This window comes from Bufo gargarizans, chromosome 2 (genome assembly GCF_014858855.1).
Source record: "Bufo gargarizans isolate SCDJY-AF-19 chromosome 2, ASM1485885v1, whole genome shotgun sequence".
In the NCBI taxonomy this organism is placed as follows: domain Eukaryota; kingdom Metazoa; phylum Chordata; class Amphibia; order Anura; family Bufonidae; genus Bufo; species Bufo gargarizans.
The window spans coordinates 390,054,482-390,126,570 of NC_058081.1; the positions used below are offsets into that span (position 1 = coordinate 390,054,482).

At 43.1% G+C, this 72,089-nt stretch overlaps 1 protein-coding gene across 1 annotated transcript; it reads right to left on the bottom strand.

Moving 5' to 3' along the window:
* Positions 1-11,236: 11,236 nt before the first annotated feature.
* Positions 11,237-44,900, bottom strand: LOC122925925 (amiloride-sensitive sodium channel subunit beta-like). Its single transcript, XM_044277269.1, has 10 exons — positions 44,554-44,900; positions 43,178-43,299; positions 41,718-41,881; positions 40,699-40,803; positions 39,142-39,262; positions 38,986-39,058; positions 38,692-38,749; positions 32,989-33,047; positions 21,213-21,288; positions 11,237-11,575 (listed from the first exon to the last, which is right to left on the bottom strand). The coding sequence occupies exons 1-10, from the start codon at positions 44,898-44,900 to the stop codon at positions 11,237-11,239; spliced, it is 1,464 nt and encodes a 487-aa protein (XP_044133204.1).
* Between the last annotated feature and the right edge of the window lie 27,189 nt (positions 44,901-72,089).

The window sequence follows — 72,089 nt, forward strand, 5'->3', positions numbered from 1 at the left end:
CATACTGTGGGACAGCAAGCGACATGAGCTGTTTGAAACTGTCTGTGTCCACCAGCCTGAATGACAGCATTTCATAGGCCAGTAGTTTATACAAATGCTGGCATTCAGGGCCAGGGATCGAGGGTGGCTAGGTGGGGATCTACGCTTTCTCTCAAATGTTTGTGAGATGGAGAGCTGAAGGCTGCCGTGTGACATGGTTGAGATGCTTGGTGACGGAGGTGGTGGTGTTGGTGGTACATCCTCTGTTTGCTGGGCGGCAGATGCCAACGTTCCTCCAGAGGCGGAGGAAGAGGCCGAGCCGGCAGCAGCAGAAGAGGCCGAGGCGGCAGCAGCAGAAGAGGTAGCAGGGGGAGCCTGAGTGAGTTCCTTGTTTTTAAGGTGTTTACTCCACTGCTGTTCATGCTTTGCATGCAGGTGCCTGGTCATACAGGTTGTGCTAAGGTTCAGAACGTTAATGCCTCGCTTCAGGCTCTGATGGCACAGCGTGCAAACCACTCGGGTCTTGTTGTCAGCACATTGTTTGAAGAAGTGACATGCCAGGGAACTCCTTGAAGCTGCCTTTGGGGTGCTCGGTCCCAGATGGCGGCGGTCAGTAGCAGGCGGAGTCTCTTGGCGGCAGGTGTTCTGCTTTTGCCCACTGCTCCCTCTTTTGCTACGCTATTGGCTCGGTCTCACCACTGCCTCTTCCTCCGAACTGTGAAAGTCAGTGGCATGACCTTCATTACATGTGGGGTCTAGGACCTCATCTTCCCCTGCATCGTCTTCCACCCAGTCTTCCTCCCTGACCTCCTGTTCAATCTGCACACTGCAGAAACACGCATCAGTTGGCACCTGTGTTTCGTCATCATCAGAGTCGTGCTGAGGTGGTATTCGCATGTCCTCATCATCAGGAAACATAAGTGGTTATGGGTCAGTGCATTCTATGTCTTCCACCGCTGGGGAAGGGCTAGCTGGATGCCCTTGGGAAACTTTGCCAGCAGAGTCTTCAAACAGCATAACAGACTGCTGCATAACTTGAGGCTCAGACAGTTTCCCTGATATGCATGGGGGTGATGTGACAGACTGATGGGCTTGGTTTTCAGGCGCCATCTGTGCGTTTTCTGCAGAAGACTGGGTGGGAGATAATGTGAACTTGCTGGATCCACTGTCGGGCACCCAATTGACTAAGGCCTGTACCTACTCAGGCTATACCATCCTTAGAACGGCATTGGGCCCCACCAAATATCGCTGTAAATTCTGGCGGCTACTGGGACCTGAGGTAGTTGGTTCACTAGGACGTGTGGCTGTGGCAGAACGGCCACGTCCTCTCCCAGCACCAGAGGGTCCACTAACACCACCACGACCATGTCCGCATCTGTGTCCCTTACTAGATGTTTTCCTCATTGTTACCGTTCACCACAATAAGAAAAAAAATATTTGGCCCAATGTATTGAATTCAAATTCAGGCCTTTTTTTTACAGACACCTAACACTATCTGGCTATCTTTTTAGGTACTGTATTACACTAAATATAAATTGTAGGTCTAGTATTTAGGCCCTGGATGACAGGTATACGTTTACGGACAGACTTAGACTTGGAAATGCACGGTAGCGTGTGAAGTTATTGAGGATGACCCTATCCGCACCTTAAATCTAATATACCCTTTTATGGATAGATTTAAAGTGTGCCTGATACAGCAGAAACCACTGATTTAGGGAATTGCTAAGTTGGGAATTGTATATCAACCCAGAACAAAAATATATCCTTTGCCAGACAGCAGACAGTATTAGAATTGGCTAGCCACAGCTGAAATACCTGATTTAGGGTACTGCTATTTTGACAAATGTATTTCACCCCTCAATAAAATTGCAAGTGCAGCCCTGATGTAGGATATAGCAAAAAAAAAAAAAATACACTATTGATGGTTAAATGTATTTGGTGGCAGCTTGTGCTGGCGCACCACAAGACACAAAATGGCCGCCGATCACCCCAGAAAAAAGTGACAGAAAAACGCTCTGGGCAGCCTAAAAACAGTGAGCAATTAAATAGCAGCAGTTGAATGATCCACAGCTGTAGATCGATCACATCATTAAGTGTTTTTGCTGAGTAAATCCCTGCCCTGCCTAATCTCGCCCTAACAGCAGCAGCTGCATCCTCTCCCTAGACTGATCAGAGCAGAGTGACGTTCGGCGCTACGTGACTCCAGCTTAAATAGAGGCTGGGTCACATGCTGCACTGGCCAATTACAGCCATGCCAATAGTCGGCATAGTTGTGATGGCCTCTTGGGGCAAGTAGTAAGACGCTTGTTGATTGGCTGCTTTGCAGCCTTTCAAAAAGTGCCAAGAAAGCGCCGAACACCGAACCCGGACTTTTACGAAAATGTTCGGGTTCGGGTCCGTGTCACGGACACCCCAAAATTCGTTACGAACCCGAACTATGCAGTTCGGGTTCACTCATCCCTAGTAACAAGTAAAAGCAAATAAAATTAAACCCCATATGGCTTACAAATAGTGTAAAAAGGGCAATAAATGACAAAAAGACGGCCTTTAAGAAACACAAATCGGAGGGTTCAGCTGTGTAGCCTTTAAAAAGTGCAATAGATCTAAATAAATTATGTTAGGGGGTAATAAAATCAGCAAAAATAATTAGAGGTGAGCGAATCAAAGCTGACAAAGTGGAATTCGATCCGAAGTTTAGGAAAAATTAGATTAGCACCGAAGCCTAATTTTCTCATGCTTCGTGGTAACAAATTGCATTTTTTCCTAAAATGGCTGCAGCACGTGTGAGGAAATGGAGCATAGAACTCTAGGAAGGCGGGATAATCTATAATGCCATGCATGCAGCCAATCAGCAGCCAGCCCTGGGATGTCACAGCCCTATAAATAGCCTCAGCCATCTTGGATTCTGCAATTTACCAGTGTACTTAGTGCAAGGAGAGACGTCAGCAGGAGCTAGGAACAGTGTAATAAAAAGCTTCATTGTGCTAAAAAAAAAAAAATGATTTACAAGTGCAGGGAAAGGTTATTCAAGATGTAGGGAAAGGATAGGGAGGAATTATTCCACAGCATTTAAGTTGAACAGGGTTCCGTAGGGGAGGTTACAGGGTTTATTACAAGGAAATATTTATATATCTTAGTTGTCCTTGTGCGGTGCAGTTACATGTTCTAAAGCATTTTTTGGCTTGTATTAGTGTGGAAAAAAGGGCTTATTAGCCGTTGTGTGGTGAAGTGAGATAATTACAGCCATTTTTGGCGTGTATTAGTGGCAAAAGAAAAATTTGCTGTTCAGCGGTGCAGTTATATGTTCTGAAGCCTTCTGTGGAATGTATTAGTGGCAAAAGTAAAATATATTTGCTGTTCACCGGTGCAGTTATATGTTCTAAAGCCTTCTGTGGCATGTATTAGTGGCAAAAGTAAAATATATTTGCTGTTCAGCGTTGCAGTTATATGTTCTAAAGCCTTCTGTGGCATGTATTAGTGGCAAAATAAAAATATATTTGTCGTTCAGCGTTGCAGTTATATGTTCTAAAGCCTTCTGTGGCATGTATTAGTGGCAAAAGTAAAATATATTTGCTGTTCAGCGTTGCAGTTATATGTTCTAAAGCCTTCTGTGGCATGTATTAGTGGCAAAATAAAAATATATTTGTCGTTCAGCGTTGCAGTTAAATGTTCTAAAGCCTTCTGTGGTGTGCATTAGTGGCAAAAGTAAAATATATTTGCCGTTCAGCGGTGCAGTTATTTGTTGTAAAGCCCTTTTTGCAGTGCAATAGTGGCAAAAGAAAAATTTGCCGTTCAGCGGTGAATTGTGATTGTTATATACAGTACAGACCAAAAGTTTGGACACACCTTCTCATTCAAAGAGTTTTCTTTATTTTCATGACTATGAAAATTGTAGATTCACACTGAAGGCATGAAAACTATGAATTAACACATAACATAACAAAAAAGTGTGAAACAACTGAAAATATGTCATATTCTAGGTTCTTCAAAGTAGCCACCTTTTGCTTTGATTACTGCTTTGCACACTCTTCGCATTCTCTTGATGAGCTTCAAGAGGTAGTCACCTGAAATGGTCTTCCAACAGTCTTGAAGGAGTTCCCAGAGATGCTTAGCACTTGTTGGCCCTTTTGCCTTCACTCTGCGGTCCAGCTGACCCCAAACCATCTCAATTGGGCTCAGGTCTGGTGACTGTGGAGGCCAGGTCATCTGGCGCAGCACCCCATCACTCTCTTTCATGGTCAAATAGCCCTTACCCAGCCTGGAGGTGTGTTTGGGGTCATTGTCCTGTTGAAAAAGAAATGATGGTCCAACTAAACGCAAACCGGATGGAATAGCATGCCGCTGCAAGATGCTGTGGTAGCCATGCTGGCTCAGTATGCCTTCAATTTTGAATAAATCCCCAACAGTGTCACCAGCAAAGCACCCCCACACCATCACACCTCCTCCTTCATACTTCACGGTGGGAACCAGTCATATAGAGTCCATCCATTCACCTTTTCTGCGTCGCACAAAGACACGGTGGTTGGAACCAAAGATCTCAAATTTGGACTCATCAGACCAAAGCACAGATTTCCACTGGTCTAATGTCAATTCCTTGTGTTCTTTAGCCCAAAGAAGTCTCTTCTGCTTGTTGCCTGTCCTTAGCAGTGGTTTCCTAGCAGATATTCTATCATGAAGGCCTGATTCACACAGTCTCCTCTTAACAGTTGCTCTAGAGATGTGTCTGCTGCTAGAACTCTGTGTGGCATTGACCTGGTCTCTAATCTGAGCTGCTGTTAACCTGCGATTTCTGAGGCTGGTGACTCGGATGAACTTATCCTCCGCAGCAGAGGTGACTCTTGGTCTTCCTTTCCTGGGGCGGTCCGCATGTGAGCCAGGTTCTTTGTAGCGCTTGATGGTTTTTGTGATTGCACTTGGGGACACTTTCAAAGTTTTCCCAATTTGTCACTGACTGACCTTAATTTCTTAAAATAATGATGGCCACTCGTTTTTCTTTATTAGCTGTTTTTTTCTTGCCATAATACACATTCTAACAGTCTATTCAATAGGACAATCAGCTGTGTATCCACCTGACTTCTCCACAACGCAACTGATGGTCCCAACCCCATTTATAAGGCAAGAAATCCCACTTATTAAACCTGACAGAGCACACCTGTGAAGTGAAAACCATTTCAGGTGACTACCTCTTGAAGCTCATCAAGAGAATGCCAAGAGTGTGCAAAGCAGTAATCAAAGCAAAAGGTGGCTACTTTGAATAACCTAGAATATGACATATTTTCAGTTGTTTCACACTTTTTTGTTATGTACAGTCATGTGAAAAAATTAGGACACCCTTTGAAAGCATGTGGTTTTTTGTAACATTTTTAATAAAAGGTTATTTCATCTCCGTTTCAACAATACAGAGAGATTAAAGTAATCCAACTAAACAAAGAAAACTGAAGAAAAGTCTTTTCAAGATCTTCTGTAAATGTCATTCTACAAAAATGCCTATTCTAACTGAGGAAAAAGATAGGACACCCTCACATGTATTCCCTCTTAAATTGGCTCAGATCTCACACAGGTATATCACACCAGGTGCACATAATTAGTAGATCGTTACTCTGCATGTTGAATGAGGCTTGCCCTATTTAAACCTCAGACATTTAGTTTGGTGTGCTCCTGACTGTTGAAGTGAGAGTGAGCACCATGGTGAGAGCAAAAGAGCTGTCAGAGGACTTCAGAAAAAAGATTGTAGCAGCCTATGAGTCTGGGAAGGGATTTAAAAAGATCTCAAAAGATTTTGAAATCAGCCATTCCACTGTCCGGAAGATAGTCTACAAGTGGAGGGCTTTCAAAACAACTGCCAACATGCCCAGGACTGGTCGCCCCAGCAAGTTCACCCCAAGAGCAGACCGCAAGATGCTAAAAGAGGTCTCCAAAAACCCTAAAGTGTCATCTCGAGAACTACAGCAGGCTCTGGCTACTGTTGATGTAGAAGTACATGCCTCTACAATCAGAAAGAGACTGTACAAGTTTAACTTGCATGGGAGGTGTGCAAGGAGGAAACCTTTGCTTTCCAAGAGAAACATCGAGGCCAGACTGACATTTGCCAGAGATAAAGTTGACAAAGACCAGGACTTCTGGAATAATGTTCTTTGGACAGATGAGTCCAAAATTGAATTATTTGGACACAACAGCAGAGGACATGTTTGGCGTAAACCAAACACAGCATTCCAAGAAAAGAACCTCATACCAACTGTGAAGCATGGAGGTGGAAGTGTCATGGTTTGGGGCTGCTTTGCTGCAGCAGGACCTGGTCAGCTCACCATCATAGAATCCACGATGAATTCTACTGTGTATCAGAAGGTGCTTGAAGAACATGTGAGACCATCAGTTAGAAAATTAAAGCTGAAGCGGAACTGGACCATGCAACATGACAATGACCCAAAACATACTAGTAAATCAACCAAAGATTGGCTGAAAAAGAAGAAATGGAGAGTCCTGGAATGGCCAAGTCAAAGTCCAGATTTGAATCCCATTGAGATGCTGTGGGCTGTACGTGCAAGAAACCCCTCAAACATCTCACAGCTGAAAAAGTTCTGCATTGAGGAGTGGGGTAAAATTTCCTCAGACCGATGTCGAAGACTGGTAGATGGCTACAAGAACCGTCTCACTGCAGTTATTTCAGCCAAAGGAGGTAACACTCGCTATTAGGGGCAAGGGTGTCCTATCTTTTTCCTCAGTTAGAATAGGCATTTTTGTAGAATGACATTTACAGAAGATCTTGAAAAGACTTTTCTTCAGTTTTCTTTGTTTAGTCGGATTACTTTAATCTCTCTGTATTGTTGAAACGGAGATGAAATAACCTTTTATTAAAAATGTTACAAAAAACCACATGCTTTCAAAGGGTGTCCTAATTTTTTCACATGACTGTATATAATTCCACATGTGTTAATTCATAGTTTTGATGCGTTCAGTGTGAATCTACAATTTTCATAGTCATGAAAATAAAGAAAACTCTTTGAATGAGAAGGTGTGTCCAAACTTTTGGTCTGTACTGTATATTTTTTTGGAGTGTAGTAATAGGAAAAAGAATACGTCTTATTAGCCGGTCTGCAGTGAACCGACCATATTATACAGCCATTGTTGGGATAATAATGGGAAAAATAAGTACGTGTTATTAGCCGTTCTGCAGTGAATTAATATTGTCATTCAGTGATGAAATTGTGATAAAGCCTTTTTGGGGAAAATTGATGGGTCATTGTGAACTTTTTGTATGAACCAAATTCGTCGATCAACCATTCAGTTGTGAATTTTTTTTTGTGATGCAGCCTTTTTGGGGAAAATTGGTCGGTAGCTGTAACTATAGTCAAGGACAATATATGTCCTTTATGGCCCACTGGGTAAATGTGCTTCCTGCCCAGCCACACCAGCAACTTGGCCAAGTGATGTCGCTTCCGCCTCCATGTTTTCACGCCATTGGTCCTACGACAATGTCCGCCTCTATCTCCTCATCCTCCACCTTGTCCTCAGCCTCTACTGCAGGGACAATTAAAGGGAAGGAGAGTAATTAATCTATGACAAACCTGTTGCACCAGCACATCACTCCATGTCACTTCAATGTATGAAACAAACACATACTATCTTCCATTAAAATCTGTATTATTAGTGAGAATAAACTTTCCAACTGAATGGCGACTATTCTCAGACTGAATTCTTGTAGAAAAAGTAGCTCTTTTTGTAGCCGTCATTATTAACACTAAGTTAAAGCCAAAGAGAGTAGTCCATCCATTTCTATTAGAGAAGATGAAAATTCATATACAAAACCAATTAGAATTATGTAGCTCTGCTGAGAGACTGGCCTTTGTGTTTATTTGTGTTGTCAGGATATCTGATGGCTTCTTATGTGACAATCTCGATGCTGGACCATTATGCTGCATGAAATGCCTGCCACTCGCATTCCAGCTCAGTGGTGCAGAGCGAGAGATAAGAAGCAGAAGATAGAATGATACATATTAATAGGTATTTTCAATTCTCAATACAGGAGACACAGCCAAAACTCCAAATAACAAGCCAAATGACTATGTTGTGCAATAGATAATTCAGGAATGCAGCCATAATATGCAGTATGTACTAATGTGAACTGCTGCTTCTTATAATAAAATAATAAACTTTCATTTTCCCATTTAAGGCAAGCCATTTTACACATTTTATTTTATAACTTTTATCTATTTTTTAAATCAGTCTTTTCAAAATGGGCGCACAAGGCTTTCTATACCTGGCATCGAGGGGAGATACACTGTTTAAAACAGCTAGTAGATATGGACTCTCATACTCCTCTCATGCTCCTCTCTAAATGTCCTAATACTCACGTAACATTATTTCCCTATTTACAAGCTATGTGTCCAAGATATTTCCCCTTCTGTTACATAATGAATGGAACCCAGCTTTACAAAAAGCTTTGTCCCATCCTGCCTCCCAGAAGGGTCAAAATCACAATGTTATACTTTTCTTCACATCCCGATTGACAAAAAAAAAATCTTGATTGGCCCTTAACAAATAGATAGTTGATATACCCTCCTTGTCTACATCCACTATACTTCTCACCACTGAAAGTAGTATTAAATACCTTTCCTCTAACAGCTACACAGAGATGATCTTCAGGTGATACACAGAGTGTACATTACACCGTTATGGGGATATAGAATGGGAATATTCTCCTCAGACTAGTGCTTTTTGCGGCAAAGCAGCAGCAACCAAAACATATCACTGCTTGTGGGACTGCCCATTGTTTCATCATTTTTGGGGTAAAAAAAAATCAGTCTTTGCTTCCACGCATTTGATCTCTTTTGTACCCATGAACCTGGTTTGGGCAATTTTTTACTATATTGATGCCCAGGATTTCTATCTTACATACGTGGATACACCTGGGACCATCTTCTTTTTTACAGTTTTTTTTAAGATAAATTGGCTTTCTTTATAAAAATGGACCGAGTGGAAGCGGCTTCCAAAAATGAGAAATTCACAGGGAAGTTCTTTGAAGTTTGGAAAAGTTTTATTGTAATCCCCCACTCCCGCATACAGAATGATCTTAAACAATGCTTCCAACTCACTACCTGGTTTCAGGAACACCTTTTGCTAGAGGATCAACCAATTTCTTAATTTCCTTCCCAATTATTAATTATGGGCGATGTGGAGTTTTTGGGGAGCCCGCATGCCAAGAAGGACTGCTTAGGTCCCTCACCTACTTTTTCTCTCTTCCATATGACATACATACTTTGTATATCATGACATATCATGAGTCTGGATATAAGCTGTTCTTTATTCCTTGACTACATATGTGTGGACCATTGGAGCATTTCCTTGCGTTGATTCTCCCCCTTGTCACGCTGCATCACGCAGTGCAAGGCTGTGTTTGTTTTGTCCTGGTGACATACCAGGCTTCACATCACTATGTTAAGCGGAGACTTCCACCTAGCACTGAGCCTATTGATATCACCGGCAAGTAGCATAGTAGCAAGTAGCATAGTACCCACCTCCAAAACAGACTCAGGCAGCACTATAGACCACCTATCTGTGCTGGTGACATCACTGAACTCACTGCTAGGTGGAAGTCTCTACTTAGTATAGTGATGTGAAGCCTGGTATGTCACCAGGACAAAACAAACACAGCCTTACACTGCGTGATGCAGCGTGACAAGGGGGAGAATCAACGCAATGAAATGCTCCAATGGTCCACACGTATGTAGTCAAGGAATAAAGAACAGCTTATATCCAGACTCATGATATGTCTCTGCTTAGCATAGTGATGCGAAGCCTGGTACGTCACCGGCACAAAACAAACACAGCCTTGTGCTGCATGATGCAGCATGACAACGGGGAGCATAAGAGCAAGAAAATGCTCCAATGGTCAACTCAGATATAGTTAAGGAATAAAGAACAGCTTATATCCAGGCTCAGCACTGAACCTGGAGAACCCCTTTAAGTAGCAATATGCATGGCACTACACATGTTTCAGTTTCCTGGACTATGTGTATTGTTATTTAGTGGAGACCACTGGTAGATGTGTCTGGTCATCTGCACAAGTTAAATTGAAGTGGACAGCCCCTTTAATCCATGTATAATTTAAAAAATTGCAGGCCTGTGAATGAATACATTCATTAGATCTAGAAGCTGAAATCTGGGGTGTTCCCTTAACATATGCACATCAGAAAACTTTTATAGACTAGTCACAATATGCAAATATTGTAGATGTTGGAAGAAATCTTGGGGGCAGCATGTATGTGACATTGTACATGTACAACACTGAATGCAACAACACCAAGAGGAATGTGTTATAAAGTGTTCAATAAAGCTCCTGTTTTCATGATTTGTGTACTAGATTTTTGCTGTACTAATAGCCTGCTAGAAATGTGGAAAACAATTATTGTATGGTAAAGGTTCCCTCAAAGGTGACCTTATACATAGAAGCCTTGGATATGGGGCTGCTTTCTAGTTCTAATCACATTTTATTCATTACGTCATTTAAATATATTATTTTGGCATCCTTCCACAAGTCCATGCCATGAAGCAGCGCTCCATCTAAGAATGATATATAGCTCAGTTTTCCACAAGACTCGTATGCCATTCGAGCTTTATTGAAAATCTCTATAGGTGTTAGCATGGCTGTAGATATATAGATGTAGAGTCACAGTCACAACGCATTAACTAGATTTGATAACTCACCAAGTGTGACTGTTAACTCTCCATAGACTTGCATATCAGAAACAGATGCTGCAGAGTTAGGCCGGGTTCACATCTGCTTTGTGAACTCTGACACTGTAATCTGGTCACTGTGTTCGGCTGAAAGTCGGCATATATGTTGGATCCCATTACAGTGAATGGGGATCTGGCACTGCATGGTGGTATCCGGCTATGCCGAATACGGTTAACAGACCAGAACAGACTGCCGGAGTTCATTGCGCAGATGTGAGCCCAGCCTTAACAGTCACATTTCCTAACATGCTAACTAAATGTGATAACTCCAAAAGTGTGACTGTTAACTCTGCTACATCTGTATTAAAGATATGGTATCAACTACTGGGGGACTAGGAGTCATATTATTTACAGGCTTTGAAGGTTCAGATCTGTGGTTAACATCTTGATTACAGGTTCTCCATGTGAGGGCTAACTTCCAAAGTCATGATAATTTCCATCTCCTCTTTATCCAGTTGAATAATAGACATTGCATTTGTCCACAGAACAGATCGAATGCTCAGTCTTTTAACCGGCTTGTAGACTACACATTGTAGATGGAATCATTTAATGTTTCACAGCTCCCATAGGGGTTATGGAGGCTTTGTTCAGTCCCAGCATTGTTACTGAGCAAACTGGTGACATCTTCAACAGAATCCAATAGAAGGCTTTGATCAGTGGAAAGCACTAGTGAGAAAGGTTCAAGTTGAGGGCTTGAGATTGTGTATGGATTTTCTGGAGACTTCTCTTTTCGACTTGGGATGCATACAATGACAAATGTCAATATATTTAAAATCAGTTCTAGAAACTCGGCCACTGTACAAACTGAGACCCCAATCCAAAGGCCTACTAGCCCTCCAATACTTGAAAACAGGTCAACAAGCTGCAATAACAAATGGAATGGTACATTTTACATATTTGTTGAATAAAAATGGAATTCATACTTCAATATTTTATTTTGGATAGTTGGGTAAATATAATTAAATACATTGCCTACTATATTTCATATGTTATCATGTGCATCCTATGGTGCAATAAATGTCACTTATACATTTTTATTTCATCTTCAGGGCCATTTAGTAAATTCTTGATTTCCCCAACCCCCTTGCTTGGCCAGCCCACTGTCCTGTTTGGATAGAAGCCTGCAGATGAAAGAGCGTGTGCAGGGGCGTAGATAAAGGCTCGTGGGCCCTGGTGCAAGAGTTCAGCTTGGTTCCCCTTCCTCCAGTGCTTTGCCTCAGTGCAGTGGAGCACCTAGCCTTACTACTGCCTGAGGAAAAATTAAAATGGCACCATGATGCCAAATTCTCAACCTAACCCCTTCTTTCCAGCTCTACTGTTAAAAAAACATACTTACAAAACATTACATACAGCGCTACAAAACATGCAGGGTAATACAGCGCCATACCTCTTACATCCATTGACATCACTGGTGATAGAGGCATTCTCTTTCCTCATCTTCTCCATTCTGACCAGACCACCATGATGATTTCTTTCAGTCATTTCTTGTCTCTGCAGAGTTTGACAAACAAACATCTTAAGTTCCTACTTTTCCATCATCCTCCCCCTTCTCAAGACCCCATCCTGCCACCCCAATACTGTGTCTGCTGTGCTCACCAATATGATACTGCACAAACAGTCCACCGGAAAATACTAGTACCACACAGATAGTGCCCCTTCAATAAATATTGGTACACAGTGACCTAAAAAATAACTGTGCCCAGGAAATAGTGTCCCTAACATTAATAGTGTAAACATAATGTTCCCCTCCACAGTTATACTGCTCCCAAAAGTCCCAACAATAGAAATAATTATCTGCCAGACTGCACTTAGTATTAACAGTGCCCCCAATAGTAATAATGTCCCCCACTGTGTCCCAGAAGTAATAAAGCCCCCATAGTGCCCTTTTAAATAAAACATGTTGCCCATAGCCCCCAGGAGTAATAATTCTTCTTATGCCTCATTCACACGTCAGTCTTCGATCAGTGAATTCTATGGAGTGATTTTGAGCCAACACCAGGTGCAGCTCTAAACACAGAACAGGTTCAGGCCTCTTTCACACTACCGTTTTTTTTTTGCGTTCTGTATACGGTCCATATACGGAACCATTCATTTCAATGGTTCCGCAAAAAAAACGGAATGTACTCTGTATGCATTCCGTTTCCGTATTTCCATTTTTCCGTTCCGTTGAAAGATAGAACATGTCCTATTATTGCCCGCAAATCACGTTCTGTGGCTCTATTCAAGTCAATGGGTCCGCAAAAAAACAGAACACATACGAAAATGCATCCGTATGTCTTCCGTATCGTTACTTTTTTTTTTTATAATGTGTGCCAGTAGAAAAAAAGTGCCCCCTAATACGTGCCAGTAGAAAATGACTCTATTTAGTGCCCCCAGTAGATGTCCCCTTAGTGACCACCCTATGGTGGCCCAACAGCAGGTGCCAAATAAAAAACAATAAACTTAAATATTTACCTCCATGCGGCTGTGAGCGATGCAAGGCCGGTGTCACTGCCAGTCCTGTGAGAAGGTCTGGCAGACGTTCTTCTCTACCTCTTGTATGGTGTTCTTTGTTTTGGTTTCACTTTCTCATCTCCTTTCCTTCTGCCAGGTGCCACTTATTCAGACTAATCCTTTTCTTTTATATTCCCTCCCATACTACCTCACTTTGCTGTTTATATTACTTCCTGGATGAAGTGGTCATTGCTGGAGGCTGTGTCTGCTTTTTGTTCAGATATGTCCTTTACTTTATTGTGTTTCCTTGCTGGCTTGATTCTAGGTGACCCTGACTCTGTCCGTATTAAGTACAGGGAGCCGGTGGCCGTGTCCCCTCACTATTATAGGGTTTTCAGGTGTCACACAGATTTAGGTATGTGGGCACGCAATCGTCTACCATAAAGACTTTTGCATGGGCATAGCAGTCAGGGAGAGCTCTTAGGGTTTGGGATCAAGCCAGTCACTCGTTTAATTATAAGTTCCAGCTTTCTGCTAACTTCATCCGTGACAGCCGGCTCCTCCCGGCCTGTTTCCTGAGCTGTATGCTGCCTTGTTCAGGCGGCACGATGATGATTACGCCATTGGGCCACCTGTGTCAGGCTCTGATAAGCTATAGGCACTAGACCTGAAGCCTATGAGAGGGAAAGGTGGGGCAGGGACACAGCGTTTCCTTGCCAAGCAGCAGCACATAACTGCATTGCTGTCACGACCCTTGGCCATGGTCGTGACTCCTTGGGAGCCACATGCTGTCGCCCGCGGTTTGCCGTTGTCAACCGCAGCTGGGAGCACTTAGTTGTTTGCCTCAGGTGTGGTTGCCGTGGAAAATAGGCATGCGTGCGGTTGCCCTTGGCAACGTGTTTTTGTGTGCACTCCCTTTGTCCGTTGGTTGTGCACGAGGTGGAGTTTGTGTGTATGCACGTTTGTATGTCTGTGTGCACTTTGTGTTGTGTGGTGTTCACTGACATCCGTTCCTTCCCTGTGGCTGTCTGTGGCTATGTTTGGTTGATTAGGTACATGTGGTGGCAGTGTCCCGGCCTTTGGGCTGACTCCCAGGACACGGTTGCCACCCATGTTATTGCCTGCGGCAACAGCCACAGTGTGTTTGTTGAGTTTGACACTTCCCCTTTAACCACTTCAGCCCCGCTAGGTGAAACCCCCTTCATGACCAGGCCACTTTTTACACTTCGGCACTACACTACTTTCACCGTTTATCGCTCGGTCATGCAACTTACCACCCAAATGAATTTTACCTCCTTTTCTTCTCACTAATGGAGCTTTCATTTGGTGGTATTTTATTGCTGCTGACATTTTTACTTTTTTTGTTATTAATCAAAATGTAACGATTTTTTTGCAAAAAAATGACATTTTTCACTTTCAGCTGTGAAATTTTGCAAAAAAAACGACATCCATATATAAATTTTTCGCTAAATTTATAGTTCTACATGTCTTTGATAAAAAAAAAATGTTTGGGCAAAAAAAAAATGGTTTGGGTAAAAGTTATAGCATTTACAAACTATGGTACAAAAATGTGAATTTCCGCTTTTTGAAACGGCTCTGATTTTCTGAGCACCTGTCATGTTTCCTGAGGTTCTACAATGCCCAAACAGTAGAAAAACCCCACAAATGACCCCATTTCGGAAAGTAGACACCCTAAGGTATTCGCTGATGGGCATAGTGAGTTCATAGAACTTTTTATTTTTTGTCACAAGTTAGCGGAAAATGATGATGATTTTTTTTTTTTTTTTTTTTTCTTACAAAGTCTCATATTCCACTAACTTGCGACAAAAAATAAAAAATTCTAGGAACTCACCATGCCCCTCACAGAATACCTTGGGGTGTCTTCTTTCCAAAATGGGGTCACTTGTGGCGTAGTTATACTGCCCTGGCAATTTAGGGGCCCAAATGTGTGAGAAGAACTTTGCAATCAAAATGTGTAAGAAATGACCGGTGAAATCTGAAAGGTGCACTTTGGAATATGCGCCCCTTTGCCCACCTTGGCAGCAAAAAAGTGTCACACATGTGGTATCGCCGTACTCAGGAGAAGTTGGGGAATGTGTTTTGGGGTGTCATTTTACATATACCCATGCTGGGTGAGAGAAATATCTTGGCAAAAGACAACTTTTCCCATTTTTTTATACAAAGTTGGCATTTGACCAAGATATTTTTCTCACCCAGCATGGGTATATGTAAAATGACACCCCAAAACACATTGCCCAACTTCTCCTGAGTACGGCGATAGCAGATGTGTCACACTTTTTTGCTGCCAAGGTGGGCAAAGGGGCACATATTCCAAAGTGCACCTTTCGGATTTTGCAGGGCATTTTTTACACATTTTGATTGCAAAGTTCTTCTCACACATTTGGGCCCCTAAATTGCCAGGGCAGTATAACTACGCCACAAGTGACCCCATTTTGGAAAGAAGACACCCTAAGGTATTCCGTGAGGGGCACTGCGAGTTCCTAGAATTTTTTATTTTTTGTCACAAGTTAGCGGAAAATGATGATTTTTTTTTTTTTCTCTTTTTTCCTTACAAAGTCTCATATTCCACTAACTTGCGACAAAAAATAAAAAATTCTAGGAACTCGCCATGCCCCTCACGGAATACCATGGGGTGTCTTCTTTCCAAAATGGGGTCACTTGTGGCGTAGTTATACTGCCCTGGCAATTTAGGGGCCCAAATGTGTGAGAAGTACTTTGCAATCAAAATCTGTAAAAAATGACCGGTGAAATCCGAAAGGTGCACTTTGGAATATGTGCCCCTTTGCCCACCTTGGCATCAAAAAAGTGTCACACATCTGGTATCGCCGTACTCAGGAGAAGTTGGGGAATGTGTTTTGGGCTGTCATTTTACATATACCCATGCTGGGTGAGAGAAATATCTTGGCAAAAGACAACTTTTCCAATTTTTTTATACAAAGTTGGCATTTGACCAAGATATTTTTCTCACCCAGCATGGGTATATGTAAAATGACACCCCAAAACACATTGCCCAACTTCTCCTGAGTACGGCGATACCAGATGTGTCACACTTTTTTGCTGCCAAGGTGGGCAAAGGGGCACATATTCCAAAGTGCACCTTTCGGATTTTGCAGGGCATTTTTTACACATTTTGATTGCAAAGTTCTTCTCACATATTTGGGCCCCTAAATTGCCAGGGCAGTATAACTACGCCACAAGTGACCCCATTTTGGAAAGAAGACACCCCAAGGTATTCCGTGAGGGGCACTGCGAGTTCCTAGAATTTTTTATTTTTTGTCGCAAGTTAGTGGAATATGAGACTTTGTAAGGAAAAAAGAAAAAAAAAAGAAAAATCATCATTTTCCGCTAAATTGTGACAAAAAATAAAAAATTCTAGGAACTCGCCGTGCCCCCCACGGAATACCTTGGGGTGTCTTCTTTCCAAAATGGGGTCACTTGTGGCGTAGTTATACTGCCCTGGCAATTTAGGGGCCCAAATGTGTAAGAAGTACCTTGAAATCAAAATGTGTAAAAAATGGCCTGCGAAATCTGAAAGGTGCCCCTTTGCCCACCTTGGCTGCAAAAAAGTGTCACACATCTGGTATCGCCGTACTCAGGAGAAGTTGGGGAATGTGTTTTGGGGGGTCATTTTACATATACCCATGCTGGGTGAGAGAAATATCTTGGCAAAAGACAACTTTTCCCATTTTTTTTATACAAAGTTGGCATTTGACCAAGATACTTTTCTCACCCAGCATGGGTATATGTAAAATGACACCCCAAAACACATTCCCCAACTTCTCCTGAGTACGGCGATACCAGATGTGTGACACTTTTTTGCAGCCTAGATGCGCAAAGGGGCCAAAATTCCTTTTAGGAGGGCATTTTTAGACATTTGGATCCCAGACTTCTTCTCACACTTTCGGGCCCCTAAAAAGCCAGGGCAGTATAAATACCCCACATGTGACCCCACTTTGGAAAGAAGACACCCCGAGGTATTCAATGAGGGGCCTGGCGAGTTCCTAGAATTTTTTTTTTTTTTGCATAAGTTAGCGGATATTGATTTTTTTTGTTTTTTTTCTCACAAAGTCTCACTTTCCGCTAACTTAGGACAAAAATTTCAATCTTTCATGGACTCAATATGCCCCTCACGGAATACCTTGGGGTGTCTTCTTTCCGAAATGGGGTCACATGTGGGGTATTTATACTGCCCTGGCTTTTTAGGGGCCCTAAAGCGTGAGAAGTCTGGAATATAAATGTCTAAAAATGTTTACGCATTTGGATTCCGTGAGGGGTATGGTGCGTCCATGTGAGATTTTATTTTTTGACACAAGTTAGTGGAATATGAGACTTAGTAAGAAAAAACGAAAACAAAAACAAACAAAAAATTTCCGCTAACTTGTGCCAAAAAAAATGGCTGAATGGAGCCTTACCAGGGGGGGAGTGATCAATGACAGGGGGGTGATCAATGACAGGGGGGTGATCACCCATATAGACTCCCTGATCACCCCCTGTCATTGATCACCCCCCCCTGTAAGGCTCCATTCAGACATCCGCATGATTTTTTTACGGATCCATGGATACATGGATCGGATCCACAAAACGCATGCGGACGTCTGAATGGAGCCTTACAGGGGGGTTATCAATGACAGGGGGTGATCAGGGTAATCACCCCCCTGTCACTGATCACCCCCCCTGTAAGGCTCCATTCAGACGTCCGCATGATTTTTACGGATCCATGGATACATGGATCGGATCCACAGAACGCATGCGGACGTCTGAATGGAGCCTTACAGGGGGGTTATCAATGACAGGGGGTGATCAGGGTAATCAGGGTGATCACCCCCCTGTCACTGATCACCCCCCCTGTAAGGCTCCATTCAGACATCCGCATGATTTTTTACGGATCCATGGATACATGGATCGGATCCACAGAACGCATGCAGACGTCTGAATGGAGCCTTACAGGGGGGTTATCAATGACAGGGGGTGATCAGGGTAATCAGGGTGATCACCCCCCTGTCACTGATCACCCCCCCTGTAAGGCTCCATTCAGACATCCGCATGATTTTTTACGGATCCATGGATACATGGATCGGATCCACAAAACGCATGCGGACGTCTGAATGGAGCCTTACAGGGGGGTTATCAATGACAGGGGGTGATCAGGGTAATCAGGGTGATCACCCCCCTGTCACTGATCACCCCCCTGTAAGGCTCCATTCAGACATCCGCATGATTTTTTACGGATCCATGGATACATGGATCGGATCCACAGAACGCATGCGGACGTCTGAATGGAGCCTTACAGGGGGGTTATCAATGACAGGGGGTGATCAGGGTAATCAGGGTGATCACCCCCCTGTCACTGATCACCCCCCCTGTAAGGCTCCATTCAGACATCCGCATGATTTTTTACGGATCCATGGATACATGGATCGGATCCACAGAACGCATGCGGACGTCTGAATGGAGCCTTACAGGGGGGTTATCAATGACAGGGGGTGATCAGGGTAATCAGGGTGATCACCCCCCTGTCACTGATCACCCCCCCTGTAAGGCTCCATTCAGACATCCGCATGATTTTTTACGGATCCATGGATACATGGATCGGATCCACAGAACGCATGCGGACGTCTGAATGGAGCCTTACAGGGGGGTTATCAATGACAGGGGGTGATCAGGGTAATCAGGGTGATCACCCCCCTGTCACTGATCACCCCCCCTGTAAGGCTCCATTCAGACGTCCGCATGATTTTTACGGATCCATGGATCGGATCCGTAAAAATCATGCGGACGTCTGAATGGAGCCTGACAGGGGGGTGATCAATGACAGGGGGTGATCAGGGAGTGTATATGGGTGATCACCCCCCTGTAAGGCTCCATTCAGACGTCCGCATGATTTTTACGGATCCATGGATACATGGATCGGATCCGTAAAAATCATGCGGACGTCTGAATGGAGCCTGACAGGGCGGTGATCAATGACAGGGGGTGATCAGGGAGTGTATATGGGTGATCACCCGCCTGTCATTGATCACCCCCCTGTAAGGCTCCATTCAGACGTCCGCATGATTTTTACGGATCCATGGATACATGGATCGGATCCGTAAAAATCATGCGGACGTCTGAACGGAGCCTGACAGGGGGGTGATCAATGACAGGGCGGTGATCAATGACAGGGGGGTGATCAATGACAGGGGGGTGATCAGGGAGTTTATATGGGGTGATCAGGGGTTTATAAGGGGTTAATAAGTGACCGGGGGGGGGGGGGGGGTGTAGTGTAGTGTAGTGTGGTGTTTGGTGGGACTGTACTGACCTACCTGAGTCCTCTGGTGGTCGATCCTAACAAAAGGGACCACCAGAGGACCAGGTAGGAGGTATATTAGACGCTGTTATGAAAACAGCGTCTAATATACCTGTTAGGGGTTAAAAAATTCGGATCTCCAGCCTGCCAGCGAGCGATCGCCGCTGGCAGGCTGGAGATCCACTCGCTTACCTTCCGTTCCTGTGAGCGCGCGCGCCTGTGTGCGCGCGTTCACAGGAAATCTCGCGTCTCGCGAGATGACGCGCCGATGCGTCCAGGAGGAGAAAAGCAACCACCTTCCGGACGCATCGGCGCGTTAGGCGGTCCGGAGGTGGTTAAGTTGGTGTTTTCCCTTCTGTGGTGCTGGAAGGGTTAACTCCCTTCCCAGTGTGTCTGTTGAGTCACTGGGCGTGTTTGACCGGTGGGTGGGGCCACTTGGCCTATAAAGCCTCAGTTCCTGGCTTGGTTCAGTAGGTTGCTCTCAGCCATGCTGGCTGGAGCAGCCTCCTGTCTCCTCCATCTGCCTGGTGAGGACCATCCTTCTGGTCATAAAACCTTTGTTAGTAAATTTTATGTTTCACGGTGTTATCTAGGTGTGTATGGGATTGTGTTATTGCAGCCTATGGTCCAGGGTTCCTGTGTGATGTCTAGTGTGTGCTGTGTCCGTTGTTGTCTTGTACTTACAGCACCTGCACATGGGTTCCTGGTTGTGTTGTCTGTGGCAGGTGAGTGATGAGTTGGTTCCATTTGACTGCCACTGCCATAGCTGTTTTTGTATCCCCTGTGTTGCTTGGCCGTTGAGACTCCTGCTCCTCCATGCCTAGGAGGAGCAGGTCGTCTTACTCTGTCCCCTAGTTCAGGGCCGACTTGAGGGCTTGTAGGGACTTTTAGGTTCCAGCGTATGAGCCCTCCTACCACCAAGGTCGGCTCATACTGACAGGAGACAGGGTCAGCATTAGGGACGCAATAGGAGGTGACCGGCTCCCTAACTCTGTGGTCCCGGCCAAGCGGTAACCCTACCATCTCCTGGCACCGCACGGCTGGGGGTTTCCCCCACCGCCAGCCGTGACAATTGCAATACATAATTGATGGTGGACCACTGGCAAGGGGTCCCTGGTCTCATTTGACACTGCTGAGACCCCTATAGCTACTCCCCTGGGCATGTTTTCAGACATATCATCCTGCCTCCTTTAATTGAAACACAGTGTGGCTGCCATCTGTGCATGCATCGGTCTGGATGCTGAGAGCCAATTGTACTGGATTTCAATGGAGGAGACATGCTGAGTGCTGACATGTATGGGAGCAGAGTCAGAAAGGGACAGGAGGCTGGCTTACAGGGAGTATGACTTAAATAATCTGAAGATTAAACAAAATATATTAGCAAGTGCCATAAAATGCACATTGGGATTCACACATTAACACTTTAACAGATTTAACAGAGAGCCCTTTTAAATAGATAATTGATGAGCAACCATGCCTTGGCATATTAGTGTGAGATAAAATATCTGTACAATGAATGACAAGCTAAGAAAGCAATGTGATTGGTAGATTAAGGTGTTTGATTGGGATCAATTAACGTTTTTCATCTAGCAAAATAAATCAGGACAGATTAGTGGTGCTATGGGACAGTATCAGGAATCCAATACTGTTGTACTGAATCCTGGAAACTTAACAGTCCTGGATGTTCTTTTAGGTTCTTAGGCCTTAGCATATTTGTGGGTGAACAAGTGAGTATATTATAGAGTATATTGAACCTTACCTGCATGGATGGAACTTCTTCAATTTTTTCATAATTCAGCTGCTGGTAATAGACCACAAGCTTCACTACATTGTCTCTAAAAAAAAAAAAAGGAAAAACAATTAAGAAATCCCTTGCTGTAACTTTGGTGATTTTCAGTAGACATTATCTTCTGAATGATGAATTTGTTTGATGCTACAGTATCATATCAGTGGGAGGTTTATCAATTACTGTACATCATTTGATGTTGCCTGAACTGGAATTTGTCATAAAAACAACTCTCTTTTTCATGGTCCTTTTGCATAGGGAAATTTTATCTTCAGATAAGTGCTGAATGATGATATGCAAGTCAATTATTACTATGATCATTTACCCTTCATCAGTTTGCACATTGTCAGTATGCATATTACATATGGTGATGTGCTGCAAGCAAATTTTTTTTTTTTTTTTTTGTGCTGCATGAAAGATGCTATCACCTGACAAATGGGTATATTTACATGGGGCAATAATCAGCGCTCTTGAGCAAATGCTCCAACCCTTGACTGATTCAGCAGCTTCGCCCCTTTGAATTCATTAAAAGCTAGCAAATAATACTGTACATGATCATCTTCCAGGGCAAGAGCTGATCTTTGGCCATTCTGGCGAGTAAACTTATACAGTGCATCATTTTTAGACTGGTGCTGTTTTGTCTGTACATGGTGTAGGAAGGCGCAAGGGTCCGTCATTGACGGAAGGTACGTGTCGCTGAGGTTCCTGGCCTCGGTGAGATAAGAACTGGTTATTTTATGTGTCAGCCGCAGCTAGTGCTCGCTGACACTGTTTATTCTTAGTGTGGCTGAAAAGCCGATCCGGGCCGGTTCTTATTGGGAGCAGCCAAAGAGCAGGGTGGGTGGCTGTTCCCCACGTCCAGGCCAGGTTTTGGGCTGGGGTTTAAAAGCTCAGCCAGAAGCTCAGCTGGGTGTGGTATGTTCCTCCAAGTGAGAGTGGAGCTGTGAAGGATCTGGGTTTCTAGAAGCTGCATGAGAGCCACCAGCTGGAAGCCAGGCGCCCTAAAAGCCTTCTGTGGATATCCAGGTGACATGTTTGCTGGACTTTTTGCTGTGTGAAAAACCACAGAGGAATTCCTGCGGTGTGAATTAACACCAGGACTCTGCCAAGTGTTTGTGTTATTTTGTTCCTTGTTGTGTGAATAAACACTGACTTTTGCTTTACAACCTTGTTTTTGCCTCTGTACTGCGTCCGCTTACCCTGCCTACCAGAGCGAATCCCTACAATGGACACACTGTAAAGACTTTTTAACCATGTTGCAATAAAAGTTATATATTTTTTTTTTACTTTAATCACTGGAGAACTGGATCAATTCCCCAATAAGTGATTGATGGCAGAGTGGCCAGAAAGAAACCTCTCATCAAGACACATGAAAGTTGCAAAAAAGCACCTAAAGCACACTCAGACTGTGAGAAACAAGATTCTTTGGTCTGATGAAACCAAGACCAAACTTTTTGGCCTCAATTCTAAGTGTCTAAGTATGTTTGGAGGAAAACAGGCACCGCCTACCACCATCCCTACAGTGAAGCATGGTGGTGGCATCTGTGGGGGTGTTTTTTAGCTGCTGGGGAAAAAAAATAGGATTGAGGGAAAGCTGAATGAAGCAAAGTACAGAGATTTTCTTAATCAACACCTGATCAAGAGTGTTCTGGACCTCAGACTGGGCTGAAGGTTCATCTTCCAACAAGACATTGGCCCTAACCACACAGCCAAGGAGTGGCTTAGGGACCACTCTGTGAATGTTATTGAGTGGCCCAACCAGAGCTCGGACTTGAACCCAATCGAACATCTCTGGAGAGACCTTAAAATGGCTGTCCATCAATGGTCCTCATCCAACCTGACAAATTTTGAGATGAGTCAAAGAAGAATGTCAGATAATCCCCAAATTCATGTGTTCAAACCTTGTGGCATCATACCTAAGACAACCCAAGATCACTGCCAAAGGTGCTTCTACTAAGAAGTGAGTAAAGACCCTGAATACTTATGTCAGTGCAAGATTTTAGTTTTTCATTTTCAATTAATGAGAAAAGATTTCTAACATTTTGTTTTCACTTTGTCATTATGGGGTATTTATTGCAGATGATGGGGAAAAAGTTGAACAATTTTTTCTTAACATAACAAAACATGAAAAAAGTGAAAGGTTCTGAAGACTTCCAAATGTACCATATTATCCATAAAGGCATACTGTATGAACTGGGCATGTTTTAGTGGCATGTTGTAATTAGTGATGAAAAAAAGAGGATCCTCGGGCAAGAATGGAAATTCAGACTTGATGGCCTATGTTACTCTTTTTTTAATCTTGGGACCATGATGAGGATAACCAATAGAAGAAAATAATATTATCGAGGAACAGATATAACTTTGCATCTACTACTATTTGTAATAACATTGTGTGAAACTGAAGTTTAGTTATTTTCACTTTAACATTAGATCCAGTGACTACTATATAACTTTACACCACAAATTCTGGTTCTCTGTCTCCTCAACAGACCATTTTTCAACGTGTATAACCCAGCTTGTGAGAAAGGGGTTTCGCTGTTGAATATATTTATATTTCGTTGTTGAATAAAAAACTTCACAAAACTTTTGATATATTATAGAGACAAAAGTTTAGATCGGTGGGTGTCTGAGCACTGAGTCCCCCACCGATCTCTAGAACGAGTGGAGATAATTGTGGGCATATTGCACTTCCTGCAGTGGACAGAATTGAGACAAGACCATAGAGCAGGGATAACCAACCTGCGGCCCTCCAGCTGTTGTAAAACTACAACTTCCAGTATGCCCTGCTGTAGGCTGATGTTGAAAGGACTCGCAGCGAGCATTCATATGCTTCAATCAAATGCTCTTTGTTTTATCCATACATCAGAACATATAACACTGGACGCGATTTTGCCCGTCAAGCCTTCATTAGCTCACATTAATGTATGATTCACAAGCTTAAATCACAATTTGCACATTACATGTGGTGACGTCAGACACCCAAAAAAAGGGGCGGTATCAACTAACCAAGACAATAACACCACACTACATACTTCAAAATGTATAAACAATATTACATAAACACATAGCAAACTAGTATCCCTCTTATTGCAGTGAGTCATCTTTGATTTGCTGTCTGGAAAATAAAATAAATAAATAAATATCATAAATTCTCACTGTGGTGCAATAATCCGATTAATTAGAAATGCATAATCTCATATTCCCTGTTCATTCCCTTCGGTTGGAGTGTACCTAAGGTATGTATCCAATATGCTTCTCTGCGCAGTAATAGATTTTTTATGCTACCACTAGAGATGTCTTTGCGGTTCACCCAGCAGTCGGTTCGCGGCGAACTTTGCTTGTTCGCAATTTGCCGAACATGCGAAAATATGGCGACATTCGCGCCCGCCATATTCTTTTACATTATGAAGAACTTTGACCCATGACACATCCATCAGGAGGTGGCACAGGACAGCCAATTGAAAAGTTTCAGCACATGGACATACCCCATACCTTATAAATAGACCTGATCTGGCTCCATTTTACATTTTGTCTTTTGTCAGTGTAGGGAGAGGTTGCTGTGTGGAGCAGGGACAGACTGTTAGGGACACAAATCGCTAGCTAATAGGTCCACAAAAGTCCTTTTAAAGGACTGGTATAGGTGTACTATTGATAGGTGCAGTACAGAGGGGTGTAATACACTTATAATATACTTTCTAACATAGAAAGCATATTCTAGTGGATTTGTATTCTGCAGCAGTGGTGGTGACTGGTGAGCGGTTCTGCAGCGATACTACAACTACAAAGAGTGACAAACGCAATTACAAAAAATTATTATAACTGGTGTGATATACCAGTCGCCCCCCAAAACGACAGATTGAAGCAGGGTGTTATATGCCAATATACTTTCATAATAGGGTATTTGGGTACTGCAGAATTTTTTGGCTGTTTTGCTGCGTTCCCTCTGCTACACACAGTGACAAACGGTACTGGAAAAAATTATTATAACTGGTGTGATATACCAGTCGCCCCCCAAAACGACAGATTGAAGCGGGGTGTTATATACCAATATACTTTCATAATAGTGTATTTGGGTACTGCAGAATTTTGGGGCTGTTTTGCTGCATCCCCTCTGCTTTGGGGGGCCACTAGTATATCACACCAGTTATAATAATTTTTTCCAGTAGCGTTTGTCACTGGGTGTAGCAGAGGGAACGCAGCAAAACAGCCAAAAAATTCTGCCCAAATACACTATTATGAAAAAATTAATATAACTGGTGTGATATACCAGTCGTCCCCCAGAAAAACTGATAGAAGTGGGGTGTTATATACCAAAAATATACTTTTTTTATAGTGTATTTGGGTACTGCAGCATTTGTTTGTGGTTTTGCTGTGTTCCCTCTGCTACACACAGTGACAAACGGTATTGGAAAAAATAATTACAACTGGTGTGCGCATGCGAAAATTATATTGCCGATATTTCACATTGAAAAAAATGATGAATGGCAATCGCAAATTCGAATAATACATCTGGTATGTCACTGTCCATGTTGTGGGACTATTTGTGCACTTCTAGTAATTATTTATTGGCTGCAAATATGAGCTGAAGGTTTTTCAGGTTCGCCTGCCATTAAAATGAATGGGACCCGTCGCAAACTTGCGGTTCGCGAACCGGTGATTGGTTTATTAAAAATTCGCACATGTTCTTATCAATTACTCCTAGAGATGCATAATGGTGAACAACAGTGGATATCTTTGAAACGGATATCAGACTGGGTACCTCAGTTGATGGATGCTCCTAGTGCTTCCTGAGGGCTCCAAGGACTCCACTTGACACCGTAAACACTGCCGACCCCACGAACTGCTATAGCTTGGTTGGGAGCTCACCGTCTTCTACCAACCCTAGACCTACAACAAGGCTTCCAGGTTCCAGTGGTTACACCTCTCTTCCTTTAGAGAGCAATGCAGGAACAGGCTCTTAAAAGAGCTCAGGGATTATAGCCAGGGGAGTATACAGCATATAGCATTCCTCAGTGTAGATGCAGCCTTTTCCCCAGACACATGAGACAGTGTTGCGGGTAAAACAGGAACTCTTTAATGGGGCTACATGTCAGCCTTTTATACAGGTCTTCCAGCAAGAGACTGTCACAGATGATGTTGCAGAAAGGTGGAACTTATAAATAAACATCTGACTGGCTTGATCCCTAACTAAAGAGCATATGGGTGAGCCCTATAAAACCCCTAGAGCTCTCCCTGACTGCTATGCCCATGCAAGGGTCTCTATGGTAGACGATTGAATGCCCACGTACCTAATACTGTGTGACACCTGAAAACCCTATTATAGAGACGGGACACGACCACCGGCTCCCTGCACTTAATAAGAACGGAGTCAGGGTCACCTAGAATCAAGCCAGCAAGGAAACACAAACAAAGGAAAAATACTTATCTGAGGAAGCAGCAGAAGCAGCCTCCAGCAGTGAACACCTCATTCAGGAAGTAGTATAAACCGCAAAGTGAGGCAGTATGGGAGGGAATATAAAGGCAGATGATTAGTCTAAATAGGTGACACCTGGGAGAAGGAAAGGAGATGACAAAGTGAAACCAAAACAAAGAACGTCATGCAAGAGGTAGAGAAGAACGTCTGCCAGACCTTCTCACAGAACTGGCGGTGACAGTACCCCTCCCTCTACGGGTGGAATCCGAACACTCATAGCCCACCTTCTCAGGATGGGACCTATGGAAAGCCCTGATGAGATGAGTGGCCTTAATGTCCGCCACTGGGACCCACATCCTCTCCTCAGGACCATAGCCCTCCCAATGAACGAGGTACTGAAGAGAACCGCAGATAATGCAAGAATCCACAATCCTAGAGACCTGAAATTCAAGATTACCATCAACAACAATCAGAGGAGGAGGCAAAGAGGAGGGTACAGTGGGTTGGACATAAGGTTTTAATAGCGCAGATATGTCTCCAGATTCTGATTGACGCGTTCGGTCTGACCATTCAACTGCGGGTGAAAAGCAGAAGAGAACGACAACCGAACCCCTAAGCGAGAACAGAATGCCTTCCAGAATATGGAAACAAATTGCGTGCCCCATCAGAAACGATGTCTGAAGGAATGCCATGCAATTTAACAATGTGATCAACAAACGCTTGCGCCAACGTCTTAGCATTGGGTAACCCAGGAAAGGGAATGAAATGCGCCATTTTGCTAAAACGGTCCACTACCACCAAGGACGGGAAGGAATGGGTAACGGGAAGAGAGAACCCGATGGCTGTGAATGAGGGACCTTGGCACGAGTGCAGGTCTCGCAGGCTGCCACAAACCCTCCACCATCTTACGAAGAGCCGGCCACCAGAATCTCCGAGCAATGAGATCCACTGTGGCTCTACTCCCCGGGTGCCCAGCAAGGAGAGTATCGTGGTGCTCCTTAAAAACCTTGTGTCGTAAAGTGAGAGGCACAAACAACCTCCCAGGAGGACAAAGATCAGGAGCCTCTGCCTGGGCTGCCTGAACCTCTGCCTCCAAATCAGGATAAAGAGCAGAGACGACCACCCCTTGAGCCAAAATGGGACCCGAGTCTTCAAAGTTCCCCCCTCCCGGAAAACAATTTGACAGGTCATCCGCCTTCACATTTTTAACCCCAGGACGGAACGTGACAACAAAATTAAACCTAGAGAAGAACAAAGACCATCTGGCCTGTCTTAGGTTCAGACGCTTGGTCGATTCCAAGTAGGCCAGATTCTTATGGTCGGTAAACACGGTAACAGGGTGTCTGGCTCCCTCTAACCAATGGCGCCATTCCTCAAAAACGAATTTGATGGCCAACAACTCCCTATCTCCCACATCGTAAATTCTCTCTGCAGAGGAGAGTTTCCTTGAGAAAAAGGCACACGGTCGCCATTTGGCAGAAGAGGGACCCGGAGATAATACCGCACCAGAACCCACACCCACCTCAGAAGCGTCCACCTCAGCAATAAAAGGTAGAGAGACATCAGGTTGTACCAAAAGGGGAGCGGAAGCAAAACTCTCTTTGATACTAGAAAAGGCTTTAAGCACGACTACCGACCACGAGGAAAAATCTACCCCCTTTTCAGTCATATCAGTGAGTGGCTTAACAACAGAGGCATAATTCAAAATTAACTTTCTGTAATAATTGGCAAAACCCAAAAACCGCATCAGCGCCCTCTGATTCTCAGAAAGCTCCTAATCAAGCACAGCGCGGACCTTCTCAGAGTCCATGCGAAAACCAGAAGCGGAGAGAAGAAAACCAAGAAATTTGTGTCTCTGGAACCGCAAACACACATTTTTCCAGTTTAGCATACAATTTATTCTCCCGCAGAATGAGCAAGACCTGACGTAGGTGGTCCCTATGAGTTTTTAAATCAGGAGAAAATGTCATCTAGATACAGCAGTACAAATTTCTCCATTAAATGATTAAAAAAATGCTGTTCACAAAATGTTGGAAGATGGCTGGAGCATTCATGAAACCAAAGGGCATAACCAAATTCTCAAAATGACCCTCAGGGGTATTGAAGGGTGACTTCCATTCATCTCCTTCCCTGACTAGGTTGTATGCCCCTCTTAAATCCAACTCAGAAAAAACTTTTGCCCCAACAATCTGGCTAAACAGGTCCGGGATCAGAGGAAGCGGATATGGGTCACGAATTGTGATACGGTTCAGCTCCCTGAAATCCAGACGAGGTCTTTGTTGAGGGAAGTGTTGGATTTTAATATATATGTATATATGCCCTTACATATATGCATGTACATTGGTCCTTTTGCATGGGCCGGTCCAGGTGGTATGGGTGTATACATGGAGATGTATGTATACCCCCTTGTCAGCATACATTCTCTATGTATAATATATCCATAGGCAGGTGGGCTTATTACTGCCCATTTATGCCCCAGAATTATATTGTGTATATGTACATGCAGGTAGATGTGCCCCAAACATCTATATGGATGTATATACCTAAATGTGGGCCCAGTACCTAAGTGCCCCCAGGTTGGGTGGATATATATGTATATACTGATGTGATCCCCAGGTTGTGTAGTGTGTATATGTGTATATATATATATATATATATATATATATATTGATCAGCCTGGTTCTGTTATGATGTAGGCATGTGAGGTGCTATGTTGTGGCATCTGGGGGGATGCTCTCATTTACACCTTGGGCAGGAAGTCTTTTGATTCCTGAGCTAGCCTCAGGGGGGGCCAACTGATTCAGTTCAAGCATTCCGTCACAGGCCCACGATGTTGAAGGGGGGGGGGGCTGCTATATTAGCCCAAGCAGGACAAAGGGACGGGCTCTTGCATCTGGACTACAATCAGAGACACATGGGATGGGAACAGCTCCCTGAAGGAAGAGAGTCCACGGTGTGCTGTCCGCATTTTTTGTGGACCCATTGAAATGAATGGGTCCGCATCCTATCCGCAAAGTTTGGTGAATTCCTCTTCCTATCCGCAAAGTTCAAGGAATCCTGCAGCTGCCGTTCTGTGATGTCCAGCTGCTCCTTGATTTCCATAATTGCTTTCAGCAAGTGACTGTGTTTCTCCATAAAACATTTTCTTACTCTGCCCCTCACAGATTATTATATTTAATACATTTTATTAAGTCAAAACACTTCCAGGGAGCAGTCTTTAAATCTATCCAGGGGAGCACCCAGGAATTTTGTCTAGGGGAGGTCCGAAAGGCAAAAAAATGTGGCATGTGTAGTGCGCTGTGCTAATTCAATTTTTCAAAGCCGGGGTGTAGTGTGTTGCGCTGATTCTTTTACTTGGCGATTCTAAAAGCTCTGTAGGAAAATAACAATGCGGCGTGCAAATTTTTGGGCACCGCCCATTATTAAAAGCCCCTCCTACATATAATAGGCCACTCCCAACAAACACTGTACAGCTGACATTCTATAGTTGCGGCCTGTCTCTACACATCATACGGAGAGGGGAGGTCTGTCTTGGCTGCACTGCCTGCTTCACATCATACAATAAACAGCCTGCTGCAGCCAGGAAGCTCCTCCGCTCTCCTCCCTCCCCAGATCCTGCTCAAGGCCTGTGGTTTCCCCCACCATCTGCCTGCTGCCCCCTTTGGCTGTCCTCACCCAGCTCTGAATCCTCATTCTGCAAATGGCAGGGGGATGAGCCGGAGCATCTCCTCTCCTACATAGCGCCACATACCTCTTACATCCAGTCATGTCACCTTTGTTGTAGACGTTCTCTTTCCTCATCTTCTCCATTCAGACCAGACCGCCATGATGATTTTTCAGCCATCTCCCGTCTTTACAGAGATTAACAAACAGACATTAGTTTCCCACATTTCCATCATCTTCTGAACCCCCTTTCCTGCCACCCCCAATACTGTGCCCGCTGTGCCCCCAATACTATACTGCAGAAACAGTCCCCCTGGAAATACTACTACCACACAGATAGTGCCCCAATACTGTAGCCGCTGTGCTCCCAATACTATACTGCAGAAACAGTCCCCCTGGAAATACTACTACCACACAGATAGTGCCCCAATACTGTGCCCGCTGTGCCCCCAATACTATACTGCAGAAACAGTCCCCCAAAAATTATTGTGCTAAGCTGATAACGTGGCAGGGTGTCCCCCAAAGTGACAGGGCTCCCCAAAATAGAAATAATTATCTGCCAGAGCACACTTAGTAGTAATAATGCCCCTATAGTGCCCATACTAGTAATCATGTTCCTCATAGCCCCCCAGTATTAGCAAAGCTCCGCATAATACCTCCTAGTACTAATAATTCTCCCTACAATATGACAGTACATGAAATACCCCCGCTTAGTGCCCGCTGTTGAGCTAATGTCCCCATAATGTATGCCAGTATAAAATACCCCTATATAGTGCCCCAGTAAATGCCCTCATAGTGCTCCTCCCCCTTCCCCATAGTGTCCCCCATAATATGCCAGTAAAAAATGCCCCTTTTAAGTGCCACCATATGCCCCAATAGTGCTCCTCTCCCCCATAGTGCCTACCATAATGTGCCAGTAAAAAAATGCCCCCTTAGTGCCACCGGATGCCATAATGCCCCCATAATGTGCCAATAAGAATAAAGGCCCCTTTAGAGCCCACACTTCCCCTTAGTGCCCCCAAATAATGCCCCTATAGTGCCACCAGATGCCCCATAGTGCCGTTTTCCCCTATAGTGCCCCCCATAATGTGTAAAAAAAAGCCCCTTTAGAGCCCCCATAGTGCTCCTCTCCCCCATGGTGCCCCCCAAATAATGCCCCTATAGTGCCACCAGATGCCCCCTAGTGCCGTTCTCCCCTATAGTGCCCCCATAATGTGTTAAAAAAAAAAAAAGCCCCTTTAGAGCCCCCCATAGTGCTCCTCTCCCCCATGGTGCCCCCCAAATAATGCCCCTATAGTGCCACCAGATGCCCCATAGTGCCGTTCTCCCCTATAGTGTCCCCCATAGTGTGTAAAAAAAAAAAAAAGCCCCTTTAGAACCCCCATAGTGCTCCTCTCCCCCATGGTGCCTCCCCCCCATAATGTGCCAGTAAGAAGTGCCACCCCAAAAAAAAGTACCACCAGATGCTCCATAGTGCCGTTCTCCCCTTTAGTGCCCCCATAGTGCCGTTCTCCCCTTTAGTGCCCCATAGTGCCGTTCTCCCCTTTAGTGCCCCCATAGTGCCTTTCTCCCCTTTAGTGCCCCCATAGTGCCAGCTCCCCCCCCCTCCAAAAAAAACGACAAAAAAAAATACTCTGATACTTACCTCCCGCAGAGATGCGATGCAGACCTCTTCCGGCCCGTGTCCCTGCTGTGTGCTGCCCGGCTCAGGCGGCGCGATGATGACGTCATCGCGCCGCCAGAGCCGGCCTCTGATAGGCTGCAGGCATTAGTGCCTGCGGCCTATCAGAAGAACAGGGGAGGGACACACCTCTCCCTCCCCTGCCGCAGCACAGGCATCGTTATCGCTGTCCTAAGGACAGCGATACAGATGCATTAGATATGGAGATGAGTGCTTCCACAATGGAAGCGCTCATCTCCTACTGCCCCCCCACCACCGCCGCCGCAAATGCCCGCAATTTACATCCAGGGCCGCGCCACCTGTGGTGATCGGCGGTGCGGCCTGGAGGATAAAAAACAAATATTGGGCCGGTTGTTCTAGGGGAGGTCCAGACCCGCTGGACCCCCCCTGTAGGTGCGCCACTGAATCTATCAGTGGATAAATTTGTTTGTATTCTTCAACCTTGTGTACAGTAGTGGCTATTACATATTTTTATGTTATATTGGAAAAAATATAAAAGTAATACAATCTGGAGAGACTCACATATTAGGACAACACATCACAGTCTGACTTTGTTTCTAATGTGATGAAATAGCATTGCGAATGAAACAATAAACTCAGAATAAATGTCTTATTTGTGTTTTGTATAACCAAAAGAGCAACTAGATACTGCAATGGGCAGCTGTAAGCAAAAGATGCAGCAATGGGAATCACCAACTATAGTTGTGGTGCACCAAATCCTAGCTCCCAGTCTACGCAGCTTATATAGTTAATCCTATATAGTTTACATGGAAAATAACATAACTAATGCATGCTACACAATCAACAGAATACTTTTCCCCTACTCCCCATAATGTTATCACTTTAAGGCCTCATGCACACGGCCGTGTTCCGCGGCCGAGAGCGGACCATGGAAACCCGGCTGGGATTCCTCCTGACAGCATGAGCGCATTTAAGTACAAGGTGTTCATAAAAGGAACAGAATACTGGAGAAAGGATGTTTTTTGGCTTACCTTATAGTTTGTTTGTCTTGATACCCTCTTTTACTCTTTAGACGCTTTGAGAACATGTCCTAAAAAATATAAATTTACATATACATATATAGAGAATGGTTAAGCAAGCAAATGTATGTATATACTGGCACTGTTTTAGACAGATTCTCCTCCAAGGTACCTTTCCTTGTGGGTGCTCAATAAACTAGTGTTATCAATGGACCTAGCATTCTACAATGTGCATACTGGCAAGAAAATAAATAGACATTATGACTGCAATTACATTTTGTAGTCTATCTACTAAAACAACCATTAGGGTTCCATTGTGTATGGCTAAGAGTCCAGCTAGAGGAGGAGGCAGTTGTGTACAGAAAAGTGCGACGTTTCGGCTACATAGTAGCCTTTATCAAGCATAATATCAAACACTGGTTCAAAACATATGTAGTGCAGATAATACCACCCCTAATCATAGGGGACCAATAAAAATGAAATTTTATATTAATGTAACACCCACTAATTCACAACTGTCCAATGGGATATATCCCCTTATCAATAATGTGCCTACCAAAATTAGTGACCTGTGGGTTACCTCGTGGTAAAAGGTGGTTACCGGGATATTCACTCCATGCATTTGATATCCTGTTCTTTCCTCACCTATGCGCATGACAATGCGTCATTAATCCTCACCCAATCAGGGGTAATGGACGTCACAATACCATGTGATTATTCTCACTGCACGTAACCAGCTAGTAGACGTCACACCGAAACCTCACACTTTTTTGTACATTGCTTCAAGGAAGTTCGGTGAATAATGGACCCTCATTGGATATGCTGCTGTCATCTTCTATTTCTTCACTTATTTACAGTATAGGTCATCAATATCTGATCGACAGGGGTCTGACACCCAGGACCCCTGTTAATCAGCTGTTACATGAAGAGGTGGCGCTCCATGCGAGCCCAGCTACCTCTTCATTATGTAACACCCCAGAGTTGTTACTAAACTCTTTTACCCCGCTACAACATTTACATTGTCATCTAATGTAATTTCACACATCCTCACAAATGTGCATTATAAGCCTTGCTAAATGTATATTGTTGTCATTCTTCATGTTCACCAGCAGGTGGCAGCAATGTTCTGGCAGGGACTTAAGTCAATTTAGTGTTTCTGAACTTGAATAGTTCATTCCAGTTCAGATTCCCCCTCTATGAGCAAAGTGGGCTGCGCCCATATCCTGCCTCATGGAGAGGGAAGGAAGTTAAGTTAGTGTGCCAGCCACCCCTGCTATAGGAAGGCTGTGCGTGTAGGAGCTCTCAGATATAGGGATCCAAAGTCAGGATCTTGTCTCGGCTGAGACATTGATCATCATCCCCAGCCTGAGCCCTGCAGTCTCAGCTGATAGAGGCAAGCAGATAACTCTAGAACTCCAGGAAGAAGCATACCCTATGAAGCTAACTGTGAATACAGACCAGAGACCCCACGAGAAGCCATATTCCTCCTCAACTAGTCAGTCCCAAGACAGCAGAAGATAGTTAATGCAGAAGCCAAATTCCTGCCACATTTTAGAGCTAACAAGCAGACGTCCTTTCCTGCAAGCTCCAGGCACATGATAGAGCAGAAGATATATTCCTGCCACACGTTGCCAATACCTTCTGGGACCTAAGACTAATGCTGTACCTTGCTTGGATGAAAGCAACAACCAGTAAAGACAAGTTTGAACTTTACCAAAGGTCTGGATCTCAATTACTGCTGCAAATCCCTCTATTACTCTTATTAGCACCACACTCATTTTATTGCAAGTGAGCCAGGATCCAGGAGTCCAGCCGTACTCAGGTAGGAGACAACGTTGACACCATTACCACTACTATACAGAAACATTACAACACTCTGGCATTCCTAACCTGAAGCATGACTTACAACATTTTAAAGGGCCCTGTGACTGTACCCTGCGCACGCTGCAGATGGCGTCACAAATAAACTATAGACTATTATACCCATATCCTGACCCACTGCATAATTTGGCGTCTGTGTAACTTTACCCACGGTCCGGCTCATTGCAATTACACTGCATGTCGTCTCAGAAGTGTAATGACAAGTACTCACTCCATTCACTTGAAAGGAGCAAGTGGTTGTAATTACACTACAATACTGCTCCACACGAGACGACGTGTAGTGTTAACACCAGGAAGCAGCAAAGGTTTCGGACCCACATCGATCAGATATTAATGACCTATGCTGACAAAAGGTCATCAATATATATGGCAGGACAACACCTTTAATTTAATTTTGCTGGTCATTAAAGCCTTTTCAGGCCACACCCCTCCACTTTGATAAACAGGGACAGGCAGGTGTGATGATGTTTACACTGCCTCGCCCGATCAATCAAAATGGAAAGGAGTCAGCAGTTGCAGAGAGAGCAGAGCCTCATGGTGTAACGACAACACCTCGTTGCTCCTAGAGGTTCATTTGCATATAATAAAACATAATTTTTCACAGCAATGTGGGCATATATGAACATGAGACCCAATGGCGTGCCTATGGGGGGCGGTCCGCCCCAGGTGCTGGCTCTCACGGAGGTGCCAGGCCCAGAAGCAATGAGCGCTTCCATCAATACAGGCATCGCGCGCCTGTGTCGGGATGCAACAGCACAGTGAAGTGTGCACACCTTCCTCTGCGAGCAAGCGCCTGGACATAGGTGAGTATTTATCTTTTAGTTTTTTTCTAGTTTTTTTATTTTATGTGCCAACCTTGGGGGACATGTAGGGGAAAAATATTATGGTGGGATACTGTGTGGGGGCAAATTATTATAGGAGGGATTACTATGTGGGGGCAAATTACTATATAGGGCAGTGTGGGTGACACTACTGTACGGGGGCAGTGTGGGGGAAATTGCTGTATGGGGGAAATTACTATATGGGGGCAGTGTGGGGGAGATTACTGTGTGGGGGCAGTGTGGGGGAAATTACTGTATGGTCCCGAGGCACTGTGGGGGAAATTACTGTATGGGGGCAGTGTGTGTGGCAAATTACTATATGGGGGCAGTGTGGGGAAAATTACTATATGTCAGTGTGGGGGAAAATTACTATATGGGGGCAGTGTGGGGGAAATTACTGTGTGGGGCAGTGTGTGGGAAATTACTGTAAAGGGGCAGTGCAGGCAAATTACTTTATGGGGCAGTGGGGGGGGGGGGGGGAATTACTGCATGGGGAAGTGTGGAGGAAATTACTGTGTGTGGGAAATTACTGTGGGGGGGGGGGCAGTGTAAGGGAAATTACTGTATGGGGCAATGTGGGGGAAATTAATGTATGGGGGCAGTGTGGGGGAAATTACTATATGGGGGCAGTGTGGGTGGAATTACTGCGTGGGGGTAGTGTGGGGTAAATCAGTGTTTCCCAACCAGTGTGCCTCCAGCTGTTGCAAAACTACAACTCCCAGCATGCCTGGACAGTCTTTGGTTGTGCGGTCATGCTGGGAGTTGTAGATTTGCAACAGCTGGAGGCACATTGGTTGGGAAACACTGGGGTAAATTACTGTATGGGGGCAGTGTGGGGCAATTTACTTTATGGGGCAGTGTGGGGGAAATTACTATATGGGGCAGTGTGGGGGAAATTACTATATGGGGCAGTGTGTGGGAAATTACTTTATGGGGCAGTGTGGGGGAAATTACTATATGGGGCAGTGTGGGGGAAATTACTTAATGGGGCAGTGTGGGGGAAATTACTGTGTGGGGGAAATTACTGTGGGGGGCAGTGTGGGGGAAATTGCTGTATGGGGCAGTGTGGGGCAAATTACTATATGGGACAGTGTGGGGCAAATTACTGTATGGGGGCAGGGAGGGGGGTGTTGCTTATGGGGAGGCACTGTAGGGGCAATTCTATTATTTCTGGGGACACTATACAGGGATTATTGCCTGGAGCACAATATAGGCTGTTATTATTACTGGGGGCACTATAGGAGACATTATAGCTGCTGTAGACACTATAGGGACATTTGGGGTAATTTATCGAACTGGTGTAAAGTAGGACTGGCTTAGTTGCCCATTGCAGCCAATCAGATTCCACCTTTCATTTTTGACAGCTCTTTTGGAAATCCAGTTGTACTTTACACCAGTTTGATAAATGACCCCAATTATGTCTACTGGGGTCACAATTTTTTCAGCACTATAGTACCTGGGACATTGGGGGGCACAACGGGCACAGTATTGGGGACAGCAGCAGGATGACACTGTGGGGACACCAGGATGGGGAGGTTGATGGAAAAATGTAGAAATTTAACGTGTCTGTGTTACAAACTCTGTAGAGACGAGATGCGGCTGAAAAAATTTCTCATGGCAGTCTAATGGAGGAGAAGAGGAAAGAGAAGGTCTACATGACAGGAGATGTCCCTGGATGTAAGAGGTATGTGGTCAAGTGGGGGGGGGGGGGGCAGAAAAAGGACCCGCCCAAGGTGCCAAACACCCTAGGCACGCCACTGATGAGACCCACACAGATGCCTTCAGCTGCCAAGCACACATATAACAGGTCATACAGTTTCATAGGCACAAGTCTGCTGACTCATGCCCTTTAAAGAGGACACAGCACTCACACAAATGCCATGTTCCCATTAAACAGATGATCGGTTGGGGTGCTGGGAGTCGGACCCCTGCTGATCTGATATTAATGACCTATCCTAAGGATACTATAAGTCATCAATATAATGCAACCCCTTTAAGCACCCATGTAAAAGTATATTTTAATGAATATAATTAATCACATACACTCCCTTAATTATTATTATAATTATTATTGTGCCTGTAACTGCATCCGATTCTCTTGTATTCTCTCACTAGTATGGAACTGGTATAAGACCAGGCATGGGATTCATCCAGTTCCCTCTGGTTCTCCACATCCATTTGTTATAATTACCACTGGATCGAAGAACCGCGTTACCGGCTGAGTCCACTCTGGCGGTGGCAGGGCAGCTGGAGATGTTCACTTCCATTGCTTCGCGCACCAATGATAGTTTAGTGTATATATGGTGTATTTTTGTATGTGTTGCATATATATGATTGCATGTATATGTAAACATGTGTCGTGACGCTGCGTGTCCGCCGTTGAGTAGGGAATCTGTGGTTAAAAATTTTAATCCCACCCCCGGAATAAGGCCACTTTATGGTCATTATATGGCAATATTACTGGTTATGTTGGTGCTTCTTTAATAATAGTGTATACTTGTCCCTGACTAAACAAAGGTATACCACTACTTGGCCTTGTGATTAGGTGTTTCTATGTTCCATTATTGTTTTATTTTTGTTCATAGTGTGGTTTACATATTTGCCAAAGCATGCATTGCATGCCTCTAGTTTTGAGTATGGTTGAGGATAATGTATGTGGACTGGTGGGGGGTTTGTGTGCCTTGGCTGTTTTTTGGCCCAGTCCGGCACCTGCATAAAAAGTTAATGACTAATTTTAGTCTCTACTGTTTCCTCCTGTGTCTTTTGCTCCTTTTCTCAAAGTTCTTAATTGTCTACTTTTACTTGTCTACATCCCTTTTCATTGTTTCCGCAGTGATCACTGACTGCTCCCTTAGTTCCTGGGTCTCACAGCAGCTTCTCTGTCTGCTACCCTGGCCCTAATTTATTTATGAATGATCCTAATAACTGTTTCTACATCTTTATTATTGTCATATTAGTACTGTATATTGTTGATCACATTACCATCTATCTAAAGTCGTTGAGGGAAACTTACCAAGTACGTATTGCTGGGCCATTGGGATGATGACAGAGTAAGTTCAAAAATCTCCTCACTATTAACAGAAATACAAGTTACCTTTGTGATTGTGATAACTCTACAACACAAATTAAGTAACTAGTCAACATAGAAATAATGCATTTCATATGTTTTAGAAGGAATTACCAGTTTTATGTTCTAGAATTGGTTTTGACGTACATGTTACATAAATGTTATACATTAGATAAACTGGAAAGTCCTGAGATTACTATGAATAATATGATGGATCTGTTTTGCTGTGATGATACTTACTCACACTGAAGAGGACAGTGACATTTGAGTTGGTCGTGGGATAGTTTATATTCATACATCTCCACACAACGATCTGGTGAGAGAATATACTATCTCAGGTTACTGGATTGTTTTTGCCATAAGTTATTGTACATAACCTAGAGAATATATACTTACTCACTGAGGACTCACTGATATTACACAGAGGTACATCCAATTCAAGGGGTGCTGGGAACTCCCACATTCTACAGCCACAATTCTTGATCATCTTAGTCTGAGCACAGCTCTTTTTACAAGCCTGGGGACAAGTGCAAACATACACAACTGTATGACACATTATACACACAACTATCTACAAATGTGCTTTTAGCTGATTTATGGCTTCCTCCTTCTCTAACTCAGCAGCATCTCCAGTTACAAAAGTTTTGCAGTTACACAGCATTATATGCATACATATGTGAAGCATAAAAACATATAGTTGTATATTATCGTCTATTCCAAATAAAGATTATGCAACATACCCTGCAACTGTGCAATGCAATATTTTTCATCAAACTGGTCAATAGCTGCTTTTTAAGATACTGTATGTTGTGCACTGCATTAGTAGGGAGCTTCCCACAAAAAAAGTATTCCTATGCAATGCATAGGACATTTCAAATGAAGTATTATTGCAACATACATGCTATACAAATACTATATATATATATATATATATATATATATATATATATTACATTATCCTCTATGATATCACCCCCTGCAGTTTGTTCTGTGGCCAGAATTCTGTCTCCCCTTCTCCTGTACTCAGTGGTGGACCAGTACCTTCCATTCTTTTCCTCCTCTCTGTGCCGGCATGTTGATTTGCTAGTGAAGCCCCGGTACCTTTCATTCATTCATCCTTAGTTCTACATTAATAGATATATATATATATATATATATATATATATAGCTATGTATCTCCTTAGACAGTGGAGAAGGAAATTGTGAAGGCATTTCATACCATAGTACTATTTATTAGCGAGGGCTCTTTGTGAGGGAATATTCTGTATGTAGAGGAGAGATAGAGGAGAACAAAACGTAAACTGTGCAAGAACTAACTGCAGTGTACTCCTGAGAGATGCAGGGGCTTGATGGTCACATTGGACGAGTTCCTGCTCAATAGTGTTGAGCGCGAATATTCAAATCGCTAATTTTAATCACGAATATCGCCACTTCTAGAATTCGCGAATATTTAGAATATAGTGCTATATATTCATATTTGCAAATAGTGTTGAATATTCTAATCGCGAATTTATCGCAAATATTTTACAATGCCGATTTTAGCAATGAAGTAAACAATGACTGGAGATCACGAATTTATGGCGAATATTCGAATATTGCCTATTGCCGCTCATCACTACTGCCCTCAACCATAAATAATGTGAAGCGATCAGAGCTGCAGTGGAGTGAGTAGAGAAGCTAAAAGGCTGAAATTACACCAGAGGGCAGCATTTTTTTGCATTATTATAGTTAAAATAATAATGTGCATCATTATGTTTGGCAGTCCCATAGAGTTTGACTGGAGCGGCAGTGCATATGAGCGACCATTCAAACAAGCGACCCTCAATCTCAACATCAGTGGATATTGGACTCCCACCTATCAGACACTCTCACCTACTTTGTTGTGGATAGGTGACAGCATGTACTTCTGGAATAACCCTCTGAGAAGATGGTTCAATTTGGTTGAGTACTCACCTCTCTACTATAGTCTGTACCATAAACATCGGTATAATAGTTTTTTATATTTTGGCCACTACTACAGCGACTGTTGTAAGGTTCTTCCAAACGTTTGACATGAACCTGTCATAAAGAGACATTTCTTTTTATTTCCATTATTCCACATATGATGCATTTATTTAGAAATGATGCATTTACAAGGTTCTTTTATTGATGCTGGCTAATGTCTGATGTCTGTTTGACCAAGGGAAATCATATCTTCAGTTATGATTTAATTGCACTTTATAAAGGCTGATTTAACGTATTATCCTAAAATCTTACCAGTCCCAGTATTTGCATTTGTGTAGGGGTACTTCACACTTTCTTATTTGCACTTTTAAGCAGAGTCTTAGTTTTCACATGTAACCAAGACTTCAGCTTAGCATGTAATTGTTTGTTTGCCTGACCATATGTCAGAGATATCTGTCATAGCTGGTCTAATAGGAAATCCTGAGACAGGTATTTGTTTGTGAGTCAAAAAATAAAAATCTACAAGACAGGTGTCATTGCAGAAATGCAGCAGATTGTGTTGCAGAAATTGTTGTTTTGTTAGAAAGCACATGGATTTAGATGAATGGAGCTCATTTACAGTTGCAGCCATTTTAACATCTACAGTGTGTGAATCCAACCCAAAAGGTATTTGCCATAAATGAGTACTAAAGAGGAACTCAGCCAATAAAGGCTATGTTTTGTATAATAAAAAAATATATATTTTTAAATTGATTCCTTAACATTTTCAAGGTCTCTGCTTGATGTTATTCAATAAGAACCAACTTTATTTACTTCACTTGGAATTGCCCAACTCCTTGAAAGACAAAGCTCTGATAATATTACCTCTACCAGCATGTCCATGACAGAATTATAATTTGTGGAAGTAAACAATGATTATTTTATTTGAAGATCGTGGGTTGTCATTGAAGCTATCTACGTGTATAGAAATTACAATTAGTTATGAGAAATTCAGTGAATGTAAATTGAGGACTTTTTACCAAACATACCTTTACAACACCAATGTCTGACTCCTGTCCAGGGGGGACATTAACTCCTTCATCCTCAGGGAATGGCATCTTCCCTTGTCCATGCAAGACTACTCTCAGTCCAGCAGCTGTGCTCAAGCTCCTGATATACTCATGCTGCTCAATAAAAAGCTCCATTGTCAGACCTGTTGGTAAAACATGAGCAGTCACTTCATATGTGTCACGGACGGTGTACAGGAAACAAGACAAAGCAACATGCATATATGACTCACTGGATCCAAAGCTAAGGAACCAAAAGGGAGACCCCTGCACAAGACCTAGCACTTTCCCTGGTTGCTCAGCCTATGCAAAGATCCCAAAAGTGGAAGGTTGCATATCCACGTACCTCGACTATATAACCCCTGAACACCCTACAATAGTGAGGGGACACGACCACCGGCTCCCTACACCAGACACGGAGGGAGGCAGGGTCACCCGGGATCCAGCAAACAGAAAATAACAGATAAATGTACAGCACTTAACTTTGTAGCAGACTGGGAAACAGGATCAGCTTGCACACACACTCCAGGAAGAAGTATAAGCCGCCCAGTAAAGCATTATGGGGAGGAATTTAAAGGGAAGCAATCAGTCCAACTACATGACAGCTGAGAGAGGCTAACGAGATGAGGAACTGAATACCACAACAAAGAAAACTCAAGGAGGAGGTTCTGAAAGGCCTCTGTCAGAGCTTCTCAGCTGTCTGGTTGTGACAATATGACTATATAGAACACATATCAAAAACATAAGCCAAGTCCTCAGATAATATACCACAGAAATATATTCACTATTCATTATGTATACATAAAGTATAATGCACTTTTTATTTAGCTTTATAACAGGTCTACCAGGAACATATTCCTTTCTTATATTTATAGTGCAGATTGGTATTGACTGAGCTACAGTCAATTATTTCTTCAGTTATGAAGTAGTACAACGCCTCATTACATGGAGATTGATTCAAAAGTTCTAATAGCAGTTATAGACCTCCTATCACCTAAGCTTTTTAAAGGGGTTGTCCCATGGAAAATATTCGAAAGTTTTCAAACCAGCACCTAGATCTGAATACTTATATAATTGCATGTAATTAAAAATCCTCTTTGTTTTTCTTTCTTATTTCTTTGTCCTGCTCACTAAGATGGCCGCATATGCTCAGTTCATCCTTCAACTGCCCCCTGAGCTGTGATAGGGAGACCTGAGACACGCCCCCTTAGCTGCAGCAGAAAAGACACTCCTCTTGAGCTGTCAGCTTGATATAAATCTAGCAAAGCAATGAATGGGGAGATCTCTGGATCCCTGTGAGGTACAGGGCTGGTACATTAGTCATGGGATAACCCCTTTAAGAAAAACAATAAGTGAGAGGAACCTTGGTCAGTCTACAAGCATCAAACCAGATGAAATAATTTGATGCAGCATACAAGACTTTTAACTTAATATGACATCACCATAACTGAAGCCAGCCTTAGTAGCATTTAGGACCTCAACTTCCTTTCTTGCAGACTGATTTCTTGGTCCATTGAAAGTATAGCAGTTCCCGAGCTTGGGATTTAAGAAAGGAGTAAAGAAGCTGAAATAGAGAACATATTCATTCATACATTATTCAGATGGAATTGTGTATTTTTATTGATGTGACAGTCACATAAACATATATAAATACTATACGCCATACACAGCATTTTTACCAAACTTTTCGATTTTTATCCCTTTTCCAACACACTCGCTAATTTTTTTTTTTTAAGTGAGCCAGACGTGGCCTGTAAGGGGTTCATTTAACAATATCTATGCCAGGAAACCAGCACACATTATACCTGAAATCTACACCAGCTCCTTACTGCTGAGGATTTATTTTTTGTGGCACAGGCCTCCCAGGGATCTGCCAAAACATAACATTTGAGCATTGTATGCCAGCTACCTTTCTTGTAGACTGGTGTCAGAAGGGCTAGTTTTAATAAATTCCCCCCTATGTATTTGTTCTCTAGATTTAAAGACATATAATTCATATCCCACAAAGGTGTCCTCAATGTGATTCTTCGAGTAGTATTGAAGTCCTATACATTGAATAATGGTTCTCCAGCACAGAAGACTCACTAAGCTAAAGAAGGCAATATGTTATTATATTATTCTAATCATTCAACTTCACAGTGCCACTGTTTGATTCTAAGTGGAGTTACCTCTTAAATGCAACATATTTGAACACAGACATACTGTAATGCCTCAAAGGGATCTGGCAGAACATCCATTGTTAACTATTACAAATCATTTATGACCTGCTCCACAATATATCAATGTGCAGCATGAAATATGGTCCTTACGGAACATTTTTGTTTACAAGGAAGGAGAACTTCTCTTTTGTGTTCTGACTCTTACTCGAATCTCCACATCTAGATACATATCCATTCTGTATATACAGGGATAATTATCCCATGCTTTAAATCAATGTTTTAATGAAACGGTTCAGACCTGTCCACTGGAATGATACTCGTCAATGGTACCAGGTTCCGGCACCTGCACAAATGAGCTTGTGTGCCTGTATACACAATGAATACCACAGTCTCTTCATATGCTAATTGTCAGGGGTACTGAAGTTGGACCTCTTACTGGCTAAAACAACAATAGGTCCTCAAGAGAAGGCACCTTCAAGCATAATACAAATGTGTTCAATAGCTTTTTAATATCATTCAATAGCTATATTTCATGTTCTTTATCTATCTTATTAAATATAACCCTTTTAAGAGAGCTGCAGGTGCAGGGTGAATAGCATTACATTACCAAGCGCAAAATATTCTACACTTTATGTGGCCCCAATATGGTTTGTGCTAACCTTTCATTGCAGGACTCATCATGGAAGACACAGGAAATAAGCATATCTTCGAGCCGGTGTCCTAAAACCATCTGTTCCTGGTTACTTAGCTGTGACAAGGCAAAAGCAAAGTTTCTTTCCCTTGCGTTACTGGGTAAACTATGTTCCCATTCATGACCTGATGTTAATGACAAATGGTCAGTTAGAGCCTTGTATCTTGAAGAATTAAGCTGGGACATGCGAGCACGATTAAGATTGCAAAAAGTGATGGCTGGAAATGGAAGCCTGGCGCTGTTTACAAGTGTGACCTTCTCTTGCGTGGGATGTTGCAGATAGGTGGCTGTTAACTGACTGCACTGCCATAACATGCAGCCCAATACCAGAAACACAAAAGCTGCCCAACAACAGCTCCTCCATCTGTTCCGTGAATGTATGATGTTTGGCACTCCATGAGCACTAGTGTGACGAAGAGTATGGCTGCAAATTGAGCGTAAAGAAGTCCTCTGATGCCATCCCATGGCTGTGTGAAGGCTCAAAGGTCAAGCAATCATCTCCTACATGCAAAAGAATATGAAGATGAACAAATTATGTCTCCTTAAGAATCTTAGTCCCTTTAGCAGTTTACAAGCCCAGTAACTGGAATGATAAAACAGATAAGCGGGTAAGCTAAGGTTATGGTTTATATAGCCCAACCTATGTTAATAGATGACAATTGCATCTCAAGAGATCATTTCCTAGTGTTAATTAGTAGACAGGTAATTAAATCTAAAGAAAGCTGCTTTCAATGAGATTTTAGAAGTCCTAGTACAGGGATTGGAAATCTGTAAGCTTAGTGTTCTCCTTAACAATATTTATCCTTTACAGCGATACTTTAATGACTTTTCAATGGTTTCCTATGATTAATTACTTCTGCTTGTAATATGAGATTAGATTTTGTGTTACACCATTTTGGATACTGTATATTAATGGTGTAGTATTTCTTGGATAAATACATTTTAGTTTCCAAGATGGAATGGTCTAAATTATCCAAGCCATATTTTGTCAAACCTTTTTCAATAAAATAAATGTTGGAATAAAACAGTAGAGGGTCTCTAGTGGTCTAGGAGCTACCAGTTCTTTTTGATGATCTGGCTTGTGGGTGAAGTTACAATGGAGACTGCAATTTAAAGGGAACCTGTCACATTGGACATGTTCATATTTTGCTTTGAAGTCAAGACAGTTGTCCTATCAGTGATTAAAAGCTATCTCTGTTTTCACTGTCACAGAGGGCAGGCTGTCAATCACTGATAAGACTGCCTGCTTGACTTCAAAGCCCAGAATGAGTAGGAATTTTAATGACTGATATACCTGTTTTACTAAATCTTTTCCTATAAAGCTATATATCAATCCGCTCAGGTCCTCCTGCTCTATAACATACTGCCTGCAGATTACATCACATTTTCATGGTGATGGGTTCACTTTAAGTCCTTGTTCTGTACAACTTATCTGCTCCATCAATCAATTGCTCTTTTGGGTTGAAAATATCCCAATCCAACACTGATTAAAACCTTAAGCAGCATTATTTATGTCAGAACGATTTAATACCTACTGAAGTCAGAACTGTCAGAGACACCAACTCCTCATAGAGGAGTCAAGGGTACAAAGTACTAATAAACAGCAAAAAACACCAACATGAAACCATAGTCATAGAAAACAAGCACCATAATGTACATATTATATGATAAAATAAGTATTATTTACCAAATGCTATTGTAAATTAAAGGGTAACCCCTCTAATGATACTGTAGTAAAGCATTGGCAATTTGCATTCTGGGAATTTTACAATATGCAACACTACTCAGCTTTGAAATTGCAACACCGAGAAAGAAAAGTCATTGAATTAAGAAATCACAGGTTTGATACACATGTTAATAATATTCAAATTATAAAAAATGCAAAGAAAATATTCAAAACATCTTAATTTATTAAACATCAAATAGGAGTGCCATGTGTAAAAATACATACACTTATATGCCTTGCCATGCTATCAATGCGATTATAATTGGCTGTCTGAGGAATGTTCTGCCATGTTGCATGCACTTGGCTACACAAATCATCAAAATCTGCTGCTGGCATCTCTATTTGCAATTGCCAACCAATGATGTCCCAGATATGCTTGATGAAAAACAAGTCCAGAGATGCTTCAGGCCATGGTAGCATGTTTAGGCCATGCAGGCTCCTTACAGTAGCACAAGCAACATGTGGCCTGGTACTGTCCTGTTGAAAAATGTCTCCTGGGACACTTTGGAAAAATAGCTGCACCACTGGTTCTATGATCAAATCAATTTAGCGCTGAGCTGAAGCCTGAAATGAAGACTAGATGGGTCTTGCTATCATATATTATGCCAACGCACACCATAATCCCAGCAGTAGGGCTGGTGTTACATTCCCGTGTGAAGGCTTCCTCATGTCATTGCCCATGTGGTCAGACCAATCTTTGGCTATCATTGCATCTTAGACAAAAGTGCGACTCATTCCTAAAGAATATAGACCTCCATTTCAGCCCCCATTGTTGTCTTTCTATGCACCATGATAGATTTGAGAGCAGAGGTGTGATGTCAATGGAAAATCAGTAGCTGGATGACTAGCATCGTAGCCCAGTTTTATGCAAATGCCTTCTAATGGTCTCTGTAGATTTCTGTTTGCTGCTCTGTGCTTGGGATGTGATGTCCAATTTCACTTGCAGTACAGAATGGATGTGCCATTCTTCTCTAAATAGACAGTAAAGTACACATATATATGCCGCAATATATGCTACCAATTGTCCTAGAGAATGTTATATATAGTCTATTATCAGATTATTCCTGTTTGTGAAGAAAATTTTAAGGGCTATGGACGCCTTTGGGGCATTTTTTCTATTATACTGAAACATGTTTTTGGCTGAAAATCATTTTTGCATTTCATCTTTGATTTGGGCATGTCAGCTTAGAAGATCGTGCTGAGGAGGAGAGAGAAGTGCTGAAGAAGGAGGTGTCAGAAATACTGCTGAGGATGTCATATTCTACAGCTTGCTATGTACTGTAATACATACTGTAGAAGACTCTGAAGCCAAATAGTGCAGTTTTTTTTAAATGAAACTGCATTGAAAAATTAATTTAGCCCAAAATATATGCATTTAGGCAAAAAAATCCTTTCATAGGTATCCATAGCCTAAAGTGGGAAATTTAGGACTTATTTTAGTTGATCATGATAGAATTACCTAATACTGTACAATGACTACAAACCAGATCATTTTAATATGTGAAGTATATTTGCACTGATTTCCATAAAATTTGAATGGAGGAAATATCTATTGAGGACTTTTGTGGTGTTGGGACTAGGTATACTGTCTATATCCCTGGAGACTATCCTGTTTTGCATAGTATCTATGCATTAAGGGATAAAGAAGAGAGTGGCCTTCTACACCTTCACAGGGCTTAACTGACATATTCACAGTAATTGGTATTTTCAAGCTCAGTTAATCCAGCTGAGACTGGCATTTCCACCAGTGAATCAATAGGTTCCTGTCCATAAGCCTTTTACTGTACCTAGAGAACACTAAGCAAATGGTGCAATGTTTAATCTGTCAGTCTCTCAAGGATTTGTGAGAGTTTCATGTCAGATGATGAGAAACAAAAACATGCTGCCATGATGATTTAACTAACATACAGTCTAAAAGTAATTTAATTATATTATGTATATACAGTAGATAACAGTAGATAAAACTGGATCTGAAAAATTATTTCCAGATTTGTTTTTTGGAATGTTCTTTATTAAAGTCTGATGATGTCCTTTTATCAGTCATAGCCATTAAAATGTACTAGGGTTGTTTCGCATTCTGTAATTGGGTACCACACAGTCTTAAAGAGGGAGCTCTTCTACATAAGATAAGGATGGCATGTGATACCCCATATTTATTTTATCTGTGAAGGATCTTTCCTGACCAAGTACAGCATCAGTATCCTTGTCCCTCCTTGAGCAGGTATGGTGATCTCTAGTGTTGGGCGAATCGAAGTTAACAAAGTGGACTTCAATCCGAATTTCAGGAAAAATATCATTAGTCATGAAGTCGAATTTCCTCTCGCTTCGTGGTAACAAATACATTTTTCCTGAAATGGCAGTAAAAAAAAAAAAATAATACATACTCACTACATTATGCTGGCCGGGCGCAGTGACGTCTTCAGTGATGACGTCACCGTGCCTGGCCAGCGTGATCAAGTGGTGACATCATCACGTCGGCACACCCAAGATTTGTCGCATTTCTTCAATCAAGATGACCACAATGGCCTCTTTGCAAGCAAATGGATAAGGTGAGTATGTATATTTTTTTTAACAGATTAACCCCTGAAAAGCCAAAATTTTAATCTCAGTTTCTACGTTCAATGACGAGGGGGTGGAGGGGTGGCGGTGCGATCGTCGCTTCCCGTCATTGCGTCCGCTAAATACAATGGAATGCACTTTGTGACAAAGTAATTTGTAACAAATTGAATTTCTTTGTGAACTTTAGCAAAGTACCTGTTGCTGAATCAAATTTTTGATAACTTCGCTCATCTCTAGTGATCACTACAGGAATTGGTGGCCCTGGTAATCATCCTATCCATTGGTTTCAGAGAATGCATCGAAACGGGAGAAAAATCCCATGTTTGAAAAATGTTTGGTAGCCATTGTGGGCTGTGGACTTGTAGTAAATTCACAGTTCCAAGGAAAATCAATATAACAATAAAGGTGCCTTGGTGACGGGAAGAACCTTCCAGCCAGCCATAGAGATGGCAAAAATCAACGATGGTAGAAGCTGAAAACACACAATCAGATAGAGAACATATATGTGTATATATATATATATATATATATATAGCACAAAGGAAACAAATCAGAATATTATGCAAGACATCTCACCTGAAATGCACTAGTAAATTTGTCTTCAAGAGGTGCTAAAGCTGCAAGGAGTGCGATAGTAGTTGTTCCAATTAGGGATGAGCGAATCAACTTTAAACTGAACCCGAGTTTGGGAAATGTTTTTTTTTACAGTAGAAATGAATTTATGAAGTTATTATGCAAAGTAATAACTTTGGCTCATAGGAGCCAATACATTCTATTACTGTATGGAGCTCTCCCCCATATAGTATTCAAACAAAGTATTATGCGAATCGACTTTGGATGTTTCATCCAAAGTCGATTCGCTCATCCCTAGTTCCAATGTTAGCGCCAAGGGTGAGGGGCTGAGAAAAACATGCAAATACCTCAATGTTTTCTGGCGAGTGCTGTAATAGTAGTATAGCTAGAAATAGCAGCAACACAATGCACAGTGCAAAGATTCACAGAAAAGAGAATAGAATGGAGCTGCCAAAATTGTATTCCCAGATGAAAAACAGCTCTAGGCCATAAATGAGAACAATGACTATGACTTACTGTATCTTTCCTAACACTGAGTTTTATTAAAGGTGTATTCTCTTTTCAGCAAATACATGTATTTTTGGATAATGAGATGTTATTCAGTTCCCCGGTGTACTCTCTGTATCAAGATCACTGCTTAATGTGATTAACCGATTCACACAACTGGATGTTAATCTACATCCAGTTTGAAAGAGCATTCCTGCAAACTATATGCCACAGTTAACTGCTTTATTCTGGGGCACTGGCGAGTTGCCATGACACCCAAGGGCCTAAGAAAGAATTCCAGGCCTCAAATGGTTGTATTTCTACAAGAAAAAATATTATATACACACCAGTTAATCCCTTGGCATTTCGAGCACCCTCCCTCCCATTTATTGACATGACCACAGTAATGATGTGCCATATACCCCATGCTCTGCTGCAGCCAATCATTGGCCTCAGAGGTATACGGCACTAGACCAGTGGCTGTGGCTGTCATGCAGCTGTCACATAGAAGCCATGTGGGATGTGCATCTGTGTAACTTCTGCAGCCCTGCAAACACAGACCGGAAATAAGGACCAGAGTGGTGGAAAATATGGAGGATTAAGTTGGAACTAAGGCCCCTTTCACACGGGCGAGATTTCCGTGCGGGTGCGATGCGTGAGTTGAACGCATTGCACCCGCACTGAATCCTGACCCATTCATTTCTATGGGGCTGTTCACATGAGCGGTGATTTTCACGCATCACTTATGCGTTGCGTGAAAATCGCAGCATGTTCTATATTCTGCGTTTTTCACGTAACGCAGGCCCCATAGAAATGAATGGGGTTGCGTGAAAATCGCAAGCATCCGCAAGCAAGTGCGGATGCGGTGCGATTTTCACGCATGGGTTCTAGGTGACAGTCTATTCACTGTATTATTTTCCCTTATAACATGGTTATAAGGGAAAATAATAGCATTCTGAATACAGAATGCTTAGTATAATAGTGCTGGGAGGGTTAAAAAAAATAAAAAAGTTAACTCACCTTATCCCCATGATCGCCTAGTTCCCGGTCGGTCTCTTCTTTAGCTGTGGCTAAAGGACCTGTGGTGATGTCAGATCACATGCTCCATCACCATGGTGATGGACCATGTGATTGGAGCATGTGATCTGACATCACCAAAGGACATTCAGCCCAAGCCCACAGCTAAAGAAGAGACCGACCGGGAACTACACGATCATGGGGATAAGGTGAGTTAACGTTTTTATTTTTTTTTAACCCTTCCAGCACTATTATACTAAGCATTCTGTATTCAGAATGCTATTATTTTCCCTTATAACCATGTTATAAGGGAAAATAATAGAATCTTCAGAACATCAATCCCAAGCCCGAACTTCTGTGAAGAAGTTCGGGTTTGGGTACCAAACATGCGCGATTTTTCTCACGCGAGTGCAAAACGCATTACAATGTTTTGCACTCGCGCGGAAAAATCGCGGGTGTTTCCGCAACGCACCCGCACATTTTTCCGCAACGCCCGTGTGAAACCAGCCTAAGCCTCCTACTAAATTACAGAAAGAAGAGTTCTTGGAGACCAAGGAATTGATGCAGAAAATGTTTTGGAAACATTTATAAATTTTCTTTGTGCAATTATTTTCAGAAAGTGGAATATCCCCTTGAAGTATTATGCACTTCTGGGCAAACAACATGCATTTACCATTGTTTGACTAATGTTGAAGGGGTAATGATAAGAAGTAGTAATATCTGAATAATATCCAAGCTTAATTAACTAGAAAAAAATTACTTGCAATGTATAATCTGGTTTTACAAGGACAGAGGGAAATATAGTTAAGGAGCATTTTCAACCAAAAATGAAAAATAGCATTCTATTAAAAATAGATGTTACAGCAGCAAATAGTTACTCGAATATACTCGAATATTTTCTTAACAGCACACAAAATATAACCATACCTCTCTTGGGAAAATCCAGTCTCTGGATTGAGATTTCTCAGGATCAATGCAACAGATTTCCACAAGTATGGTAATTAGAGATGAGCGAAGTTTTTAACTATTCGATTTGGCCAATTTGCCAAAGTTAGCATAGAAATAAGATTTGTTCCAAATTAATTTGTCATAAATAGTTATAAATCAGGTAAACCCATACATCATGGTGGCTGAGGCAACGTATGGAGGGGGCTGCTGCAGTGACCCGGCTCCATGCGCGGCAGGTGCCGACTGTAGCATAGAGCAGACACCTGGCCACAATGATGGGGAACATCGATCCTGCCGAATCCTTTCATTTAACTCCTCAGATCCCAGGTTTGGAGGATACCAGATCCCAGGTAAAAAAAAAAAAATATAACACATTATAATATTAAAAGTTTAAATCATACCCCTTTCCCAATTTTACATATAAAAATATATAATATAAAAAAATAAACATATCGGGTATTGCTGCACCTGAAAAAGTCTGAGCTATTAAAATAGAAAAATAAATAAAAACATTGAGTAGTGAAGGACGAACATCGGCCAGGATGATTTGCGAACGCGATAAAATGTTCGCGAATCGCAAGTTCGCAGCGGACCCTATTCACTTTAAAAGCAGGTAAACCTGGAATACCTTCAGGTCACATTTGCAGCCACCAAATACTTACTAGAAGTGCACAAATACTCCCACAACATGGACAGTGACATACCAGATGTATTATTCAAATTTGCGATCTCATTTCATAATTTTTTTCAATGCAAAATATCGGCAATGTAATTTAATGTAATGCAATGTAATTTTCGCCTATGTATATGCATGGACTACCACAGCAATTGGGTTTCCACCAGACCGAAGTTGGATGTAATCAGAAAAGATGGTTGGCAATAATTTTCGTGACGTTGAGGAAGAATTTCTGATCACTGTAAGTAATTTGACATTAAAGCAGTGTATTTGATTACATTTCACATGCATGTTATAACAATCGCTGTATATGCAGATGGAGTGTTTAAAAAAGCGCCATTGGGTGCACTAAGTATTATTCTGAGAAATTGCCACTCCAGTACAGGCCCCAAAAATTAGCCAATAGGCATTCAAATGACAGCACACGACTAGGAAGGATTCTGTGGCTGGAGGGACAATAGGTAGTCACAGAATAAATATGTAACTGTTGGCCAGTTCAGGCCCCAAAAATTAGCAATTAGGCGTTCACTTGACAGCAAAGATCTTTGGATTCTGTGGCTGGAGGTACATTAGGCGGTCACAGGATGAATATGTAACTGTAGGCCAGTACAGGCCCTAAAAATTAGCCAATGGGCATTCACCTGACAGCAAAGAATTTTGGATTCTGTGGCTGGAGGTACATTAGGCGTTCACCGGATAAAAATGTAACTATCGGCCAGTACAGGCACCAAAAAATAGCCAATAGGCGTTCACCTGACAGCAAAGAACTTTGGATTCTGTGGCTAGTAGTACATTAGGAGGGCACAGAATAAATATGTAACTATAGGCCAGTACAGGCGCAAAAATTAGCCAATTGGCATTCACCTGACAGAAAAGAACTTTGGATTCTGTGGCTGGAGGTACATTAGGCGTTCACAGGATAAAAATGTAACTGTCGGCCAGTCCAGGCTCCAAAAATTAGCCAAAAGGCATTCAACTGACAGCAACAAACTTTTAATTCTGTGGCTGGAGGCCCCAAAAATTAGCCAATAGGCATTCACCTGGCAGCAAAGAACTTTGGATTCTGTGGCTGGAGGTATATTAGATGGTCACAGGATAAAAATGTAACTGTTGGCCAGTACAGGCCCCAAAATATTGTCAATATGGAGATACATTAGGCAGTCACAGAATAAATATAAAACTGTCGGCCAGTCCAGGCCCCAAAAATTAGCCAATAGGCATTCACCTGACAGCAAAGAACTTTGGATTCTATAAGTGGAGGTACATTAGGCGGTCAAAGGATAAATATGTAACTGTCAGCCAGTACAGGCCCCAAAAATTAGCCAATAGGCATTCACCTGACAGCAAAGAACTTTGGATACTGTGGCTGGAGGTACATTAGGTGGTTACAGGTTAAATATGTAACTGTCGTCCAGTACAGGCCCCAAAAATTAGTCAATAGGCATTCAACAGACATTGAAGAACTTTGGATTCTGTGGCTGGAGGTACATTAGGCGTTCATGGGAAAAATATATAACTGTAGGCCAGTATAGGCCCTAAAAAATATCTAATAGGCATTCACCTGACAGCAAAGAACTTTGGATTCTGTGGCTGGAGGTACATTAGCCTGTCACAGGTTAAATATGTAACTGTCGGCCAGTACAGGCCACAAAATTTAGCCAATTGGTATTCACCTGACAGCAAAGAACTTTGGATTCTGTGGCTGGAGGTACATTAGGCGTTTACAGGATAAATATGTAACTGTCGGCCAGTCCAGGCCCCAAAAATTAGCCAATAGGCTTTCAACTGACAGCAAAAAATGTGGGATTCTGTGGCTGAAGGCCCCAAAAATTAGCCTTAAAAATTTGCCAGTAGGCATTCACCTGACAGCAAAGAACTTTGGATTCTGTGGTTTGAGGTACATTAGGCGGTCACAGGATAAATATGTAACTGTCGGCCAGTACAGTCCCCAAAAATTAGCAGATAGGCATTCACCTGACAGCAAAGAACTTTGTATTCTGTGGCTGGAGGTACATTAGGCGTTCACAGGATAAAAATGTAACTGTCGGCCAGTACAGGCCCCAAAGATTAGCCAATAGGCATTCACCTGACAGCAAAAAACTTTGGATTCTATGGCTGGAGGTACATTAAGCGTTCACAGGATAAAAATGTAACTGTCGGCCAGTACAGGCCCCAAAAATTAGCCAATAGGCAATCACCTGACAGCAATGAAATTTGGATTCTGTGGCAGGAGGTACATTAGGCTGTCACAGGTTAAATATTTAACTGTAGGCCAGTACAGGCCACAAAATTTAGCCAATTGTGTAGTGTCCCACTAGGTAGGAGTGGGCACTACACAAGGGTCAATTGGGTAACGTGTTACTCCTGCTCACAAGGGGCAGTGATATTATATTTATCCATGCATTGTAATGTATTTTCTGTGTGTTTTTACATTGGTATGTTTCCCCTGTTAATGCTTAGCAGGCCTAGTTGGGTGTAGTTAGACATCCCAGACACTAGAGGGAGATAAATACTAGAGGGAGACCCTAGTATAAATGTCCAGGCCCAGACAGGGAGGGGTTAGATCATAGTCAGGAGTCTGTGGAGACAGAAGTGAGAAGGCACCAGCCAGAGAGCTGCTGAGGGCCTCCTCCTGACATGCAGCTAGATAGTCCTGGTTTCTAGTTGCACCAGGAGGCTAGAAGGAGTACAGCCTGCCTGGAGACCAGTAATCCAGCAAACACAGATGAGACACCCCAGTTGTAGGAGTGGACCTCCTGGGAGAAAACCTGCAGCCCCCTTCCAACCCAGCAGAGAAGTCAGCTGAGAGGCAGAGGTACTGTGATATACAGAGCAAGTGCCAATACTGGAGGAAGATTTTATATACCAAGGATTCAAGCCAGCAATTAGGCATCCGGGCCTTGGTATCCAGCCAGCTAGAATAGCTGAGAGATAGAGCAGCATTGTACTGCAAAGCATTAACTGTTTACCCTCCAAGTATCTTGCAAGATTTAAGCCTGCCGTGCTGCAAAGTGAACCTGCTGTGCATTTGTGCTATAAAGGACTGCATTATCATCTACTGCAATTGCCTGTGTAAAGTTGGACTGTTTTCCAAAGTAAATCAACGTTTGGTTTACCATCTGTGTACTCTATTAATACTCCTACAAATCGGTGTGCCCCTGTTACAGGCACTGGCGTCAAGATTCTTAAAGGGACCCTACCTCAGGCACTCAAAATACCTGCAACATCCAGGGCACCTCACACACCATCAGGCCTGGTCCCTATTTACAGAGTGTGCCCCAGAGGAACTAGTGTCTACCTCTCCTTCACTGTTGCATGCCTGCCCAGGGTTCCCCTCTAAAAAGTGAGTAACCCTCGATAGCCCATAACTGTGACCTCACTATCGCTATACCCTGCAGGTCTGGCGTGCTGCATAAATTGGCGACACGAACAGGATACGATCATTCCTGCGCCATTGCGGATACAAAAACTGTGTGCCGTTATTTGCCTTAAAGTGACCAAGCCCTAATTGTTTTATTGAAAATTGCTGGGCCAAAGAGAACTGTAATAATTTGCGGTGTGAAGATTATATTGTATGGACTGTTTGCCGTTTGCTTAAGCCACCGCTTGCTGTCTGTGAATAGACAGCGATTTTGCTCAAAGATGGCCGCTTAACCTGTTTGAATTTTATTGCTGTGTCATCTTCATACTAAATTGGCGGTAAAAATTGGTGCCTTCTGCTAAAAAGTGCGGGAAAGGCTATATGTCCGCGCCACCGCCCTGTCTGGACATTTGCATGTCTGTAGAAATGGAGTACCTGGGGGGCAGCCTCCCAGGGCAATGGGTGGATCTGTCTGGAATTATTGGCGCCACCCTGTCACTCTCCAGAGAAGGATCGAGCATGTTGAAGAGTGAAGACTGCTCTGCTGGGATGTCCGCGCCTGATCTGTTAAAAATTGACCTTATTGGTGTAGAGCAAGAGGATGCTCCCCCGGCCTACTCTCCGGGACCGGAGAGACCCACCTGCCCGCCACGGAGGATGCAACCTGAGACCTACTATGGTTCATGGAGAGACTTTTTCCAGCCCTCGTTTAAGTGGTTAATGGCAGAGATCCAGGAGGCCGCAATAAAGAAAACGACTAAGACTAAAATCTATTATGAAGAAATGGCAAAGACCGTCCCTGAGCGCCACACTGACACCCAACCCCGCCTGGATAGGAGAATGGGGTTGGTAGTGGCATTTGACAAGGACCGAGGCTTCGGTTTCATAAAAGACTATACTACCGGCAGAGACTTATATGTTAATCGGAGGTCCGTCAAGCGGAGCTACCTCCCAGAGCACCTACATAACCTCCGCGAGGTAAAGGAAGTTGAGTTTACCCCTGCCGAGGGCCTGCGAGGCCCCTACGCCACTGCCGTGTCCCATCCCAGAAAGAAAACGGAGGATTGGGAAATCAATGAGGATTATACTGGATGTGAGCACGAAACAGCGCACTCTCCAGAACCGGCCCATCATGCCTTTCAAGAACGGGGCTCCTTTATCGGCCCGAACGTCTTTTGGTAACTGACAGTGGTGGAAAAGAGGGTGAGTCTGTGGCCCTCACCTGAGCTGTGTTAAATATTGTCCAGCATTTCTTAATTTTGTAAGAGATGCTTCAGAAGGAGCCAACAAAATATGGAGAGTTCGTGATGAAAGATAAAAGTTAAAAGGATATAATTCGCATAAAAAGAAATAGTTACAAAGTTTAGGAAGAGAAAAATATAAAGTACAGCAGATGAATCTCAAAAGGTAACAAGAAAGCAATAAACCAATTTAAAATGAGTGAAAAAGTAATTCCCTTAAAGTAACGTGTATGTGTGAATGTGTGTGTGTGTAGAGAGCAACAGGTGTCTTGTCAAAGAATGCTCTCCCAATGTCATGGGACAAAGCCTTTTTATAGGTTGACTCTCTATAGAGTTACATTGTATCCTAAATTTACCATTATAACAGACATATATGCTTAACAAGTAAAACCCCTTACATCATGATTTTGTAAATTTTCCTTTTTTGTAAAGCTAATAATAATATGCTGAGGAAGAGGATTCCTAACCTTTCTAAATATTATTGTCGTCTCAAGAACTGTCAAAATTTACACTTCACACAAGTGCTGACCTTTCAAGGTCCTTAAAATACCCTATCCTACTAAAAAGTGTTAATATGTTATTTTACATTTCCCTCTGATTATTATTTTAAATCAAAATTTTCAATCATAACCTTCTAATTTAACCCAATTATTCACCTTTCGTATCACATTCGTATCACATTCATTCATTGACCATGTTATAGCACTTGGTTGATTGATCAATTTTTGATTCAGTATTCAATATAGAATTGGAATACTGAGTTCTTTTTAACATTTCTTTTAAAATGTTGTCTCCCTTATTAATTTCTTCCTTTATATTCCTATATGTTTTCCTAATCCTATACATAATAAAAAATTTGATAGATAACACACAAAAATATCACAATAAATATAATAATAATAGGATGGGACAAAGTATTCCCAACTGCTGTTTGTGCAGAAGATTTTTTTCTCAATGCGTGCATGGCAAGAAGTTTGATTATGGAAACAAGAATGATAAATCGCCTTATCTTGCTCTGGTAAACAGATTATTTTAGAAACAAAGTGTAGACATGAAGAAAGATCCAATTGTTCTATATGAGAACCATCATATGCAAATTCTGTATATTGCAATTGATAATAAATCAACTGTGTTTCACTCACAGGAATTCCTAAAACAATTATTGGAACGACCATTTGTTCTCTTCCAGCTACTGAAATCAATGAGGTCGCTGTACATGTGTTCTCATTACATCCTAACCACTTATTCACCCATAAATCTATATGTGTCATACTATCTCCAATTTTCCACCCAATCTTCATCAACTTTTCCTGTTATGGGAAAAATTGATGAATCCATTCTTTTCACATAATTCTGGGTTTCAAACCAAATTTCTTCTCGAGATTTTCCCACTCTTCCTAATTATATCTTATCATTTGTGAGGTCTCCAGACCATGTAGCTGACTCATTTCCTTTTATCGCAATACTCCAATAGAATCCATCTATCGATGTACACTCCCATGTACCTGTTCTATTGTTATGTGTGAATGTTCCTTGTCATTGAGTGAACTTTGTTTTGGGTCCTGCTGTTGCATGTAATTCAATGTGTGTATCATGTCTGAAGTGTAATTTAATACAACAGTTAATGCCATAACCCATGCAAAGACTTCCAGAAATGTCTCTGGAATTATCTTGAATTTGTTCTTCCAGAAAATCTTCAAGATGAAATCCTCTTCTCCTTCGTGTAAGGATTGAAGTCTCTGTATCATAGTCGCTCTTTTTATTATGAAAGAATTCTGCGAACTTAGTTGTGAACATCATCATCAACAATGACATTCTCATCATGAAACAGTTTTTCTGAAGACATCTTTTTCCATTGTAGAATGCATATTCCATGAAGAATTTCATTCCCTAATGAAGAAAAGCAGTATCATTATTTTGGTACATACAATTTACATTGATCAACATGTACCCACAATTTATGTTGTCTGCGAGTATTCTTTAAAACATTCGGTGCTCTTTGAACCAAAATCATTACTTGTCCCATAGTATCAATGATTTCAAAGGGACCTTCCCAATTACTTTCCCAAGGTCCACTCTTCCTGAAGGTCTTAATCATTACAAAAGTACCTTTCACAAATTTAGAAGAGTGAGGTGGTATCATGCGTTGCATTTTGGATGCAGCATATGGAAGAATTGTACTTAAATTCTCTTGTAATAACTGTAACCACCTGGACCTTGCTACTGCATCTTTTTGAGGAGTAGACAAGAATGGTTCGTTTGGGAAAATTAATGGCATTATTCTTCCCGTCATCAATTCAAATGGAGTATATTATGTCGTAGAGGAAACAGTTCCTCTTATACTCATCAGTACAAAGGGTACTGCATCAACCCATGTATTTCCTTTGTCTAATTACATTTTTGCAATCCTTGTCTTAATTGTTCTGTTCATTCTTTCCACAATGCCTGCAGATTGTGGGTGATATGATACATGGAACTGTTGTTTTACGCCTAGAATAGCACAAACTGTTTGCATGATTTTACTTGTAAAATGACTTCCTCTGTCAGATGTAATTCTTTGGGATCCCCCAAGTACAAAACACATGATTCATCAATGCCCTTGCTGTAGATAGAGCATCATCCTTCCTGACAGGTAAGATCTCTACCCATTTTTAAAATACATCCACCACCACTAATGCATACCTCAGTCCATGTTTACCTGAAGGTAGAGGACCTATGTAGACTATCTGTACTGTAGACCAAGGACCACCTGCAGGTGCAATTCGTAAAAGTGGAGGCTTTTGTCCTTTAGGTCGCAGGTTGACTTGAGCACAAATGAGACATGACTGAACAACATCTTGGACAGTCTTCTCCATTTTGTCCCAGTAAAATTTCTCTTTGAGAACTCCTAACAATTTTTTCCTGACCCAAATGACCTAAACTCTCATGATTGTATTTGGTGAATTCAATTTGTAAGTGTTTTGGGACAACAGGACGCAATTCCCCCTTACAGTCATGACACAAAACCCCGTTTTCACAAACAAAGGGAGGTTTTGGATCAACCTGAGAAGTAGCAATGGACGAATCCTTCGCTTGTTCTTCTGCAAAGGAAGGCAAATGCGTGTCTGTTTTCCTAACTGGTAAAGCTTTCAAAGATTCAGTTTCTCCCTCCAACTTTCCTGTCTTAGCTGCTTCCTTAGCCAATGCATCTACTGTATTGTTTCCAATAACTAGCTCATGTTTGCCTTTTTTATGTGCGGGAACTTTGACTATAGCATACCCATTTGGACTTTTAGTAGCCAACTTGAATACTTCCTTGAGTGTATCACTATGAACAAGGACCTTGTTAGAGGAATCTACAAAACCTCTTTTCTCCCACACTGGTAAATAGTCTGGTAAAACTCATGACATATGAGCTGTCACTATAAATAACCAAGGGACTCTTGTTTTCTTTCTCATCAATTGTCAGTACTGTCTTGACAGCTTCTAACTCTGCTCTCTGAGCTGAATAGTGTCCTGGTAGCCTATGCTGAACCGCATATCCCCTCTCAGGATACCAGAGAGCATAACCTGAATAGTATTTTCCCTCTGACCAAAATCTGGAGCCGTCTGCGAACACTGTTTCATCAACGTTCTCTGCATCTCTTCTAAAAAGAGATGAATTTGGTTCACAAAATGTCTCTAAGCATTCATGCACTTTCCCTTCATACTGCATTAGTTGAGGAAGTACATACTTGGCTTTGTGATCAATCTCAATTTGCTTTGATGATAGAGACAACAACCAATGTGCAAATCTTTGATATGACACACCCGGGATGTTTTTCACAAGGAGAAGTTTTAATGTGGAGTGAGGAGTCTGCCGAATGATTTTGTTAAATCCAACTATGTGTTCTATTGCCTTGACAGCAAAATGAACACCCACCAAATGTTTTGCACAAGTTTCAAACCCTTTTTCCACAGGTGTGAGAAGCTTGGAGAAATAGCCCAAAATCCGCCATTCTCCCCATTGCAACTGCAAGAGTACAGCTGACACAGCCGTGTCTGAGGTATGAACCTGCAAAGCAAAAGGTGCCAGAGGCAAAGCTGTTGACAATGCTGGAGAGTTTTGCATATTTTGCTTTAAAAGTTCAAATGCCTTCTGTTGTTCCTCTTCCCATGGTCCAAAAGAGTCATCGTCATTATTTTTCAAGAGATCATAAAGCGGCTTAGCTTTTTCTGCAAACCCTTCTATGAATTCTCTAGAAAAGTTTACCAGACCCAAAAAATGTCTTAGAGCCTTGTGTGATGTTGGAATGGGAAGAGAAGCAAAAGCTTCAATCCTTTCTTGAATAGGCTGTCTCTTTCCTGGACTGATTAACACTCCAAGATATCTCACTTTATTTTGCAACAACTTGACTTTTTGGGTATTCAATTTTAAACCTGCTTCATGCAACAATGAAAACAATTCTGCTAAGAGAGTCAAATGCAACTCTCTATCCTCAGTGGCTAAAAGAATATCATCAACATATTGCAACAGACAATCGGGTCTTGAAAATGTGGACAATACTTTTGCAACTGCCTGATGAAATATGCTGGGTGATAAATGAGCTCCTTGAGGCAATCCGCAAAATACATATTGCTCATCCATGGAAGAAAATGCAAACTTGTAGTGACAACTCTTTGCAAGAGGAATGCTGAAAAAACCATTACTGATGTCTAAAACAGAGAAAAACTTTGCCTTAGCATTCAGTCGTGCCATCATATCACAAGTATCTGCAACAATAGGTGCCACATTTGGGGTATACTTATTCAGCAGTCTTAGGTCCAATAACATTCGGTATGAATCAGGCTTCACAGTACACCACAAAGGATTGTTCGTTACTGAATTAGCTTTTCTAATGACACCCTGATCAAGCAGTTCATGTATGATGTTAGACATGGGACCAATTGATTCAGGTGGCAATTTGTACTGCTTTTGGGGAGGAGGATCTCTCCCCTCAACATTCACAAGTACTTCTCTCATTGTGCACACCTCATTTCTGAATTGTGCCCACAAAGAAGGAGTACATTGTACAATTCCTTTTGAAACTTCATCATTACCAGTGTCTGGCCACAAATGTTCTGAAGAAACAACTTCAGTTAAGCTAACAGTCCCAACATGACTGTATTCAGTGGGATCAATGACTACAGGTTTAGATCCATCAACATCTTTCCAGATCACCTTATTCCCTAAGTCAATGACCCAACCCCATTTTTTCATGATGTCAGTTCCTATGATGTTTTCAGAGTTAGTACTATGCCAAATGTCAATTTCAGTTTTCAGATAGCCAGGTATTTCCAAACCAACATTCTGAGCTAAAATTGCTTTAGTACCGCTCTTTCCACTAAAACCAACAATTGTACAAACAGGTGCATTTGGAGTTAGAGGTAAATTCTAATTAGTCACGCTTAATTGAGCTCCTGTGTCAATGAGAAATGTCACCTCTTTGCCCTGTAAAGATCCCCTTACAAAAGGTCTCCCACACTCTTCTAATGAAACTGGAGCTACTAGTTTTAAAGGACGAGAGGTCATAGTTCGCCCTAGTCATGGGGAAGGTAACAAACCAGTTGTCCCCTCAATCTTATGACCATAAGTTTTCCCCTTGTACGTTGTGTTATTCAATGTTAATTCTCTAATTTGTCGTATTAGAGGTGCATACAGTGACTGTGTCTGATACTGCTCTGGAGAAGGAGCTGTTGGCACAAAACCATTTCTTTCCCTGAATTTTGTGTCTCACTAAAGAATTTCCTACATTGCCATTTTAAATGTCCTATTTTCCCACAGTGATAACAAGTAACTTGTCCTCTGTGAATTGACACCTTTGCTTTCTTTTTGGAATATTCCCCTTTCATTGGACGGTTTGATTTAAGATGACTTGAATTAGTTACCTGTTTTTCATCCTTTTTTTTGGACAGCAACAACTTTGGCCTTAACACTACTTTGTTTCATCAATCTCCTAATCTGATCAATAAATGTTGCTGCCTCTTGTAAACTAAGCTTTCCTAATGCTAACTCCTTAGAGACTGGATCAAGGTATTTGAATCTTTTTACAAATGACTTTATCATTGAGGTGGGTTCAGAATCATCCTCAATTTCCATGACCATTCTATAAGCCTGTTCAAATTTTATTAAGAATGAAAATGGATCATCCTGTCAAGGATTTCAAATGTAGGAGTAGATTCTCCAGTAGTAAATAAAAGTAGTTGTCTCAATCGATCTGCTGGGGAACTATGTATTATTTCACGCTCATCATTTGTTCTTGGTGTGGTCTCTAATCTCCTTGCCATATGTGAGGGAATCCATACTTTAAATACTTTATTTTTCTGTTCATTATTAAGGTTAAACTTATCAGTATTAGATTCAAAGATATCAGCATTGTGAAATGCATCCATCTTATCATTATAAGTTGGGATATCTTTAGTAATTTTCATTAACTGATCATGTATTTTTAAATTTAGTTTGGCTGCCCTATCATGTAATTTCCTCCTCTTGATTTCCTCAGCCTCTATGTCTTCATCTACATCAGCTGGACTAGTGTCTGGAAGGTAGGACACACCCGTATCTTTGCCACTTTTTGTAAGAACAGAAACTGTTTTCATACTATGGCATAATTTTGATATTAGTTGTCTCCTAGTTTCCATCTGATCTTCCAGATCTTCTATGTGTTGTGCCAAAATGTGACAATTTAGACAATCATTAAAATCAACCTCCTCTAAATGTTCTTGTGTGTCAGTATTATGTGTATCTTTATTATTCACATATATACTATTTGTGGTCGTGGCAACCAAGAGAATGCACCCCGTCCCACCTGAGACTACCTTGCCCCTAAGCGGTTAGAGTTATGCCGCAACCGCGCCGTAGTAGGGACACCTGAAAGAGGGCAAAAGACATACTGAGTAGCAGGAGTAATTATTACAGCAAAGATCACAAAACCAGACTTTGGAAAGCCATTGACATCTTAGTTTTGGGGTAAGGTATATAGCGGCTAAAAACACGAGGAGCGCCAATGACCCAACTTCTGGATGGCACGCGCTGGTACCTGATTCTTGTAGGCTGTGGATGCTGCACCTATACATATAGATGCCCTGAGATCGTAGCTGGGTCACCGCCCAAACTGACAACTAAGGAGCGTATGTGAGACATGAACTGGTGAGAAGCGAGCGGTACCATCCCGAATGGCAATAGTGGACTATCTGGCCTGAACACAGCTAAGGCTATCTACAGCTGATGAAGACAGAGACAGGGCATGAGACATAGGGAATTAGGACGTTGGGACTGGGGGACCTGTCTGCGAGGTCTTGGATGTCCTCAGCAGCAGCACGTAACCCTCGGGACCCTGAACCAACTGACTGACTGTGAGAAACTTGCTACTATAGGGGAACAAGTAAACTCCCCAGGCCTCAAGAAACCATAGAAGGCTAAATAAACAGCGGATTTAAGCACCAGGCTGGGCAAAACCCCGAAAGAGTTCCTATCCAGGATGTCAGATAGATAGGTTACGAAAAGCAGTCCAGTAACAGCTTGTCTGCGTACTTGGCCTCCTGGTCCACATCTGCTCAAACCCCTCAACGTAGCTTTGACAGCATGCACAGAAAACGCAGATGCCCGTTCAGGATGACTGACAGAGAGGAAATGCTGCACCCCCGACAAGTATGACTTCACCGTGTTGTGGGACAGCTTGAGCTCCGAGTGGCAGTAGCCAATGAAGGCAAGCATGTATTCAACAAAACTGGATTCCCTTTGAGGGCATATTCCCTAAAACCTACAAATGCCCTCCACCCAGTGCGATACGCCCTAGTTGTATACGGCGAAAGGGGCTTGGCTAGTAAGGAGTGGGCCGTCTCTAGGTGACCATTTAAACCAGTATTTGTGACTCGTGAAGGGGGACGGTAGCGCCCACAACATCCGCCTATGGCATGACCTGCGAAAAGGGAGAAATTAGCTCTCGATAAAGCTGCCACATTTTGAGAACATGCACATGCGTACTACCAATACAAAAATGATGTCGCAAGGAGAGTTGAACTAGACGTCTCAAGAGACATATGACATAAGATGACTTAGACAACCCATTGGTTAAGATATCTACCACCGCAGCATTGTCGGTTACAAACAAAACAGTGCGATTTACCCAGCTGCTGCCCCAAACACGGGGGCGGCCACCACAATGGGGTACAGCTCGAAAAGTGCTGAGGTTTGCAGGAAACCTGGGATTTGTCTCACCTCAGCAGGCCACTCGCCTGCGAACAAGTGGGTGCCAAAATAGCAGCAAAACCTGAGCTAGCAGGTCTCTTGGGGGAGACCGGGACACCTAACTGGGAAAACAGATCAACAATCTCCCCAGCCCTAAGGGCGCTGACCCTGGCCTCTAGATCAGCAGGAAGTCATCTAAATAATGAATAACAAATTCAGAGCATACCTTATATTATAAAACCCAATGGAGGCCTGAGCCAACTGATCAAAGAGCCACAGGCTGCTCCTAGAACAGAAAGTGAGTTTGGTGGAAAAGTAGTATCGGACTTTCCACTTATTAATAGAAGAATACCTCATGCCCACTTCCTCTGAAGGAATGAGGGAGTTAAGACTAGGGACGTGGGAACCATGTGGGGCTGACAGGTCGATGATAAGTCTCTCCTTCTTGCTAAACTTACCTGTGACCACCCCATCGGGACTAACTCTCCACCGCTGAAAGGGGGGCACTTCAAAAGGACCGATCAAAACCCTTCTCCAACTTGGTTTCAAGAACAGACACCCAGAAAGTAACACCCAGAGGGTGACCATGCACTTACCTGCTCAGAATACCTACGGACTGACAACCGCAGAACGGTAGTAACACAAGAGACACAAACCAAGCTTCCTCCCCCCTCCCCGACGTGTACCCCTACTACCTTGCCGATAAGCCAAAATTCAGGATGCAACTTGACAAGGTTTGGACCTAGAAGCAAAACAATTAAGGCATCAACACTGGATTGTGCACATGTCGTGAGGAAACCCTGCGAATGTGTAAAATGTGAATGATGGAACAAGAGCAGCATTTTTTTTACAAGTTAACCCTTTACCAATTAAAATGTACTTAATCTGGAAACCTAGGGAGGGTAAAATACCGCGGCAAGCCGCTTCTACTAAGCCCCCGTACTGGTTTAACACTGACACCAGCGAACCTAGGCCCCTGACTTGCAGCCTCCGCTAGGATTGCTCACAGCGGACCAGGCCTGTAGACCGTGCGGTACTCTGTAACCCGCTCTTCCCCGGAGACCTTGCTTCGCCAACTATGAATTCCCTTTTTTTTTTTTTTTTTAAACCCGTCCCTACTAAACCAGACCCAACACACCCGTCTAAGATCCCTGGTAATCACCTGCATGGATTCAATAACACCCTGTACCTAAATAACCCCCTGGAAAACCTTATGTACGGGCAGCAGAAGGAAGCTAGCCACCGCCTATGAGCTGTTCCCCCTGACCGAGCCTAGTTCTCCCAGCCACGATCCCTGCCTAACTAATGGCACGGCGGGCCATGCCAGACTTTGTTGAAGACAAGGAGCGGGGACATGCTGTCCCTTGTACTTTTACGCCATTGCCGCGCGGGGAGCTCGCGCTGCTCCATGGCAGAGTGCAAGACGTGCGGGTAGCATTATTATCTTTTTTATTTATTTATTTTTTAATGAAATCAACCCTTTGCAAATTAAAATAAATCACTTTCATGGACTCATAACACCCTGTATCTAAATAACCCCCTGGGAAACCTTATGTATGGCTGGCAGAAGGAAGGCAGCCACCATCCATAACGTGCTCACCCTAACCAAGCTTAGTTCTCCCACCCCTGAAACCTGCCTAACTAACGGCATGGCGGCTCGTGCCAGACTTTATTGAAAACCAAGCTTGTGACTTCTCCCCCCCCCCCCCCGACATGTACCCCTAGTACCTTGCTGATAAGCCACAACTCAGGACATTAACCCTGGACCTAGAAACAAAACAATCAAGACATTAACCCTGGATTGTGCATTCGTCGTAAAGAACCACGCAAACAAGCAAACTATTATTATTATTTTTTTTACCATTAGCCCTTGCCAATAAGAATTGCTTAACCTGGGGGAAAAGCTACCACTGCAAGCTGCGCCTACTAAGCCCCTGTACTGGCTTGACACTGAGACGAGTGAACCTCGGCTCCTGACCAGCAATCCCAGCTAGGATTTACTATGGTGGACCAGGTCTGTAGACCGTGCAGTACTCTGTAACCCACCCCTCCCCGGAGACCTAGTACTCACCTGTACGGACTAATTAATCCCCCATGCCTAAATGACCCTCTTGGTGACCTTGTGTGCAGCCGGCAGAAGGAAGCTAGCCACCAGCTATGACCTGCTCCCCCTGAACGGCCTGGTTCTCTCTTCCCTGATCCCTGCCTCACTAACGACACGATAACCGCGTGGGGAGCCGCGCAGCTCCCTGGCAAAGTGCACCAGTGCGGGGGAACCCCCATCAGCAAGGGGCCGACCCACCGCCGGCTGGACACTCCTGCCGCGTGGGGAGCCGCGCAACTCCCTGGCACCATGAACCGGGCCAGGGGGAGCCCTTCATACACCGTGGCCCCCGCCCCCCATCAGCAAAATTTGTGTGCCGCGTGGGGAGCTCATGCTGCTCCTTGGCGAGTGCACCAGTGCGGGAGTGCCCCCCATCAGCCAGGGGCCGACCCACCGCCGGCTGGTCACTTCTGCCGCGTGGGGAGCAGTGCAGCTCCCTGGCATTATGAACCGGGGCAGGGGGAGCCCTACTTCCATCAGGGGCTCAGCCCCCCACCGGTTTTGAAGTTGATGCCGTGTGGGGAGCCACGAAGCTCCCTGGCAGAGTGCACCAGTGCGGGGGTGCCCCCCATCAGCCGGGGGCTGACCCACCGCCAGTTGGTCACTCCTGCCGCATGGGGAGCAGCGCAGCTCCCTGGCATTATTAACTCTGGCATTTTGAAGTCGATGCCGCGTGGGGAGCCACGAAGCTCCCTGGCAGAGTGCACCAGTGCAGGGGAGCCCCCATCAGTCAGGGGCCGACCCACCGCCGGCTGGACACCAGTACCGCGTGGGGAGCCGCGCAACTCCCTGGCATTATGCTCCGGTGCTGGGGAGCCCCCCCTCACCTAGGGGAACGAGCCCCCCGCCGGCCGGACTCTAACACTGTGCGCTGCAGAGAAGCAGCTTCTCACACTCACCGACGTCAGGATATCCAGGTATGCTGAACTCCTCTCACTGGGAAGCCAGGTGTGGCTCATCAAATGCTGTAACGACGTACAGAGTGAGAGGGACGCTGGCTGCTGAAGTAGGCAGCCATGCCCCTCCCACAAATACAGGCCAATGAATCGGCCTTACACGTGTCTGATTCTGTGGCTAACGTGTATGTGTGAATGTGTGTGTGTAGAGAGCAACAGGTGTCTTGTCAAAGAATGCTCTCCCAATGTCATGGGACAAAGCCTTTTTATAGGTTGACTCTCTATAGAGTTACATTGTATCCTAAATTTACCATTATAACAGACATATATGGTTAACAAGTAAAACCCCTTACATCATGATTTTGTAAATATTCCTTATTTATAAAGCTAATAATAATATGCTGAGGAAGAGGATTCCTAACCTTTCTAAATAATATTGTCGTCTCAAGAACTGTCAAAATTGACACTTCACACAAGTGCTGACCTTTCATGGTCCTTAAAATACCCTATCCTACTAAAAAGTGTTAATATGTTAGTTTACAAGCTGCTTTGCAGGGAAAAGACTATTCGCGAACTGGAAGATGTGAAAAGATTCCATGCTGCCCTGGACAACATCCGAAAAGGAAAGAGAGCGGACGCCTCACCTGAACCTGTAGCGGCTGCGCAGGACGCGCCATCTACTTCACAAGTGCCGGCGGCGACATCGGAGGACAGCGATCCTGAGACTGAAAGCCTGGATGACCAGATCGTGCGGCTGGAGAATCAGTTACGTTAGCTGCTCCAGATTGCCTCCGCCAGGATCCAGACTCTACCTGACCAGAGGGAAAGGACTCGGACGTCTCCGGGTCTGAGGTGAGAGTACCTGTCCCTTCCAGCCGGTCACCTTTAATGTCAGCACCTGTGGTGAGGTCTTCTGACGTGCAGAGCCAGTTGTCCAGGAACCCACCGGACCGCTTGCAGCAGCGGTACCCAGGCCAGTGCAGCAGCCCGCTATTGTCATGCCTGCACCGGTGCGGTCAGCAACCGTAATCACCCCTAGGCCTATGGGGCCAATACCTATTAGGGGCCCTTTCATGTTGCAGTTGCCCCCCAATACTGTGTTGTGGGCTCATCCGTCTGTTGACGCTCACTACAGGCCCACTCTACAAATGGAGCCAGGGAGCACCACTGTGATGCCAAGTGGATTTGACATGCCCCTGTGAATTGGCCTGCTAGGTCATTGATTTGATTTCTTTTGCCAAGGGACCCTATCAAAGTGGATTAACCCTTTCAGGACAGGAGTCCTTCGTTGTTTTGGCCCTCTTTTGCGGCTGCCAGTTTCCCACGGCTTAGTGGAGGCGGTAAACCACTGAAATACCAAGTGCAGCAAGGTCATATTGTTTACAGGACCCCCTGCCTGTTTCTTCACTATTTGAACCAAGTTGTGCCTATTTGTATGTTGCACCTTTAACCATTTAACCCCCTTTTCAGGTTGATTAAAGGGTATTGCAGCACTTATTTTTATATGCCATTTAAATAATGTGGACTACTTTTATGTGCTGTGACTTTTATTATGCCATTTAAAAATTTCAAGAAAATGCGCCCAAGGATAGACTCTAATGCACATGAGCCTCTGAGATCTTGCTACTTTGAGGAAATGTGCCCAGAGATGGACCTCTGTGATCTTATACCTCTGCCCTTGCTTTATATGTAGCTATTCTTGTCACTTTCACTGAATAATTTACAAGAATAAAACCTGGGTACGGACTCATTTATATGCTTTAAGCCTCCAAGAATTGTTATTTGATTTACATTTTCTATGGACTACTACTGTCTTATTATGGACAATTGGCACATAAAGTTTTAAAATTGACTAATCCTGGTATTATTGATATGCTGCACCAGGTCAGCGCCCCTGTTCCCTTACATTATCCTGAGAGAAGAGAACGACGCCCCTTTTCACTGTAACTTGCTCCTTAGCCAGTGGAACTGCCTGATGTATACATATGATGTATTCTGCAAATGTAGATGTATTTTCCTTCTTTGCACTATTTTTCTCTTTCAGGTGCAGTATCCAGCTGGGCAGGGCCCCTTTATGTTTCGCCGAGGACGGGCAACGTCGTAGCATGGGGGTATGTAGTGTCCCACTAGGTAGAAGTGGGCACTACACAAGGGTCAATTGGATAACGTGTTACTCCTGCTCACAAGGGACAGTGATATTATATTTATCCATGCATTGTAATGTATTTTCTGTGTGTTTTTACATAGGTATGTTTCCCCTGTTAATGCTTAGCAGGCCTAGTTGGGTGTAGTTAGACATTCAAGACACTAGAGGGAGATAGGGAGCCCCTAGTATAAATGTCCAGGCCCAGACAGGGAGAGGTTAGGTCATAGTCAGGAGTCTGTGGAGACAGAAGTGAGAAGGTACCAGCCAGAGAGCTGCTGAGGGCCCCCTCCTGACATGCAGCTAGATAGTCCTGGTTTCTAGTTGCACCAGGAGGCTAGAAGGAGTACAGCCTGCCTGGAGACCAGTAATCCAGCAAACACAGATGAGACACCCCAGTTGTAGGAGTGGACCTCCTGGGAGAAAACCTGCAGCCCCCTTCCAACCCAGCAGAGAAGTCAGCTGAGAGGCAGAGGTACTGTGATATACAGAGCAAGTGCCAATACTGGAGGAAGATTTTATATACCAAGGATTCAAGCCAGCAATTAGGCATCCGGCCTTGGGATCCAGCCAGCTAGAATAGCTGATGGGATAGAGCAGTATTGTACTGCAAAGCATTAACTGTTTACCCTCCAAGTATCTTGCAAGATTTAAACCTGCCATGCTGTAAAGTGAACCTGCTGTGCATTTGTGCTATAAAGGACTGCATTATCATCTACTGCAATTGCCTATATAAAGTTGGACTGTTTTCCATAGTAAAGCAACGTTTGGTTTACCATCTGTGTACTCTATTAATACTCCTACAAATCGGTGTGCCACCGTTAAAGGCACTGGCGTCACGATTCTTAAAGGGACCTTACCTCAGGCACTCAAAATACCTGCAAAATCCAGGGCACCTCACACACCAGCAGGCCTGGTCCCTATTTACAGAGTGTGCTTCAGAGGAACTAGAGTCCACCTCTCCTTCACTGTCGCATGACCTGCCCAGGGTTCCCCTCTAAAAAGTGAGAAACCCTTGATAGCCCATAACCGTGACCTCACTATCGCTATACCCTGCAGGTCTCGCGTGTTGGTATTCACCTGACAGCAAAGAACTTTGGATTCTGTGGCTGGAGGTACATTAGGCGTTCACAGGATGAATATGTAACTGTCGGCCAGTCCAGGCCCCAAAAATTAGCCAATAGGCTTTCAACTGACAGCAAAATACTTTGGATTCTGTGGCTGGAGGCCCCAAAAATTAGCCTTAAAAATTTGCCAATAGGCATTCACCTGACAGCAAAGAACTTTGGATTCTGTGGCTGGAGGTACATTAGGCGGTTACATGTTAAATATGTAACTGTTGGCCAGTACAGGCCCCAAAAATTAGCCAATAGGCATTCACCTGACAGCAAAGAACTTTGGATTCTGTGGCTGGAGATACATTAGGCAGTCACAGAATAAATATGTAACTGTCGGCCAGTCCAGGCCCCAAAATTTAGCCAATAGGCATTCACCTGACTTTAAAGAACTTTGGATTCTGTGGCTGGAGGTACATTAGGCGTTCACAGGATAAAATTGTAACTGTCGGCCAGTCCTGGCCCCAAAAA

Coding starts and splice junctions, on each gene's coding strand:
- LOC122925925 (XM_044277269.1), bottom strand. CDS start 44,900: ATGTTATGGCAGTGCAGTCAGTTAACAGCCACCTATCTGCAACATCCC. Junction 40,804..41,717: donor CAGACATTGGTGTTGTAAAG/GTATGTTTGGTA, acceptor TCTTTATGACAG/GTTCATGTCAAACGTTTGGA. Junction 21,289..32,988: donor CAAGACAAACAAACTATAAG/GTAAGCCAAAAA, acceptor TTTTTTTTTTAG/AGACAATGTAGTGAAGCTTG.